The sequence below is a fragment of the Chenopodium quinoa genome, unplaced genomic scaffold (assembly GCF_001683475.1).
Source record: "Chenopodium quinoa cultivar QQ74 unplaced genomic scaffold, ASM168347v1, whole genome shotgun sequence".
NCBI classification, from domain to species: Eukaryota; Viridiplantae; Streptophyta; class Magnoliopsida; order Caryophyllales; family Amaranthaceae; genus Chenopodium; species Chenopodium quinoa.
The window spans coordinates 10,650,961-10,712,792 of NW_018744239.1; the positions used below are offsets into that span (position 1 = coordinate 10,650,961).

General features: G+C 34.1%; 2 protein-coding genes across 3 annotated transcripts; one reads left to right on the top strand and one right to left on the bottom strand.

Annotated features, from left to right (window-relative positions):
- Positions 1–1,764: 1,764 nt before the first annotated feature.
- On the bottom strand, positions 1,765–2,838 carry LOC110694388. The gene has a single exon (XM_021871557.1). The coding sequence runs from the start codon at positions 2,836–2,838 to the stop codon at positions 1,765–1,767; it is 1,074 nt and encodes a 357-aa protein (XP_021727249.1).
- A 35,773-nt stretch (positions 2,839–38,611) lies between these two features.
- On the top strand, positions 38,612–60,534 carry LOC110694487 (protein VAC14 homolog). 2 transcript variants are annotated; one of them, XM_021871662.1, is made up of 21 exons: positions 38,612–39,242; positions 39,339–39,452; positions 39,574–39,639; positions 39,989–40,048; positions 44,625–44,714; positions 44,791–44,910; positions 44,994–45,022; positions 45,137–45,279; positions 46,505–46,599; positions 46,773–46,859; positions 47,002–47,109; positions 48,816–48,907; positions 49,546–49,627; positions 50,634–50,699; positions 53,023–53,138; positions 53,256–53,376; positions 54,759–54,920; positions 54,998–55,126; positions 56,098–56,166; positions 57,025–57,318; positions 59,743–60,534. In XM_021871662.1, the coding sequence occupies exons 1-21, from the start codon at positions 39,153–39,155 to the stop codon at positions 59,842–59,844; spliced, it is 2,235 nt and encodes a 744-aa protein (XP_021727354.1). In that variant the 5' UTR covers positions 38,612–39,152; the 3' UTR covers positions 59,845–60,534. The 2 variants fall into 2 exon arrangements, with proteins under 2 accessions (XP_021727354.1, XP_021727355.1); XM_021871663.1 differs by lacking the exon at positions 39,989–40,048 and having other exon boundaries at positions 38,615–39,242.
- The last annotated feature ends 1,298 nt before the right edge of the window (positions 60,535–61,832 follow it).

Consider the following 61,832-nt stretch of genomic DNA (forward strand, 5'->3'; position numbering starts at 1 on the left):
GTAAGGGAAGTGATCCTTCAGGGTGGCCTTATTCAACTTTCTATAATCTATACACATTCGCCATCCTGTGACAGTTCTAGTGGCGACGGGCTCACCCTTGTCATTCTTGACAACGGTCATACCTCCCTTCTTTGGTACTACTTGTACAGGGCTAACCCACTTACTATCAGAGATAGGGTAGATTATACCTGCATCAAGCAATTTCAGAACCTCTTTTTTAACTACCTCCATCATATTAGGATTAAGTCTTCTCTGAGGTTCTACAGAAGAGGCATGATCGTTTTCAAGAATGATCTTATGCATACAGAAAGAAGGATTAATGCCCTTGATATCATCAATGGTGTACCCAATGACACTTTTATATGTTTTCAGAACGTTGAGCAATTGCTCCAATTCTGTGTCCTTGAGTTCAGCATTGACAATAACAGGATATGAATTATTTGGACCAAGATATGCATATTTTAAGTTAGAGGGGAGGGGTTTCAACTCTACCTCGGGAGGCTTAGAACACTCCCCAATACTCATTACTTCCAATGTCTCTCTGATCGGGTTCTGATTTGGATCGGCCTTTGCTTCATCAAGTAACCTGGTATACTCCTTAGACTGCCAATCTCCATTATCATCTTCCTTCCCTAATATAACTTGTTCAAGAGCATCATCATTCTAATTCAAGGGAAGTTGCTCATTCTGCAGCTCATCGAGCACATCAACCTGACAAACAGTGTCTCCCATAGAAGGAGCACCCATAATATTCAAAAGTGAGTATTCCAATTTCTCATCACCTACTTCAAAAATAATCTTACCTTTCTTCATGTCTATAATTGCACCTGCAGTAGCTAAGAAAGGTCTACCTAGTATGATAGGAACATTCACATCCTCATCCATCTCCATCACAACAAAATCACATGGAATGAAAAACTTACCTACTTGGAGGGGTACATCCTCAAGTACACCCAAAGGAAACTTCACTGACCTGTCTACAAGTTGCAGAGATATGCGTGTGGGTTTGAGTTCACCCATCTGCAACTTCTTGCATATAGACAGTGGCATGAGGCTCACACTTGCACCTAGATCACGTAGTGCCCTGTTGATCTCAATATCTCCAAGCTTCACTGGAATTGAATAGCGCCCTGGATCTCCTAATTTCTTAGGGACAATTTTTTGCAAAATAGCACTGCACTCTGCATTCAAAGAAACCGTAGTATTCTCTTCTAATTTCCTCTTGTTAGATAGCATATCTTTTAAAATTTTTGCCTAAGAAGGCATCTCAGATATGGCATCTAGGAATGGAATATTAATATGAAGCTTTTTAAGAACATCGAGGAACTTACTGAACTTTTTCTCAAGTTTAGCTTGTGCTAATATTTGACGAAAAGGAACCTTGGGCATATATGAAGCAGGTGGCTTTGGTGGTGCTTCCTTTGATGCTTCGTCGACCCTAGCATCTTCTACTTCCTTCTCACTTGCACCCACTTCTTCAATGACCTCTCTTGATGGCTCCTTGGTAGGAGGATCTTCCAACTGCTTTCCACTCCTCAGGGTGACGACATTCATTTGGCCTTTTTGAGATTGTTCAGTCTGGCCCGAGAAGGTTCCTGGAGTCTTTAGGGCTTGGCTAAATTAGTTGGCCAATTGGCTTATCTGATTCTCCATAAGTTTACCCTGAGCCTGCAACTGTTGGATAGAGCTATTTTGATGTTGGATGGCACTGTTTGTTGCGATTATAAAGCTCTCTAATGTCACCTCTAGGCTTGATTTCTGAGGTTATTGTTGCATTGGTTGGTGGGCATTGGGTGTTTTCTGTTGGAAACCAGGTGGTGGTTGGTTGTAGGTGTTGGGTGGAGGTGGTGGTGGAGGGTTTTGTTGTGCTTGGGAATTTTTGTATGAGAATTTAGGATGGTGTTTCCATCCTTCATTGTAGGTGTTGGAATAAGGGTCATAAGGCCTCTTTGAGTTAGAGGAGTAGAAAGCATTGGCTTGCTCGATTGACATCTCTTCCGTATTCTGCGAAATCTGTGGGCAATCTGGAGCAACATGACCCTGCACATTACATAACTGACACAACTCCTGTGGGGTGTTAGAAGTTCCTGCTTGGAACTTATCAAACCTGCTTGTTAGTGCCTGCACAGAACTAGTTAGCATAGTTAAAGCACCAACATCAAGTTTACCTCCCCTTTTCACAGTGTTTCGGCCTCCAGGATGATAGTTATCATTGGCCGCCATCTTCTCTATGAGTTCCCTAGCTTCAGTGGGGTTCTTTTTCAAGAGAGAACCTCCTGACGCAGCATTCATGTAAATACGGAACTCATGAGTCATGCCATTGTAAAAGGTCTGCATCAAAATCCAATCTGGAATGCCATGGTGAGGGCATTGTCTCTGCAATCTTTTAAATCTCCTCCAAGCCTCAGACTCATCATCTGACTGCCTAAAAGTTTGTAGGTCATTCCTCAATCTTGCAGTCTTCTCATTCCCTAAAAACTTCACTAGTAAGGCCTTCAATAACTTGTCCCATGTATCGAACGAGCCAGTGCCTTCATCTCTTAACCACTCCTTTGCCCTGTCTCTAAGTGAGAAGGGGAAAAGGCGTAGTCTGATTGCATCATCTGTAACACCATTCAACTTTATAGTATCACATTTCTCCAAAAAGCTATCTATATGACTTACGGGGCAATCATGTGGTAGCCCTGCGAATGAATCATTGGAGATGAACTGTATGAACTGTGGCTTGAGCTCGAAGTGCTGAGCCGTGACTGGTGGTCTTATGATGCTTGAAAGGACTCCGGTAGTCGTATCAGGAATACCGTACTCCAAGAGGGATTTCGTTGGTTGGTCTACCATGTTTCTCTTGCGTCTGTTCCTTGTTCTCCTTCTTCTTATAGTTGCCTCGATCTCATAATCAAATGGTTCAAGATCTTCTGAACCTGAGCATCGTGTGGGCATGCACAAGAAAAACTAGAGAAAAGTATCAAAAACACAAGGGAAAATAGCCGAAGCAACGAAATAAACTTAGTAAAGATGAATCACAAATAATTCTAATGAAACCGTTAGTCCCCGGCAACGGCGCCAAAATTTGGTAGGCGTGTCGCGTACCAATCAAAAATAACCTAACAGACCAATACTAATGTAGACTGGCAAGTAAGGGTCGGATCCCAAGAGACTAAGGTTCAGAAATAATTAAATAGACTCGAATTTCTACTAAGAAAGAATCAATTATAATCAATTATATAAGGAACTAAGTATGAGAAGAATTCAAAAATAAACTAAATGAGATGATTAAATCAAGTACTTAAAACATCCAAGATCTAGTTTCACCACAATTATTATCGATGCAATTGTCATTCTACCCTTAACATACGATTTCAATCGAACGGGGAAAAGTAAACCCTAATAAATACCAAGGATCTCTCTCGAGTATCAATGGCTTCCCTAACATACAATCAATCCTATTCTCATTGTATCATGCATATTAAAGACATTAAACACATTACTCTAACTTCCCAATTATCAAACATAACTACTCTCGTGATATGAATCAAACCCTAAATTAATTTACTCAAATTCGTTTATACCCAACTCTCGCTGTGATAAAAACAATGGAATAATCTAAATACAATAGTTACGTCTAACCTAGCATTGGCATAATCACAATCAAATTAGCAATTCAATTGTTAAAGTTATTAAAGAATTTAAAGATTTAATTCATGCATCAATAATAATAGGGCTACACTAGACCTTGAATTAAAGAATCTACTCACACATGATTAAAGAAACAAAAACAATAATAAATAATGAAAACATAATTAAATAACAAAGGATGAAAAATAAATACCAAATCTTGAATAAAATTGAAAGTAGAAAGCTTGAATCTTGAATCTTGAATTACAAAAAACTTGGAAAATAATAATGGAGAACTAGTTCTTAAGGAGAGAATAAAAATAAAAACAAGACTTAATTTATTAATGAATTGTCCTAAAAACAAGTCTAAAAGGTATATAAATAAACCTAAAAAGATAAGATTTAACTCCTAAGTTTGGCGCACTGAAATTCCAGGAGGCACGGACGTGCCTATTGTGAGGCACGGACGTGCCTCTCTAAAAATAAAAACGCTGCTGAGTCTGTCTTCCAGGCACGGACGTGCTGGGTGTTTAAACATGGGCGTGCTTGCTTCTTTACCTGGGCACGGACGTGCCTAGGGTCTTCAGTAAGGCGATGTTGTATACTCAGAGGCACGGACGTGCCTCATAGTAGGCACGATCGTGCCTACCTCTAAAAGGGCCTTTTCTTCAACTTCATGGGCCTTGGCTTACTTCATGGATCCATAACTCATCCAAATTAGTTCCATTATTCCTTAAATTCATCAAAAACAACAAAACTACCCATAAAAGCATCGAATTATCCAAACTAAAGCAAAATACGCCAAAACGGACTCAAATACTCAACTAAACTAACAAAACTAACTAAAAATAAGCCAAATAATATACACAAAACACGACATATCAATTGTTCTTAAACTCCTCAAATGAAGGATACTACACACATAAATCCTAGAGAAGCACACGATACAAGTGAAACTCGACATAACTTTTTATTGTTGGTTTTGATAGAGTTTGGTGTTTTGTCACCCAACTATCAGCCAACAAAAACCATATATGCACCAGTTACATGGACTCGTATATCCTATGGTTAGTGTTCCTTAGTAATTACGATATACACTTTTAAGATCCTTGTCTTAAACATGTGATTCAGGTATTGAGCAACTTTGATATTTTAGTTTCTTGTTCATATGTCGAGTAAACATAGAGTGCTTATAATAATGTTGTTAAAATGGTAGTTTGTTATTTGTGGCCAACTTGAATCGTCAATGTAATCACATTTAACCTTTGTAGTTGGCTGTTAGGCTTATTTTAGGTGAGCTTGGAATTTACTCTTATATCAAGATTTAATGAAATTTTGCCAATTTTTAAAACTTTGTGATTCTTCTTTTTTAAATAAAAGATATATTTCTAAAGCAGTTCTTTTTTTCTTTTTTTTTTATTTTTTTATGGGAAATTCTCAATAGTGACCCCCCCGATTTTGCTACACGGAAATGGTGACTTCCCTGTTTTTATTTAATTAAGAAAATTAACTATAGTTAGCTTTGAAAAAAAATAAACTAAAAAGAAAAACCATTTGAAATGCCGGACCCTCATACCCCCACCAGACCTAGCCAGCACCACCTCCACCCAAACCGGAGCCACCAAACCCCCCTCATTTGAAATGCCGAACCTCCCACCTGAACCGCCGAGCTAACGCCTCTACCCTTTCCTCCACTTAGACCTGAACCCTAACTCTCTCCTTTGACCATTCCTTCTCCGATCTAGGCCATTTTGGTCGAGGAGGGGTGATGGAATTACGGTTTAAGGTTTCAATTATGGGTAGGGAGGAGGCGGAAGATAAAGAGAGAGAGAGAGAGAGAGAGAGAGAGAGAGAGAGAGAGAGAGAGGGAGGGGGGGTGGAGGAGAGGGCTAAGAAGAAAGAGATAGAGGGAGGATCGGCGACCGGGGATTTGGGGTTCTAGGTAATTTGGTGGTCTATGGTGGTCGTCGTTTTGTGTTTGACGGTTTAAAGTGGTCGGATTGGGTTCGGTGGTCCGGGGATGGTTGGGGTTATGAGTTCGGCGAGCTACGGTGGTCGGGGTTTTGAGTTTGGCAGTCTAGAGGTGGTCGGGTAGTTGGGGTCGCCGGCAATGAAAGGGGAGGGGATAGGGGGGCTGGTTGGTGGAGATGATTGGTGGTTTTTTTTTAAGTGATTTATTATTTTATTTTTATTTTTTTTAACAAAAAAATCTGACCTTAGTTAATTTTAATTGAATATTTAATGAACTAAGGTTATTAGTGGGATAAAATTTTTAAATAAGTCAATTTGTATCATTCAATTTCAGGGGGTCACCATTTTCGTGTAGCAAAACTTGGGGGTCACCATTGAGAATTTTCCTTTTTTGGTTGTAGAAAAAGCAGTAAATTGTTTGACTTTAGTTTTTCTTTTTTTCTTCTGTTAATTTAAATACTATATTGGTTATGAAAGTTCAAAAACATAGTGAAAATTTCCCTATGAAATTTCGTAATCAAATTTGAAAGTATGTTGTGTTATTAAGAATATAAAATTATAATGACAACTCAATGCATATTTTTTTTATAGGATTAGTCTACATATGTGGTTAAAGTTTATCAAATTTGGAAATCAAATCATGCCACATAAATAAAGGAAAATTGATTCTAATAATGCTACCTTTGGCCGGTTCGCTGTTTGGTAATCCCACATTTTGATTATTTTCTAATAATCCCACCTTTATAGGAGATTTCCTTTTATTGGTTCCTAAACTGTTGGTAACCGGTTTTAATAGGTGAATATGCTATGTGTCACTTTGTGATTGGTTGAAAATTAAAAAAAAAATTAGAAAGGAAAAACTAAAAAATATAAAAATAAAAGAAAAACTAAAAAATTAAATAAAAATATATATTTCAGCCACCCCCCCCCCCACGCCACTCCATCCCAACTTCTGACAGCCGTCCCTTCCCACCCTCTCCCCCCTCCGGCAGCCCCTTTCCCCACCACCGGAATATTCCCCTCTTCACGACCCACTGAACGACAACGCCCCCCCTCCACAGCACTTTCCCTCTTTTGTTCCCCTTTCTCCTACTTCTCACTGCTTCTTTAATCTCTCTCCTTACTGAAGCATTATCAATAGCTCCCAAAATCCCTAAACCTCCGAAAAACCCCTTCAACGTCCCAATAAACCTCAACCAATTCAAAATTCTACGAAGCAGTAGTAATTTTTTGAGTAGATTAACTGAACGACAAATTGAAAAACTCAACCAATTTTGCTTAATATAGATTAACCGCAAAACCCTAGCATTAAGCAAAATTGGTCAATATCTGATTTCAAAATTGGAAATCTACATTGCTCGCGAAATAAAGGGTTTCCCCTAACTTTTGTAGTAGTAATTGTTTATTTATTCAATTGCTTTGAATATGTTTTCAATTTTCGATTTTGATGGAGCAAAGTATATAGTGGCGTTGAAAGTGATATTTAAGGAGAAAATTGAGAAGTATAGACTGCATCATTAATTAAGGAGAGATATGAAGATTCAAATGAGTTTACGCCATTCCTCAAAAAAAAAAAAAAAAAAAAAAGAGTTTACGCCACTTGAATGTTCCGAGGCTTTATGGGTGGTTTCATGATGAAGAAAGGATTGTTTTGATCCTTGAAATGGAAAAATTAAGATGGAGGGGGGGGGGGGCGTTGTCATTGGGTGGGTCGTGAAGAGGGGGAAGATCCTGGTGGCGGTGGGGGTGGGAAGGGACGGCTGTCGGAAGTTCGGGTTGCCTCCTGGGGTTGGGGTGGTTGGGCTTTTTTTTTATTATTTTTTTAAGATTTTCTGACCAATAACGTAATAACACGTGTCACTTAAATTAGAATTAAAAAATTTACCTATTGTACAGGTAACTGGTCACAAAGGACCATTAGAAGAAAATCTCCTAAAGGCGGGATTATTAAATAATAATCAAAAGGTGGGATTATTAATAGCGAACCGGCCAAATGTGGGATTATTTGAATCAATTTTTCCTAAAAAAAATATAAAACTTACATCATACTTATATTAGCCTATCGGGTGAACTGAATATATCAATAGTCTCTTAGATTAATAAAAAGTTAGTCCTTGCCTTTATCAATGGTACAATTGCAACAAGCTACTTTATATTGAGATATGTGATTGATTTTCAATTAATATTAATATTAAATAGTTTAATTAACATCTTTTAAACTTCCAATAGTGTTTAGCCAGGGCGATGCCCCGAGTCAATACGTTAAATATTATAGTATTATAGTTTTCATGTATTATATTTTATGTAGATAAATTATACTTTTAATTTTAGGAAAATTTACGAGGAAGGTCCTTTTAAGTGGTCGACCTTGTGTGGAAGGTCCTTTTATGAAAAAGGTGGCACTAAAGGTCCTTATATGGAGATTGGATTGTGGGGAGGGTCCTTTGATGACCAAACTTTAGCGTTGACCAAAATTTTCCGACCAAAAAAAGTCACGTGCTATGCACTTGACCACTTAAATAAGCTTCTTTTTTTTTTTTTTTTTCCCTCTTCTTCCTCGATTTTCAATTTTCCCCCCTTTTTCCCTCTTATTGAATTTGAGTTGAGAAAAGCCATGAAGATGAAAAAGGGTGACAATATCATTAGTAGAAGCATCAACAAGATTATCGAGAATAGAACTCAAGTTAATCATCTTGTTGATCATAGCCTTGTTGAACTCAAAGTTGATCAAACCAGTGAACTTGAACCAAAGATGTCCTACGACCTCGATAATCGTGTTCCGAACCATGATCTCCAAACCATTCTCTATAACTTCGATTATCCCCAAACCATGTGGATTAACATTGGCATCACTTAGAGATTCCAATGCTTGCTTCAGTTTACTTGCTAGGTTTACTTGGAAGCGAAAATTCGAAATTGGGGTTCCTTGGAAAGTGTCTATTTGATCATCTTTTGAAGGTTCTTGAATTGGGGTATTGGGTTCTTTAGAATATTGATTTGGGTCTTCGACATCATTTTTTCTGAAGAGTGAAAACAGAGATTTGTTTTTTTCAAAGGTTTCTGATTTCAGTTGTTAATGTCACTCTAGTTAAATTTTCTGGTATTGGTGATCTATAATAATGGGAAATTAAAGAGAATAACTATTTTTGTATTTTATAAAGGGTTTGAACTAGGATGACATGAAATTACTGTGGATGGTCTTCAGTAGTAGGATGTTGAAATAACGGCCTATGGAGCAAAATTCCCGCCATGTATTTCAAGTTTTCTACAGATTGCGATTCACTGTAGAAGAATGTATTATAGAGTGAGTGAAGAAGAAGGAAAGGAGGGGAGAGTGTGAGCTGTGAAAGGGGGAAAAAGGGAAATCGAGGGAAAATATGGAAAGGGGAAAAAAAATTCTCATTTAAGTGGTAACGTGCTGTTCACGTGACTTTTTTTGGCTGGAAAATTTTGGTCAACGCCGGAGTTTGGTCAAAGGACCCTCCCCACAACCCAATCTCCATATAAGGACCTTTAGTGCCACCTTTTTCATAAAAGGACCTTCCACACAAGGTCGACCACCTAAAAGGACCTTCCTCGCAAATTTTCCATTTTTTTATGTACATAATAATGTTAAATACCTCTATTTTAGATTTAGTCTAAGAAAATAAATTTTCATGTAAAATTACAAAGAAAAACACTTTCATGGTATACGTTAACTATATTTAAGAAGAATAAATTAACACAATTATTAGATAGCAAAGTTGGTATGACTTCTACATTTCCCAATGGACTCAAGTTCGGTTTTTTACAAAAACCTTTTTTCAAATAACACAGAGATTGAGATGGATGCGCAAGTGAGTAAGGTTAAAATAAAACTTTGTTTTTCGAGACTCCTTATTTATAATGCTCCATACAACATTCTTCTCTAGAGTGTTCTTAACCTCCTCTAATGGACGGTTCTACATACATAAATTCGAAAGAAGCACACGATACAAGTGAAACTCTACATACATTTTCATTGTTGATTTTGATAGAGTTTGATTTTTTGTCACCCTAATTGGGCTCCTCCTCGCTGCATGTTGTTGTTGCTGCCTTTGCTTTGTAATTGCTGCTGCTAAGTGCTGCTCGTAGTTCAATTGTGAGGTTCACTCTCCCTTTCCTCCTGCCTCTCTCTATTATCTCTAGAGTTAGACTGTAATTGATTTTGTGAATTCTTTGTGTTGATTGTTTGAATGGTTGTGAATTGTGAGGGTGTGTAATGGACATCGATGTGTAGAAAAAAGTATATGACAAATTATTTTTTGGTCAATTCTCATTATTTAGCATGATAAATATAATTAGATGATTTGAAGATCTTAAAATGAATAAATTTGAGGTTAAGGTTGTTGGTTTTTTTGGAATTGCTAATAGTTAGATGGTAAAGTTTAGCTCTTTATGCTTGAAATTGATGAACAGAACTAGAGACAATTGCAGTGACAAATTGGCATTCTTATGAGGTTAAAATTTTCTTTAAGTAGTATTTGATGAGAATCATATTGCTTATCCCCTGAGCTACAAAGTATGGAGGAAATAACTATATATTTTTCTAAGAGTAAGAGTAACATTGTATTGTATGGAGTACTTGATTGAATTATCCTGCAAAATAAACTATGCACTGATCATCCTTGGTTATCAGAGTTGCTATGGGAATTGTTTGTTCAAGCAGGCTCTATTGGTAATTTTTGTACAAGTCTTTTTCTTTTTTTTTTTTTTTTTTTTTTTTTTTTTTTTTTTTTGGTTTTCTGATGATCACTATATTTTAATCTTCACTGCAGTGAATGTCTACGTGCCAAAAGATATCAAGGCTATGGGTTTGTAGAATCTCGAAGTGAAGAAGATGCTAACTATGTATGCCTTTTTTTTTCCTTAGTTGCTTTTCTTATCACCTCTTACGTGTTTGACAATACTTTAAGTTATATTTAGTCCCTAATATATATATCTTCCTTTATAATGTTGACTAGAATTCACCGAGTAAGTTGTGTATATTGTGACATAAAGCTTAAGAATATTAATTGCTTGATAACTAATAGGGAAAAAATGATAATGTGATGGTACAAATTACAAAATAGTTTGGAATTATAAATAATGTGGTTTGTATAAAACAAAGTTGTTGTGATGTGATGTATGTGAGAGTTTCAGTCCTGATTTCACCTTGCATTTGCTAAACTCAAATTTCTACTTCTTAAGGACCATTCTTTTGCAGACCTCCAAGAGTAGGCCTTGACAACTAGTGGCACGTACTTCACCATGGCTTATATTCATGTTCTTGTACTGTTGGACTTTTACTTGCTAATGATAATTAATACAAAGTATCTTTTTTCGTGTAGTCTCCATGATACTTTCGAGTAGCTTATCCATATATATTTGAGACTCTTACATGTGTTATGTTTCAGTTTTAGATCTTGTTTTTTTCCTCATTAGATTTTCAATCTAGACAATGAGAATGGACCTAATGAAACACCTACCTTGACACTCCGTAGACAGAAAGGTACATTCATAACTTGAGTGTTATCTGCCAGCTACAGTACCTCAAATTAGATAACCTAACTTGATCAAACTGAATGGAAACTACCTAGCTAATTAATCAAATTACAGTATTGCTTAGTGTTGTTTATTTGTAAAGCTCATTAGTTCTTTAAGAAAGTGAAATTTGAGAGGTGGAGTTAATGTCCATGTTATTGGCAAATATCTTTGCTTTCCCCTTTTATATTTCTTATTTGTGGTATTATGTAATACTCTGTCAAGAGCTTCCTGCCTTTGCTTTTCCTTTATATATGCTTGGAAACTACCTAACAAAGAAGTGAAAGCTAAAGGAAACAAAGGAAAAGAAAGAGACCTTTTTGGATGAAGTTAGGTTATTTTGTGTTAAACAAGTGCTTGTTTGGCAATCTTTCCTTTTTTTTTTTTTTTTTTGTAGAATATGTGTGAATGGTGGGTTAACAATCCTAGTAATGTATTACATTAAAGAGATAGTACCCTCTTACTATCTGAAGAAAAATAGTTTCTCTTATTGAGTTGATAATTGGTTAATGGAAAGGAAGTCCACTTGTAATGTATCCTTTGATTATATTGCCTGAACATAACAATTAACATACCCGTTGAATGCTTGTTGATGTTGTAAATTTGTTCTCTGAATTATAGGAACTTGGCATCATTGCTCTCCATATTAAGCTCCGTGCTACTGGAGGAAACAAGGCTAAGACTATTGGACCAGGTGCTCTGTGTGCAGACCTGATGCTGCTATGCCCTTGCTGATGTCTGCTCTACAGCTACTGCTGCTCTACTACCGTGCTGCTGCTGTTCTACTATTTTGGTCATTCTTAATTTGTAATTTTTCATTTTTTTTGATGAAAAGTGTAAAACTACAAGTTATTAATAAAAAGATATGTGTTTTAGGTATAATATGATTATATACAACTGTGTGCTGTCATATAGGTGAAAAAAATGGAAAAAAAAAGAAAAAATAATTTTTTTTTTTTTTTTAATTTTTTAGGGCAATATTCGTACTAGTTAACCGGTGCGAATAACTTTTTTTTAAAAAATCCTAGGCATTATTAGCACGCATTGGTTAACCGGTGCTAATAACTATTATTCCCACCGGTTCTGAACCGGTGCGAATAATCTGACTTATTGGCACCCCTCAAATCAAAATCGGTGCGAAAAGCCGGTTTTGAACCAGTGCGCATTTTCCTTTTTCTACTAGTGTATCAGCTAACAGAAAGTGCACCAGTTAGATAGACTTGTATTTTTTGAAGTTAGTGTTACTTAGTAATTGCGATCTACACTTTTATGATTTTTATCTTAAACATGTGGTTTCAAGTGTTGAACAATTTTGGTATTTCATACCTTATTCATATGTGGAGCTTAACATTGTTTCTTTTAATCTTGTTAAACTGATAATTGGTTATTTCCAGCCAACTTGAATTGTCAATGGAAGCATTACTCAACCTTTGCAGTTGGTTGTTAGGCTTATTCTTAGGGAGCTTGTAATTTACTCGTATATCAAGATAAAATGTAGTCTTTGAATAAGTGATTTATTCAATTTTGCCAATTTTTGAACTTTGTGATTCTTCTCCTATGAATAGAAGATATATTTCTAAAAACAGTAGATTATTATTTTTTTGTTTGTTTGTAGAAAATGTAGTTTATTGTTTAACTTGGATTCTTCTTTCTTTCTTTCAATTTAAGGATTATATTGGTTTTGAAAGTTCAATGACATATTGAAAATTTCCCCATGAAATTTCATAACCAAAGTTGAAAGTAGGTTGTGTTACTAAGAATACTAGTTTATAATGACAACTCATTGGATAATTTTTAATAGGATTAATGTACAGATGTGGTTAAAGTTTATCAAATTTGGAAATCAAATCATACCAAAATAAATAAATAAATAAATAAATAAATTACATCATACTTATATTAGCCTATCGGGTGATCTTAATATAGCATTAGTCTCTTGGATTAAAAGTTGGTCCTAGCCTTTATCAATGGTACAATTGCAACAAGCTACTCTATATTAAGATATGTGATTGTTTTACAATTAATACGAATATTAAATAATTTAATCAACCTCTTTACAACTCCCATTTCTTAACACTCCAAAGCGTACCCAATTTATAAAACAATTGTTTTAGTAATAACTATGAGAATGAGATGGATGCACAAGTGAGTAAGGTCAATAAGAAAAGTTTGTATTGCTTGATATAGTGTTTACAAATTTGCTTGGATGATATAAAAATGACAGGGAGACTCCCTATTTATAGTGCTCCATACAACTGATGAGTGACATTTATGTCACTCTTAGGGGTAGTATTTAGGTCTTTTTCCTCCTATTTTTCTTAGGTTTTTCCACCTCATTTCTCCTGTTGTGGCTTCTTTATGTGTTGATGAAAAGTAATTCTTATTTGCGCTTGTTTTGATAATCTTTATGCATTATTTTATCATCCCCATGCTTTCGTGAACTTTTCTATCTTTTGCAGGTTCCATGGCGGTCCTATGCACGGTGGGAGGCCCTTGGCCAAGTATGGGAGCATGGACAAAGTCAAGAGGAGCAAAAGGGAAGGAGAGGAAGCAAGAAAAAGAAGTGCAAGAGGAGGTGTGGCCGAACCTCTGAAAGGTTCGGTCGAACCTAGGTGTGGTCAAACTTTTGAAAAGTTTGACCGAACCTCCAAGGTGCAAAGAAGGCAGTGTCAAACCAGTTTTCAGCAATTTTGCAGGATGGGTTGAACCTCAAAAGTTCGACCGAACAAGGATCAGGGAGGTTCGACCGAACCTACCCAGAGTTCGACCGAACCTACCCTGAGTTCGACCGAACCTATCCAGAGTTCGGTGGACCTTTTCCCGATCCCAGCCAATGTTGTACGGACTATTTAAGGTCCTTTTTAGATCGTTTTTGAGGAGAGGAGAAAAATAGTAGAATAGTTTTCAGCAAAAGCTTTCTCTTAGTTAGCACCTTAGTTCATTAAATTAGTTGATGATCTAGTTTGGAAACTCAAAAACCTAATCATTGTAGAAGCAAACTTCAAGGATTATTCTCATATTTTCAGCAATTATTCAACATTTTTGAAGCTTCATTTTAGTAACTTTTCTCTTTCCACTTTACTTGGTTTCTTATTTATCATGTTGTACCTTGTTATTTGAATCCCTTTTAGTTCTTTGATGATTGTTGTTGAATGTTAGTTCTATTTTTAGCAAGTTACTATTCCAAGTTTGTTGAGCAAGATAGAACCCTAAATTTTGATTTTGTGCTTTTCAATATGATGTGTGAGTAGTTCCTTAGCTAGGGGTTGGGTGAAACCCCACCTAATGGTGATTATGTAAGTTTGGGAGTGATTTTGATGATGGATTGTGATTAAAATAGATTATATGAGATTACTTGTTACTTCTTCATGATAGGAGTAATTAACCTAGATTATTGAACTTGATGGCATGAAATGTTTTGTTCGACATGGAAATGTGAGTTGAATGTTTCATTACTTATTACAATATGATTATGTATCTTTTGTTGCTAAGTTAATGAGGGATCTAAGCTTAGTGATTTGAGTTGTTTTCATATCGTTTGAAGTTGGTCTTGCATGTGGTCTTTGCTATTCCATTATCCTTGCTCCTCCCTATTTTCCTAATTGCTATTGGTTGAGTGAATCCCATTCCCCTAGTGTTTTAATTCCTTGAATTCAATCCTTAGTTGTAGGTTGTTAGTTAATCACCACTTATACCTTGATTTCGATTTAGCTTGAGCGTTAAGATTATTTAGCAATTGATTCCCGTTCTCCGTGGACCGAACCCTTGCTTGCCATTATACTTGTTTGAGTGAGGTGTTTGTTATAAATGTGTTTGACTTATCCTAGATTGTGCGACTGATTTAGCGCTTGTCAACAACCTACAACATTCTTCTCTAGAGTGTTCTTAACCTCCTCAAATGAAGGGTTCTACACATATAAGTCCTAGAGAGTTTTACACCATCCTAAGCATTTGACTCTTATTTACAAGATCTTAGAGAGCTCTATACTATTCTCGCTGACCGTGTTGAGCACTTCTTTAGGTCTTCTTTTGCTTAATAAAAACACAACTCATCCTTTACACCTAAAAACATGAGCAACCAAAGACACAAGACGGAAGGATCGAAGAAACTACTAACGTAATAAAATGGGCTAGAAAAGGGCTAAATAAGAATAAAGACTAGGCAAATAGAATAAAAACACTACAAAAAGTGGATTAAATCCTACTTATCAATTCAAACACCTAACATGACAAACGTACCTTTTTCAAAAAGGTACAGAGGTATTTTTTTCACACAATTTCTGTACAATTTTTCACTAATTGAATTTTCCCATGCATGGTTTTAATTTGTAATCATTACTCTTTTTTCAAACACCACATTAATTGCCTTGTTCCCCCTCATGTTTCTTTCTTTCCATTTTCTATATAAAATAAGAATCTCTATTACTGTAAGGAAAAATTGAAACTAATAATCTAACCTTTGTCTCATCTTCTAAAAACATATTCCATCTTTTTTGGATGCCACCTTTTACCCATATCTTCTCAAAACAATCTTTTTATCTTCAACTTGTTTAACTGGTTAGACTTTTAATAAAAAAAAAAATTTCCTTTAATCTTTTTTCCCCCATCTCACCACCTTCTTCAATTCCATGTCAACCCACCTTGATCACCAGCCTACTCATCCATAACCACCACCCGATCACAACCACATCACCACCCAAAATCCTAACCCCACCTGACGCCCACCCCACCGGACCTCCATGGCTCAACCCCGAACTCCAAATCACACCTAAACCCACCCCGAAAAACCACCTACCCTTAAACCGGAATCCCCCAACCTCACTTAACCCTACCACCCCTAAATCAAAAATCCCCAATCCCATCCCCAACACGAAACCCCATTTAAACCAAGGTCTTGCCACTAAATTGAAATCCTTACTCGAAAACTCACCACTAAGTTGAAACCCTCACTGAGGCAGTTCATGATGTCTCTTGCAAGGGGAAGGGGGTTGGTTTAAGTGGGGAAGAGAGGAAGAGAGAAGGGGAAGGGAAAAGGGTTAACCTGCTCGACGAGTGAGGTCGGGTTTAGCAGGGGGAGGGAGCTCCGATAGGGATAGGGAATCAGGGAAGAGGGAAGGGGAAAAGGGTTATTTTTTAATTTATGTTTTATTAAAAACCAGTTAGAAGGTGAGACGACGCACAAAGAGGTGAAGGAATCGTTGTGAGAAAATGGATAGGGGTTAAAGGTGGGGTTGTTTCCAAATTTCAAAAAGGTGGGATTGTATGAGAAGTAGGTAAAGGTGAGATTATATTAGTTTCAATTTTTCCTTAATTGTTTCTCACTAAATAAAAGTCACTTTATTTTTTTTAATTTACTTTCCAATTTCAAATGGGAAGAACAAAATGGAACAACGTGAGTAGTTTATTGAGCTTTGGGATAAAAGTTTTTACCCAAATACACACACATTATTTGCAGTTGCATCCTTGAAATATATGAATTATTTCGTACATGTCTATATGACCAGATTGGTGGAATTTGTGGCTCTTAATTATTATTTGGATGACTAACCTATTTCATGACTTGATTGGTTTTGGTGAATAACAATGATCCTTAGTGTCTTGAGATTACATTTGATGGTTAGAAATAAAAATAAATAAAAACAAGGGTGAAATATAGAAAGGTTAATACTTATAAAGAATGCACTGCACAACTTCAACAACATCATTATCTTCACTACATAGAATTTTATCGCAATTCTAATTGGAGAAGAAAGTAGATTCCAAGAGCTTTACATCAATAAATCATATGCGCAATTTAATCAAGATATAAAAAAGTTATGAGAATTTGAAATTAAATTGTCTAGCCTTCACAATCTAGAGTGCTTACTCCAAGTTGCATTGGAGACTTTGGTAGAGTTCCCGGAGCGTCCGCTCCTCACATTGGAGTGCCCGCTGCTGAGCCCCTGGTTGTCGTATGCTCGAGCTTCTTTTTTCCTTGTATTTAATAACTTATCTTAGCCACCCATTTGTAATCCAATGGATAATATATGTAGTAAGCAAAGCTTTGTTAGCAACCTACATCAACTCATTTTGTAATGGAGCTTTTGATAATTTTGAAACTTGAATGAGATTTATCTCTCTAATATATAATATTGTGATTATTTTGAATCTTTGTGGTTCATCTCCGTCGTACCAAGTTTATTTAGAATTAACCTTAGTGATCACTGTGTCAAGTATTATCTTTATTGTTTTTCCTCAAATTTTACCCTCAATTTTCACTTAAATGTCACATCATTATAGCAAGTTTGCAACTTTGAGCTTGAAGATTAATTGCAAATTGATTGTTTGTGTTTATTTCACATCAAAGTGGTATCAAACCTCATGCTATCAGGCTGGTAAATATCCTTTAGATAAAATTTCAATATTTAAAATTTTATTCAAATGACCGTATCTTTTAGTTTATTTATTAAGTTCTTCCTTTGTAGCCCTATATGGATTGATTACGGCTATTCAAAGTCCTAAACAACCATAAACTCATGAAAAATTCAAAAATATAAGCAAAAAAAAAAAAAAACACTACATATAATCAAAAGATTAGCGTCACACATTGATAAGTTGGAGTTTCAGCAGTACACTTCCTGTTAAAGTACAATGTTGATTACAACGTATAGTAAGATACTAATTAATATTTCAGCGCCAACCAAATTCAAATTGTGCCGACCTTATTATTATTTAACCCCAAGCATTGATATTAGTGTCGTACGCTTAGGATCAGCGTAATACATAATACGTAGAATTAATGTTTTCTCCCTTTTGTTTTCAAACTCTGTGGATGCATCTGTAACTACCCAATTTTTTTGTTCATTCAAGGCGCGTATAGTACTAATAATTTCCGAGAGTTGAAACGAATTAAATTGTAACACTTAATTAGTCAAAATTCTGCATTTAAGCAATCTAAAGGCTTGTTACATACTTGAGAATCTACTTTAAAACCAAGACATGGGTAATTTCAATTATTTAATTTTTTTTTTATTATTACCTTTGTAGATTTGAATATTATTGTGAATGTTTTTATTGTTTTATTAACATGATCACCTTATTATTTGTTAATTAAGACCGTTATTTAATACCACCCGGCTAAGAACCCATTAATATTAATTTTCAATGAAGTGATTACAATAATTAGTTATTTTAAGTTTTCACTAACCAACTTAACATAATTAGTTTGAAACAAATTGAATATTAGTAATTATGTCTTTAAATTACAACTAGGGCATATTATAACAAGAACCGAGTAGAGGCCTATATGGATGAAATTAATTTTTAGGCTCGATTTCATACCTTCATCCCCAAAATATGTGTTTCAAGACCATGTGGAGTTAATAATCTCTTAAATTACTAGAGGGTGTAACTTTAATGGATCAATTTGGTGGTGCCTTTCGAAATTGTACCTAATCGTGGTTGCTTTTGTTCCTTTGTATAATGAATTATTATTAACAGTTTACAAGTTCATATAAAGACTTGTTGGAGGCCTACTTCTTTGCACCTTGTCCTTAATCATATTATGCCAAATCCACATATTATTCCTATTTGATGTCAAGATATAAACGTAACCTAAGTTAGGAAGATTTGACCAAATTTTAGACACACAAAGCTACAAATTTCTAGCCTCTATTAAAAACATGAGAAGGAGGTATAACTATGGAAGTGATTAGTTGATAGTGTTGTTGGTTGAGATATGGGCAGAGAAATTGAATCATTTGCAAGAGTTGATAAAATATTGATACTATCATTTGATTATTGCCAATGGATGACAAAAAAAATCTAATGTGCAAAAAGGAAGATTAGGCCTCTAGAATTTCGATCAAGATGCACGGTTCATGGTAGATAATTTAAATACAAAATTGATCCCAATTCTAGAGAGAAGTTGGTTCTCATTACATAATTGACAAAATTAGACTACTTGTTTTGAATGTTTCTAAACAAGTTATATTTACATTTTCAATTGGGAAAATCGTCTTTGATAAGCTTATTTGTGTGGTGAGTCAAATGGAAGATTGTCATATTGTTTTCAGAAAGCCTTGAGTGATACATATTAGTGTTATCTATGATCCTTGCAAGAAAACTTATTTAATGAAAAAAAATACAAAGAAGATCGTTCTTAAGCCTTTACCAACAAATTATTGTGATAGATTCGGCCATGTGCACCTAAGTTTGAAGCTCCTATTTTTATGAAGTGTCTACACTAAATTCTCATATTGATAACAAGTTAATCGAGATTTTGGTCCTGTACCTAGGATGAAGAAGCTGAGTGTGATGTTTATTCTACCATTAACAATTCCTGTAATTGAGTCTTCAACTCCTCCATCTTAGCTGGCGCCATTCGATATTGGTCCTGTCCCTGGACCAAATCCACAGTAAACTCCATTACTCTCTTTGGCAGCTGTAGACACCTGATTGTGTCTCTCCAAAAACAAAAACCAGTGATGAGTACCTTTCACGTCTTTAATTAGCGAGTTTGGTAAAGAGTTGAAGAGTCTCATAAATTTCCCCTTAACCATATTTTTAAACTTACCTAAAATGTTTTAATCCAAAATCATTTATTTCGTGTCTTTAAATTCAAAATCACTCATTTCGTGTCCAAATTATAAAAACATCCAAACCAGATTATTTTGCTCCATAATCCTAGTCTAATTATTGATTAGTTGGATGGGGATTGAAAATAGCTTTCCAACAATATATTATAAGCCAAAATTTGACTTAAAACGAATAAGTTATGGCCAAAATACTAAATCGAGCCCAAACCAAGCCTACGTCCACCTTACCTACGACCCAATGATCATATGAGGGTCCAAATACCTTATTCCTAATCATAAACCAATTAGGATTCTTAGGAACCTCTAGAATCTTATAGAAGGTTCTAATTTATCCCTTTTGAAAAGATAAAGATCAAAGAGTTTGAGCTAGATTGAATAAAACTTCTCTTTTGATAATCCTAATCCCGTTCAATTCAAAGACGTTCGGATAAATTTCACAATCATAATCCTGTCCAATTATTGTCTAATTGGATAGCTTTTGAAATAATCTTTCCAATGATATATCATGATCCTAAGTCTGAGCTATAATCGAAAAGGTATGAACGAAATACCAAACTCTATCCAAAACTGACACAGTTCCACTATTTTGACCACATCTTCTACTCTAAAAAAGATATCAATATTATTCTAATTGGGTTGGAAATTAGACTTTCTGAGCTTTCCAACGATATATTATTTATCTTATTCAAGTGGATGCCATGATGAATTTAAAAGCTCAAGGGTTGGAGCACCTTATTAAAGATAATAAAAGTCCCTCTGGTCAAACAACTGATGCTACCACTTCTGCGATAACAGTTGTAAAACCTGTAACTGAACAAGAAAAGGCAAAAGTGAAAGGAATGGTGTCCTTCCAACAAGTGTATTCATCCGATAGAGGGTTCAGAATTATTACGGAGCTAATTCTTCAGTAAGGTCAAGTGATCGGAATGCCTAGGTGGAAGCCGCTTCCGATCATTAATATCAATGTACAATTAATGTTACAGCTTAATCTTAACTGAACCCTTCGGGTCGAACCCAATCGAATCACCGATCCGAGACGACGAATTAATCCGAAAGGATTTAATGAGTCAGCAGAGTTTTACGAATACAGACGTCGGATATCGAGCCTAGGGCGTCAAGACCGAGCGTCGCGAAATCACAAAGCAACAAGTATGAACATAGCCCTAGCACCCCACTAGCCCAGCCATGTGGATGCTAGGCTAGTTCGAGCTAGCATGCACCTAACATGGCTAGGCGCAAGCCTAAGCACACTAGGTGTAATAGGCGCACCATCGCGGCCTAGGTGCACCATCGCAGCCTAGGCGTGCCATGGCTGCCTATCGCAAGCACCACAAGCACTAGGCGCACCATCGAAGCTAGCAACGTGCTAGCGTGGATGCCTAGGTGCGCATGGCAAGCACCACAAGCACCACAAGCACCAGGCAGCCCATCGCAGCTAGCAGCGTGCTAGCCTGGGTGCCTAGGTGCGTATGGCAGGGCCACACACGCACCAAGCACAGCCATCGCAGTGTTGGGCACTAGTGCATGTGCATGTGCGTGTGCGTGCCTCGCACTAAGCATAGCAGTGCTAGGCACTAGCTAATGCGTGTGCGAGTAGTGCGTGGTGCGTAGCGTGCTGCGTGCGTGGTTCGTAGCATGATGCGAGGGAAGGGGCCAGCATGCTTGGCTCGCTAGCAGCACGCATGCTGGCTATGCTAGCAATGGTGTGCGAGAGGTGTTGCGAGAGATGCGAAGGCCAGCACCAGCGCCTAGCACTGGCAGCACCAGCGCCTAACATCGCCCAGCACCAAGCATGCGAGGCTGCTGGGCAGGTTGGTGCTAGTTGGCTGGGCTAGCTGGCAGTTCTAGCTGGCACGCTAGCTGGATGCCAGCCCAGCAGCCCTTAGTGGCGGTTTTGTGAGGAGAGTGGGGACCAAGGCTTAGAGCCATGCCTTGGGGAGCAAGGCAATGGTCCCCCCCCCCCCCAAGGTTCATGGTCCTCACCTAACTCTCTCTACCCTTTTGTCACTTGTTGACTTGTGATTACTTTTGCTTAATTATTTATTTTGGAATTAAATAAATTATTGCATTTTCACATGATCCCACATTGATCATGAAAAGGGGGTTCAAGTCCCCATTCTCTATAAATACCCACTTGATTGGGATTTTGAGAATACAACCTTGAGTGGAATTAAAAAGGCAACTCTAATTAAGAGTAAACCTTTGATTCATAAAACTCATAGTTATTTTGTCCGGGTCTTGACTAACCTTCAAGACTTAGGACGCTCGGGTCGGGTCGAGGGTACGATCCGTCGGAGATCTCGTGTTTTCGGGATTTTGAAGTAAGAGCTCTTTGGGAGCGAAGCACGCAACAAAGGTATAATTCTTGTTCTTAATCTTGTTTGATTAAGTTTAATATGCTTGTTAATTGTTTTAATTAAGGGGCAGGTCTTGGTGGGTTTCCTTCCGCGTAGTGTCGGGTCACTACGAAACCCTACAAAAAGCCTTAGTGTTATTAAGGCATCATTTGCATGAAGGCCTTAAAACTGAGTACATGATGGTTGAAGATCCCAAAGAATTATGGGATTGCCTTAATGAAAGATTTGGACACCAAAAAAGGGTGCTCTTTCCTAAGGCATTATTTGCTGGACAAATTTACAGTTCCAGGATTTCAAATCCGTTATTGATTACAATTCAACCATACATGAGATAGTATCTATATTGAGATACTGTGATCATCTAGACACCGATGAACAAATGATTGAAAAAACACTCACTGCCTTTCATGCATTCTTTCCAGATAAATCTAGGATGCTGAATTGTCTTTTCATAAGATCTCCCATTTTAACTACAACAAATTACGTGATAATTAGTTTATAATAATAAATTATATGTACAACACATATGTTTAATTCCTCCATATTTATAGTTTGTTAATGAAACACGTGATAATTAAATTTATTTAACAATAATAAACCATAAATAATATAGTTCTTTCTCCCCCTTGTCTTTTCATAAGATCTCCCATTTTAACTACAACAAATTACGTGATAATTAGTTTATAATAATAAATTATATGTACAACACATATGTTTAATTCCTCCATATTTATAGTTTGTTAATGAAACACGTGATAATTAAATTTATTTAACAATAATAAACCATAAATAATATAGTTCTTTCTCCCCCTTGGTTTATTATTGTGAGTAATTATACAATTAGGCAAAAATAAATCATATTAGTCGCATAAACAGCAAAATGACAACAATAACAGTAGTAACAATAATTATAATAATAACAGTAATATTATACAATGATGATTAATAACAACTAAACAACATAATAAAACAAAAACATGCTTTTAATCTACTAAAACGACAAAATAAACAAACTTTACTTGTACATCATGACAAAAATTAATATTGCTACTAACACAACTACAAGCGCCATAATTAGAAAAAAATATTGTTTTATCTTCCTTAAATCTTCCGCAAAAGTGAAGGTGTGGGTGTTTTGGTTGTCGTCGTTGGGGAACACATCGGAGAAGAAGGGGGTGAAAAATTTTGGGTGATTTTTTGATAAAGAAAAAAATTGGGAAAGGATAAGGGATTTTGTGGTGAAAATCGGGGGAACATCTGCCTTTTATAGAGGTAGGTTTATCCGTTACTGTTTTGTACAATTGTAAAAATATCATATAATAGTTTAATGTACTCGCAAATTATGGTCCAAATATAAGTATTTATAATTGTAAAAGGTTATCACACTGGGAATGCAAGCCATAGTGGTCCGAGAGCCCTAACATCTATAAAAGATCATGGGTTCGAAGACCAAAAGAAACACAAAAAGTACGTAAAAGAAAGAAAAATAATAAGCATAAAAAGGCTGCATCTTTTTTATTAATTTAGTTAATAATATGCATGCAAAGTTACTACTAAAATCAAATTTTACGTAAAAGATGAGCATGTAATATCAACATGCATGAATCAAACAAAAACATCAACATGAATAAAACAAGGGAGAATAGTAATTAATTCATAAATAAGAGAATTTCTCCACCGTTGTTTTAATACAGTAAATGTTTGAGTTTCTGGTATAGAGGATCCCAAAATATGGGCAACTATAGAGCATACTCCTCTAAACATTTAGAAGTAGATAGTATTTATTTGTTATAATTTTGAGAAGTAGGTATAAATATACCTGAATAGGAATTGGTGCTGATAACGTGTTAAGAGAATTTACCGATAGAAAGGTTTTGATCAGTGAAAGGAGGAGTAAAGAAGAAGTGAAAGAAGATGGGTGAAAATGTCGTAGTTTTACTACTACATCAAGTCTCAATTTATAGTAAAACTTTACAATAAAATATTAGACATTATTGTACTTTTGAGTATATAATTGAGAGCATATAATTGATCTAAATACCACATGTGAACTTTCACATTTGTATTTTTCTCAACATTTTCTTTTTTTTTTCTTTTCTTTTCTTTCTTTATTTTCCTTTTTACATGAGAACTAATCTCACACCCCCTCCTTATTGATTGCTGCTCGCTGCCACCGCGTGCCGCCCAGCCCGCCGCCACCTCTGTCGGCCGATGATCCACCGGCTCAGCTACGGCCCAGCCACAACCCACTTGGCCTTCCTCTTCTTCTTTCTCCCTTGTTTAATTACCTTGTATAAATTTTAATGTATTAGTTTTGAATTTTGATTTTATAGTATAAAGATTACATTTTTTTTGTATCAAATTATATTTTGATGGTATAAAGATTATAATTTCAGACTATAATGTTGTTTTAATTTTCAGATTTTATGAATTCTATAACTTAGGGTTTTAATTTATTTAAATTGGGATTTTATGGTTCTAATGATCAATTAAATTGGGGCTTTTGTTCCTAATGTATTTCTAATCATTAATTAAACATAAAAACATGTTTTAAAGGAAGATTTAAGGAGTTTTTAATTCAATTATATTGCTGAAATTTAGTTTAGGAATTAATATTTGATTGTTGGTTGTTTTCTAGGAGGTGATTATTCCCTAGGAGACTTTTAAGTGATTAAAAGTGGCACAAAGGATTGTTTACACGAGGTACGTACATGTCTACTTCGTTGTAAGTAGTATCATGTTTAGGTATCAAAAGGAAGAACTTAGTTTCATGTTTAGAGAACTCTTGGATGAAAATTGTTTGGTTAAACATTGAATTAATTCATGTGCTTATGTTTATGAGACATGTTTTGGTGAATTGATTATGTTTGTATGGAATTATGGATGCAAACATGTTCAACTGGATTATTAACTGTTTGTATGGAATGTTGATACAAGCATATCTTTATTGGATTGGTTTGTTAACCACATTTGGATTATTGAAGGATTGGAATTGAATGGTTTAAGTGGAATGAATTTATTAGTTATTCCATGAGGTTATTATTATTTTATTTATTACTCAAGCATGACTTGTTAGTATGTTGAGTAAAGGTGGATTAAGCCGAAATGGCTAGGTTGGTTGAATATGTTCAACAATTTTGGTAATTTGGAATTTAAAGGAATTAAAGGTCAATTTGTGATGTGATCATCGTTGTCCTAAATAAGATTAAAAGTGAATTATATGTATGATTATTATGTATGGTTTACTTGAATGAGTCGGCAATTAATTAAACTTGTAATCACGTAAAGTGAAACATGGATGAGCAATAAAACTCTGGAAAGCGTGTACTTCTGAAGTGTTGACAATTATGGGTTGGGGTACACGGTGGTAGCTTGTGGCTTTCCAAGGCTTGTTTGATCAACATGTCCTCTTTTCTTTTGGTATTTACATTTTGATTTTATAATGAAAGTTAGATGGGATCCTAGACTAACTTTGTGAGAATGGAGTCGCGCCCATTCTTGCATTGCGCTATATTTTTATTTCAAATGGTTGTTTGGGACCAAAATGATTTGGTGGGTTGGACAACCTCGTCTATTGCTTACTCCAAACTAAATTAATTAAATTAAATATAAAGAGTCAAGTGTTTGGAGTTGGTTAGTGAGTATGTTTAGTTGATTGCACTATTTTAGTGTGGAGTCTTGGTTAATGAATTCATGTTAAATGTTATTTGCTTTAATTAGCTGAGCATGTTAGGTTTGTTGCGTTGTAGCTTGTATGTACTCAGATTTGCTGATTGCGTGCTTTTGTGTATTTTCTTTTGGTCATGGCCTTCACCATTCAATGACCCTGTGATGACCCAATTATTACACTTGTATTATTGGGGAGCGATATTGCACATGTTAGCTTGATGATGTGAAGTTCAGGGATTTGATAAACGCATTGTCAAGGGATTAGTGTGATTGAGAGTATTTGTTCCTTGTGTTGAACTTATTTATGTTGTACTATTTCGTTCATGCTTTAGATTTTGAATACTAGTTTGGTTTTAAATAAGGGTCTTTATGGTTCCAGTTTGTAAGCTTTGACTTATTGGTTTTCTAAACTATATTATTTTAAAGGTTTATGTTTGGTTTGTCCGTTGCGATACTTTGATAAAGCCTTAACATTTTAACACGTGGCGGTAACATATTAATAGTTCTCCTCTATTTTATTTAAAATAAGTGGTTTGAAAAAGGGAGAATTATGGGGGTGTTACAAAGTGGTATCAGAGCTTTGGTTAGATTTTTAATTACCACTAAAGCCATTTTAAAGTTATTAGGTGCCTAACGTTTTTAAATCTAATGAGTTTTATTTTAACTACTTTATTTAAAGTTAATTAAATTTTTCAAAAATTATTTTATTTAATAAATTTAATTCGGCATTTACAAAAAAATTATAATAATAATAATAATAATGATGATTTTTCGTGTTATATATATATTTTGCGTTATTTAATTATTTTGAAATAAAATGAATTTAATTATTTATTTTATTCTTAACTTGTGTGCTTATTTTATTTTATCGGTGAGATTTGGGTAGTATTAGGAAGAGCTTATAGGATAGATTATTTCTTTCTATATGCATTGTAATTAATTCTTTTGTGCTTTTATTCTTGTATGAAGTGATTATGCAAGTTATTTAATTGTGTATGTTTTATGTAATCATGCAAACTTGAGTGTGATCACCTAGTATCATGTTTAAGGATTAAAGCATGTAATATGGAAGGATATGTGATGATTTGTGCTATGTGATATGTGTAAATAAACATTATGTGGAGCATGTAATTATGTGACTAATAATATGTGTTTATTTAATTATGTTATTTACTTGATGCTTGGATTTTGGTGGGAATTGTATCAATAAGAGAATTCTTTATTTAATTTTCTTATGCGTAGGAATGATTAAAATTTAATAATCATTTCCTTTAAAAGTGACTTATTAGGGGCGATTGTGTGGCCTTGTTCACCTTTTCACCTTAATATATTTTATGTTCATGAATGTGGTGTGTTGTGCCTTATATTTTTAGGCAAAGAAGGAGGACGATTGTAGAGAATATTTCAAACGTCAACTTTGAGCCCCACTGTGATCATGCACTTAAGCATGGTGGCGTCCAAAGCGAAAGAAGCTAGAGATAAAAGAGTCGCCAACAAGTTTTAGGAACTTGTAAACTGTTCACGGGTGTGAAGGTTACACCCCATTCACAATCACGGAGATCGCTAACTCTATAGTGGTCTGAAACCATGACTAGATATTCGGGGATGATGGTACGAATCCAAAAGAGATTGAACCCGCCTTTAATTGACCTCTACTTAATTCTTATGATATTCATGTGCGCTTTTCGATCAACATACATACAACAAGTTAGCCTAAACCTGTTTAATCTACATTGGTTGATTATTAATGCACAAATAAATCTATTATTGGCGATCACTTGAATTAAAATCATATTAACCTAAATCAAATTATTAATTATCTTATTAGGCATGATTTCAAATACAAATTCCCTTTAAACCTGCAAAAGAGGGCGTGATCAAGTAATAACAATGAATAATGAATAATCAAGCAACATAATAATTAAACGACACAACAAATCATCATCATAATAATATCATCATCAATATAATCATAATCTCATCAAAACGTGATTAATAGCAAGATCCTAAACGGATTAATAACAAACCCTAGCATGTCACTAAATAATAAAAATCAAGATTAAAGCCTTAACCTAAACATGATACTAGAAAGCATGATATTAAAAATATTAGTTAACACCCTAAACATGATACTAAAAACATGATATTAGAAATATTAATTAAGCATCCTAAACATGGTACTAGAAATCAAAAAAATATCCTAACATGATATAGGAATTAAGATAAGATTCTAAGCATGAATTCTATATCAAAAGAATTGATAGGCGTGTTGCGTACCTAACAAAAATAAACCTAACGAGACCACTACTATGTAGACGGGCAAGTAAGGATCGAATCCCAAGAGACTAAGGTTCACCTAAAATAGACTCAAATAATCACTAAGCAAGTGACAATTCAATGGTGATGAACTTCTAAGAACTAATAACTAAAGAACTCAATTAATATAAAGAAAAGTGATAAACCAATGAACTAAAACATCCAAGATCAAGCATTACCACGAATATAATCAATGCATAAATAAATCTACCCCCAATAACAATTCATTCGACAAGAGGAAAAGCATTCCCTAATCAATACCAAAGGTCTCTCCCGGGTTATCAATGGCTCCCCAAATAACCTATCAAGCCTATTTCCATGGAATCAAGCAAATAAGGGACATTAAACACAATACTTAAATTCCTAATCATTCAATCATCTACTTCCATGATGATCTTCAAACCCTTAATTGAAATACCCAAATCCCGTTAATACCCAACTTCCGTTGCAATAAAAACAAAGGGATGATAACAATACCAATTATTCCTAATCTAATATTGCATAAACACAATCAATCAATCATGTCAATTGGAAATATTATTGGAGAATTTAAAGATTAAATCTAAGCATTAATCATATCCGGGCTTTGCAAGATCCCGGATTACGAATCTACTCACACATAATAGCAAAACCAATAACAAGATTTAATAGAGAAAACATAATCAATAAGCAATGATAAATGAAAGAGAAGTGAGATAGATGAATACCAAAATTGCTTCAATTGAAAGAACTCAAATTGTTGATGAACAATAATCAAGCTAAGTGAAGAATTAAATTGCTTAAAGAAAGTAAAACTAGGGTTCTTAGAGAAAACTAATACTAGAGGATCTAATAAAGTGTATTCTAATTGTGATTACAAAGGGTATTTATACCCTCAAAAAGATAAAATTACGAAATTAAACTAAACAACTTCCGCGAAACAGTGCCCGGTCCAACCGGGCAAGGGCTGCCCGATCGGTGGTGGAGGGTGTTGCGACGTCCTGCCTCGTTGTTCTTCTATCTTCCTGCGCCCGGTCCCACCGGGTAAGCCACGCCCGATCGAGCGTGCAAGGCGACTTCAAAAACGGAGATGTGAAATCAACTCTTCAATGTCCGGTCTCACCGGGCGAGCTATGCCCAACCGGGCACGTAGAGTCTGCAACAATACTTCATAGCTAGCTTTGTCCTTCTTTGCCTTGTCTAACCGGGCAAGCTATGGTCAACAGGGCATGGGGGAAATCTTCGTCTTCACACACTAACCTCTTCTTTAACTATCCAAAACACGTCCGATACATCTAAGAAACTCCGTATTCCTATGAAACTCAATAAAATAGATCAAACACACTAGAGAAGAGATTGTTATCAAGAAATGGCTCCCAAGATCCCAAAACCATGCAAATATACATTGTAGATACGGGGTAAAACATGGTATAAAACACATACATCAAGAATAAATATTAGGGAGATCAAATACTCACTTTGATGCCTCGTATCTCTTTATATCAAAACAATACACACGTTAGTAACTTCAAGAAAGATTAAATCAAAACAAACAAATCAAATAAGAATTGAAATATAGATTTGGGACCAAACCCTCAGAACTATCAACCTTTCACGTTGAGGTCAAAGGCAGCTTCGAGAAGGGATTGGAGAATTCAAGGCTCGTGAAGGAAGGTATGGTGTTTGATTGGGGAAAGTATCAAAGGATGTGTGTTTAGGCCAAGGCTAGGCTAGAAATCAAGAGAGAGAGAGAGAGAATAAGCTTTAGCTAAGAGAGGGAAAGAGATGATTGTTGGTGATTAAGCTTGTTGATGATTGAAAACAGGGTGAAGCGACCTCTATCTATAGGAAAAAAGAGGGTCGAAGGATTAGAAAAAATCCAAATTCGAATCGGAATAAAACTCTTGCGATAGGTAGCAATTTTTGCTGTTTTTGTATTTATCATAACTTTTGATCCAGAATTTTGGAATAAGATAAATAATATATCGTTAGAGATCTTTGGAAGTCTACTTTCCAACCCAATTAGAATCAGATTAAAATTTTTTGTAAAATTAAATATATGGTCGAAATAGTGGGACAGTGTCAGTTTTGGATAGAGTTTGATATTTCATTCATATCTTTTTCGTTATAGCTCGGAATTGGGATTATAATATATCATTGGCGAGATAATTTCAAGGAATATCCAAACCATTCAATATTTGGATAGAAATTATGAGACACAATAATCATATCTAAACATCTTTGAATTTGAGTAGAATAAGGACTTTCAAAAAGAGGAGTGTTATTCAATTTCAAACTCTTTGATCTTATCTTTCAAAAAGGATAGATTAAAACCTTCTAGAGGCTTCTAGAAGTTTCTAATGAATCCTAATTGGTTTAGGATTGGGATTAAGGTTAATGGACCCTCCACATGATCGTTGGGTCGTAGTTAAGGTGGACCTAGGTTCGGTTTGGGCTTGGTTTAGTATTTTGGCCATAACTTATTCGTTTTAAGTCGGATTTGGACTTATAATATATCGTTGGAAAGCTAAATAAAAATTGGACCCAGATTATGGACCAAAAAAAAGTGATTTGGACATTTTTATGAAGTGGACACAAAATGAATGATTTTAAAGGACACAAAATGAATGATTTTGGGTTTAAAGACACGAAATGAATGATTTTGGTCAAAAACACTTTAGGAAAGGTTAGAAATGGTTAAGGCTAAAGGTAATTCACAAGACTCTTCAACTCTTCACCTAACTCGATAATCAAAGACGTGAAAGGTACTCATCACTAGGTTTGGTTTTTGGGGAGACATAATCAAGTGTCTACAATGGCTAACAACGATGCTTTAGCCGAGGCCATTAGGCTACTAGCTGAGAACTTGAACCAAAACCGCAATGATAATCCTGATCCCGCTGGTGAGATGTTTAAGAAGCTTGCTTAGGTAAAGCCACCATACTTTAAGGGAGGTGGAGACCCAACTTTTCTGGAGAATTGGGTTAGGGAGTTTGATAAGATCTTTGCTGCTTTGAATTGCCCTGAGAATATGAGAGTAGATTAAGCTGCCATGTATTTGAAGGATGATGCAGATATTTGGTAGAGGGATAATGAAAATGTGCTTTGTGGGGGGTCATCGGTAGGAACTCGAATGCCCAGAGGACCACAAACCCAAAGATGACGAGTAAAGGAACAATGCAGGAAAATATGATATATGGATTCAGGGCTGAGGCGACAAAAGGAACAATCAGGGTCTATAGGAAAAAAGAAGTTTCCATCCTTTCTCCGCAATTTAAATGCAACAAGAAGCGCATCTCAGAGTTTCCAAGTAAAAAGTTTCCACTTGGGAAGAATAGGCAAAGCCCACAGTTTTTTCCATCCTAAAGGGAGGACAGGCGAACCATCCTAAGAAAGACAATTCGAGTGGAGGAGCAGATTTGTAATACCCCGTATTTTTATACTTATTTTGATTTAAATAAGTATTTTCCTAAAGAATTTAAATAATTTGAAATGAATTATTTATGGTGTTTTTATTTAATTTAAAAAGAATTATTTTAATTAAAAGTTTATTTTTAATTATTTAATAATCTTGAAAATATCTTATTTGATGATTTAAAAATATTAGGGAATACTATTTTATAAAAAGATAAATTTTAAAGTCAATGATATTTATGGAAAGTCAAAATACAAGTTTGAATGGGAAAGGGATCATTAAGGGTAGTAAAGGAATTTTAAGTAGGAGGGATTGAGAAGGAGTATAAATACCCATCATATGCCTAAGGTGGAGTGCACCCAAAGGTAAACTCTCTCTCTCTCTCCTCTTATTTTCTTTTCTCCTTAATTTTTCCCCTTCCCCTTAATTTTAATTTATTTTATTTATTTTATTTATTTTAATCACCACCCACACACCACCACACGCCGCCGGACCACTACCGCAGCCACCAGCAGGCGTCGACGATAGCAACGACACCACCAGTAGGCGCCGTTGCAGCCGGCTGTGGTGTCAGTGCTTTAGTTTTCCAGAAAAAAAAAAAACTTCTTTTTATTTTTTTAATTAAATCTACCCTAATTTAAATATTGTTTTTGAGTTTTGTGATGATTTTAGGATGTTTAATAATGAGTATTTTTGTATACTAATTTTCAGATTTAATCCTAAATTAAAAAGCCCTAAAATGAAAACCCTAGGTTTCTAAATTAATGTATATTGTTGAAATTTGATTGTAGGTGATATAAATTATTGAAATAGGCGTTTTAAAACATAATTACAGCAATTTAAGATGTTTTAATAATGTTGGAATTTTTATATATAAGCTATAATTAAGTTTCTTGAAAGGATTTTTAATTACCCACTAATTGGGAACAAAAGTAAGGGTTTTAAATTGAATTTTAGATTTTTTTTAGAGGATTTATGAGTGATTTAAAGAGAGTATATATTGCTGGAAATTTGTGTGAAAGAGGTATTAATACTTCTTTGTAATTTTGGTTTGTAGGAGATTTCCAAGTGAGTGATTTTATTTAGTCGTGGCGAATTTGAGATCATATTCAAGGTACGTTTGCGTACTTGGTAATGTTTAAGTGTATAGAAGCATGCTAGACTTTGTTTAATTAAATCCAAGTAGTATCATGATAGGTGTTAATTGGAATTTGTTGATTGGATTGATGTTGATGATTGAATTGTGATTTATGAATTATTTATGGTGAATTGGTGATTGGAATTAATTATTTTGGCATGTTGGTTATGAACCATACTTTTATTATTGGCATGATAGAGAGCATGTTTAATTAAACTAAGTGTTTGATTTGGTTTGGAATATTGAAAAGGACTTTTATTATGGTTCATATAATTTTTATTGATGCTATAAGCATGAGGAAAGAGCTATTTAAGTGTCTATGTATACGAGGATCAAATTATTTTTTGGTGCCCAAGTGCACTTAAGGTGTTTCTAACACCGAAAGATAGGATTTGTGGCGCATTATGCGTTTAAGGTGTTATTTAACACCGAGGTAGTTTAAAAAGGGTTCAACATTAAATTTATGTGGTCACTAATTATTCAAGAATTTAAATTGATATGTTTAAATGCTTGAAAAAATTATAGTGTTTGATTTGTGTTGTGTTTGAGAGTCATCACCAAGTCTAATAATTTGTAATGAACGTAAAGTGAAAGAGGTTACCCACCAAAACTCTTGGAACCTATATACCTTGAGTATGAACATATGGAGGGAGTTATGCGACTTTATATTTGACCATAACTTCTACTGGAGTACAGGATGCTGTATTTTCATTTTTATTATGCGCGGGAATTCCGCAACTTACGAGTGGTTCTTTTATACTTTCACGGTTAGCTCCCGTGTTAGTACCCCTTTATTGGGGCAGGTTAGGGGGAAACCCGTTCGATGCGTAATCAAGCTAAATAATTGGACTAGTTATTGTCTAATTAAGTGTTGAGTGTCTTGTGTGCTTGTAAATAGGTGCAACACGGTAAGTTGGGTGATGATAGGATGAAAACATGTTAGTGTGTTTTTATTACGCTTATGTACTCAGCTTTGTTGATTGTGTGTTTGTATGTTTGTTTGGCCTTATCTTTACTTTGGCCCTACGACGACCCACTTCTAATGGCTATTAGTGGGGACAGGTAGAGAGAAGCTTTTCAGGTGATGAATTGAAGTATATTCATGAAGGGCATGAGTGAAGAGCGAATCATGCTTAGTTCTCATAGGAATGTGATGTGTTTTATTTGCTTTAAATATTATTTAATTATATTGATCATGAGACTAATGCAAAGGTTTTCAGTATGGTTTGGTTTTAAGGGCCTACGATGGTTCCAAGTTGTAGGTAGACTTTGTTTGACTTTACTTTTGTTTGCTTTGACTTATTTTAGTTGACTTGTTTTAAATGGTTTTAAAGTTAGTCTACCGCTGTGTGAGTCTTTGATAATTACCTTAGCCATTTTCATGGTGGTGGTAATGTCTTAGATTTTCCTTCTTCGTATTTTAAAAGGGCAAAATTTGGTATTTTAAGGAGAGGAATTTCTAGGGTGTTACAAGATTCGCATAGGCTGATTAGTCAAAAATATGTCGTCCCATGTAAGTTTTCAATACACGAAGTCATCATTGAGTTGCGCCGGTCGCTCAAGACTCAGAATCTTAATAGCAGAAACAAGGGAAGGTAAAACTTTCATCAGATGGTAGACTAAAAGTCCAAAACAAGGGAAGGTAAAACTTTCATGAGTCGGAAAGAAATACATTTAGCAATGCATTTGTAAAGGACGTTGCATAACCCTATCGGTCGGAATTGAGAAGGCTGCTCGGGATGGTCCACCTTGGGAAGAAGAATGATAAAGGTACGATTCCATTCCCGAAGCATATGACCATGCAGAAAGAAATATTGCACCGCAGATATAACCGAGGGGTCGACAACAGACCAATGAGACTTAAAAAAAAGGCAGAAGTGAAGCCATCAGGCCCTGGAGTTTTAGATTCATTACTTTTGATTCATTAATTTTTTTAGTCTACCATTGATTTACCATTAAAGCTTTTGATATAAGGTATTCTTCGTATTCGATTGTAAAAAAATCACAAACATACACAAAAATATTACAATCGAATACGAAGAATACCTTATTCAAAAGATTTAATGGTAAATCAATGGTAGACTAAAAAAAATTAATGATACATGGTCATATTTATAATTATAATAATTACGTAGTTATTCGTATAGGAGAAAAATTATATTATTAATTGGATATTCATATTAATTATATTATATGGTGTAATGCTATAAGTGAAATTCTATTGTCAATAAAATGATAAAAATTTTCAAAAGAATTATAAATCATTTTATGTATACTTTTTTATTTTAAGCAAATCTATCCAATCTAATCTAATGTGGCATATAATCTAATCACAATAATATCTATTTGTCGCCTACATGGCTCAACACTTGGCAAAAAACTGGAATGCCAAGTGTCGCTGTCTCGTGGCCTGCCTGCGAGACCGGCTTTATTTATTAGTGACTAGTTGTAATACCCTGTATTTTTATACGTATTTAATTTAAATAAGTATTTTTTAAAGTATTTAAATAATTCGAAATGAATTATTTATGGTGTTTCATTAATTTAAAAAGAAATATTATAATTAGAAGTTTATTTTTAATAATCTTGAAAATATTTTATTTCATGATTTGGAAACTTTGGGGCATATTATTTTATAAAAGGAAATTTTAAAGTCAATGAGTTTTTAAAGAAAGTCAAAATACTAGTTTGACTAAGAAAGAAATCATAAGGGTAAAAAGGGAATTTAAGTCTATGAGGGTTTTCAAAAGAGAGTATAAATATCCATCACATGGGCAAATTAAATTTTGCCCAAGGTGGAGAATACCCAAAGGTAACTCTCTTTCTCTCTCTTCTTATTTTCTCTTCCCCTTAATTTTCCCCTTCCCCTTTATTTTATTTTTGTTTCAATCACCACCCACGCCGACCACCACCACACACCATCGGCCACCGCTGCAGCCACCAGCAGGCGCCGCCGGCAGCAACGACACCACCAGCAAGCGCGCGACAGTAGCCTTGCTGTGATGTTGGGCTGTGGGTGTTCAAATTTTTTTTTTTTTATTCTTTTTGATTTTTAATTAAATCTACCCTTAATCTAATTATTGTTTTTGGATTTTGTAATGATTTATGAAGTTTGATGATAAGTATTTTGTATATAAATTTTCAGATTTGGTTTTAAATTAAAAAACCCCTAATTATAAACCCTAGGTTTCTAATTTTATGTATATTGATGAAAAATTTTTATGGATGATTTAAATTATTAAAATAAGTGTTTTAAAACATAATTACAGTAATTTTAGATGATTTAATAAAGCTGGAATTTTTATATATAAGCCATAATTATGTTTTTGAAAGGATTTTTAATTACCCAATACTTAGGAATAAAAGTAAGGGTTTTAAATTAAATTTTAGATAGTTTTAGAGGGTTTATGAGTGATTTAATGAGTGTATATATTGCTGGAAATTTGTATGGAATAGGTATTAATGCCTCTTTGTAATTGTGGTTTGTAGGAGACTTCCAAGTGAGTGATTTAATTTAGTCGTGGCGATTTTGAGATCATATTCAAGGTACGTTCGCGTACTTGGTAATTATTTGGATATGTAGAAGCATGCTAGGCTTTGTTTAATTAATTCCAAGTAGTATCATGATAGGTGTTGGTTGGAATTTGTTGGTTGGATTGATGTTGGTAAATGATTTGTGATGTATGAATTGTTTATGATGAATTGGTGATTGGAATTAATTATGTTGGCATGTTGATTATGAACCACACTTTTAGTATTGGCATGATAGAGAGCATGTTTAATTAAACTAAATGTTTAATTTGGTTTGGATTATGAAAAGGAAATTTTATTATTGGTTCATATAATTTTTATTGATGCTATAAGCAATAGGAAAGAGCTATTTAAGTGTCTTAGTACACAGGAATAAATTATATTGTGGTGCCTATCTGCACTTAAGGTGTTTCTAACACCGAGGGATAGGATTTGCGGCGCATTATACGTTTAAGGTGTTATTTAACACCGAGGTAGATTAAAAAGGGTTCAACAATTAAATTCATGTGGTCACTAATTATTCAAGAATTAAAATGGTATGTTGATTGTCTGAATGAATTGTAATGTTTGATTGTGTTATGGTTTGAGAGTCATCACCAAGTATAATAATATGTAAACAACGTAAAGTGAAAGAGATTATGCACCAAAACTCTTGGAACGTATATACCTTGAGTATGAACATATTTGGGGAGTTATGGGGTTTTATATTTAACCATAGCTTCTACTGGGAGTACATGACGGCGTATTTTTCTTTTTATTTATTTTATGCGCAGGACGTCCATTCACTTCATGTGACATTTGCCTACCGGTTAGCTCCTGGTGTAGTTTACCTCAATTTATTTGGGGCGGGGATTTTGTGGGAAACCCGTTCGATGCGTAATCAAATTAAATAAGTAATTCATTTATTTACTGGTTGGTCGTTTGGTATGTTGTATGCTTGTAAACAGGTGCAACAAGGTAAGTTGTGTGTTGATAGGATGAAAGCATGTTAGTGTGTTTTTATTACGCTTATGTACTCATCATATATTGCTGATTGTGTGTTGTATGTTTGTTTGGCCTTATCTTTACCTTAGCCCTACGACGACCCATTTCTAATGGCGAGTAGTGGGGACAAGTAGAGATAAACATTTTCAGGTGATGAAGCATATTCATGAAGGGCATGAGTGATGAGAGATGAGCGAATCATGCTTAGTTTCCATAGGAATTTGATGTGTTTTGTTTGCTTTGAATATTATTTTATTTTATTATGCTTGTGAACTAACGTAAAGATTTTCAGTATTGTTTGGTTTTAAGGGCCTACAATGGTTCCAAGTTGTAGGTTGACTTTGTTTGACTTTACTTTCGTTTATTTTGACTTTTGAGTTGACTTGTTTTGAATGGTTTTAAAGATAGTCTTCCACTGTGTGTGTCTTTGATATTTGTCTTAGTCGTTTTCACAGTGGTGGTAATGTCTTAGATTTTCCTATTTCGTATTTTAAAAGGGCAAAATAGGTATTTTAAAGGAAATGAATTTCTAGGGTGTTACACTAGTTTTGTGCCTGGGCGATGCCTAGATTTTTGATAAAATCTTAGAATAAACTTTTTGGCTTGAATGTTAAATTCGGTTATATAATCCCTTTTGGCTTTAATGTTAAATTCGATTACACTTGACGAAAAACAGGAATGCCAAGTGTCGCTATCTCGTGGCTTGGCTGTGAGACCGACTTTGGTGCTTGGGCGATGCCCATTTGGTAGATGAGATTTAGTCTAAAATTTTGGCGTGAATGTTAAATACGATCATATAATCCCTTTTGATAATTTATATAATATTGTATTTTTTGTGGTATTGTTTGTAAATAGATATCTATGTTATTATTGACTTGAAATTATTTTTATTGAACTTAAATTATTTTTACTAAACTGAAAGCATTTTTAGCAAACTAAAATTATTTTACTTATTCGGACTTATTTTTACATATTCTCTATTTTTTTGAATAAATATATTATATTTATGTTGTTATTAATTTAAAATTATTTTTATTGAACTTAAATTACTTTTACAGAAATGAAAGTATATTTACCAATATTCACTATTATTTTTTAAAATAAATTAATATATTATATATGAATCTTATTTTAAAGAACTTTTTAAAGCGAATAGTGTGATGGAAATAGAACCGAGTTATAAGATATTTATTAAAAGTTATGATTAATTTTGTATATATGAAATATTAAAAGTTTATCGACAATAAAACTTTATCCGACAATTTTATCTTAAAAAATCTATCCAAAATTTGTTTACTTAGCATCATATGTGTCACAATAATACCTAATTTTCGCCTACGTGGCGCGACACTTGGCGAATATTTGGAATACCAAATGTCGTTGTCTCGTGGCCTAGTTGCGAGACCGGCTTTATATATTAGTGATATGATATGATATATATTAGATTTGTTTTAAGAAAATACAAACAAACCATACATTGCACGGATTTCATCTAGTATTTGAATATTTTTGAGTAAAAACTAGTATTTTGATTAATACCTTGCATTTTACTTAATATAAACTCCATACAAAAATAACATATTGATTTAAACATAGTCGAGTGGAAAAGACAGCATATTCCAATCAATCACCTCCTTAAGGACATACAAAAGCTAAAAAGAAAAGAAAAGAAAAGAAAAGAAAAGAAAGATACACACGGGTGACATTAATATCCAAACCAAAACATCCTTTGTGTTCAAAGATCGTAGTGCGAAGAAACTGCCTAAATAAAAATTAAAAATAAAAGGCCGTTCAAATTTCCCTAGATCTGTGGTTGAATATTTGGTAAACCCAGAATAATACGATTAGTCAGTTTTTTTTTTTTTCCATTTTCAAAATTACTTAACATAAATGAATTCTTCGATCTCAACGACAAAAACCCTAATTTCTCAACTCATTAACATCAATCATGCTGTTGCTTGAACTTCAGAGTATCATCCATTGACAACAGAACAATCGATTATCATAATTTGGGTTTTATTGTTTGATTGATTGATTGCTCTGTGAGATAGGATCCTGTAATGGCGGATGCATTGTCCATAATTCCGGCTGCTGTGCTTCGTAATCTTGCCGATAAGTTGTATGAGAAGCGGAAGAATGCTGCTCTTGAGGTTATTTGAATTTGTTAATTTTTGGTGAATTTCAATTGATTTTGTAAATTGGTTTTTGCTGGGGAGTAATTTTGGTTTTGGATTGGTTTTCTTAAGGTTGAAGGGATTGTGAAGCAATTGGCTGCGGCTGGAGATCATGAGAAAATAACTGCTGTGATCAATTTGTTGACTGACGAATTCACATTTTCGCCGCAGGCTAATCATCGAAAGGTATGAGCTTTTTGTTTTGATAATTGATTACAATGTGCTGGGTATTGTGAACAGGTTGTGAAATTGTAGCATTAGTTGAGTTGAATTGAATTGAATTTTGGTTGCTTGTTCATTTTGGCAGGGTGGATTAATTGGATTAGCTGCGGCAACTGTTGGTTTGACCTCCGAGGCCGCTCAGCATCTCGAGGTTAGGATTAATTTTTGCTTCCATTACACATTAATGTTTATTTTCTGTGATTAGGGATTCATGTGTATCTGGTTGTAGTAAAAAAACAGTTTGTGGTGGTTTGTTAGAGTAATTTTTTAGTAGCATGCTGTCCTACTTATGCCTTGAAGATTGCACTATTACTTTTCTTGAAAATTAACATATAATCCCCTAATAAGTAAAAATACCAGTGGACAATCTCGCCTCTATGGTGTTAATGTCAGATACAAGTGATAAGCTTTGATGTTATTATTTCTTGAAAAATTGTCAGATAGAGCATATTCCAGGATAATCTGTATAATTCTATTGCTATGCTCATTGGTACAACTAGGGTTCATATGGGAGTTACTTGTACGACGGCCAAGATAATCTTGCTTCCATAACTATGAGGGTTTGTGGCTATCTCTCATTCTATCTTATATCTCTTTCTGATTAGCAAAAATGTGAAGTTATCCATCTTATGCATAGCCTTTGTCTTTATGCAAGTTAAGCTATGTTAATTGTTGATGTTGAGTGCAAAAACTTCTTCTTTGAGACTTTTTCTAATATTTCCTTATCGAATCTTTTTTTTGTTTAATTATTATTATAGTCCATGTTTTTTTGTTGATTCTTTGTCTTATTATTGAAGCATAATTTGGATTGAATTATAGCTACTTTGTCGTGGTGAAAATCTATTGTAAGAAATCTTAAATTAATCATCTTTATGACAAAGATTTTGTAATGCAAGTAATCATTCTAGAGGCCTTCGCAAGCATCAATAGTTTTTGATCCATTGGAATTTTCTTAAACTTTTTACTAAAGAATTGTTCCCATTCTACCGTCATCTTCGTTTTGTTCTTGGTTGTAGTTATATGGTAATTTAGTTAATATGAAGTTAATCTATACTGGTGACCTCTTGTAGTTCATCATAGAAATTTATAGTTCTTTAAAGAGATTTTGGCACTGCATTTCTTCCCCTATTGACATGCATCTTTTGGTGGAAAAAAAGATGTAGTTTTCTCTTTATTTTATTGTAGAATGGAGGAATTTTAATATCATGTTTTGGGAGGAAAGTGCTTAGGCATGCCCTTGTGCTTTTTTTTAACACACGTAAGGATGCATTGAAGGATTGAATGACATTAATGGACCCCTTGACCATTGATTTGAAGTCTTGTGCTTTTGAAACTAGCATGTTTAGGTGTTGGCCTTTGTTTGGAGTTGGCTTAAGAGGCTATATGGAAAACATTCTTACAAAATATGTTGGTCTTAGTTTAGGAAATCTTTTTTCAATACCAAAAAGCGTGTATCAAGATTTATTTTTCTACTTGATAACTTCTTGTGAACTTAGAGGGAAGTTATGCGGCTCTTTAATTTTGGAATATTGGTGAATTTTTCTATGTGTATATTATTATGAGTAATTATGGTATTGAGTTCAAAGGCCAAGATTCATCTGTATGTGAGAGGTATTGTTTGGATGATATTTTTGGAAAGTCTAACATAAATGATTATGGGATGAGGCAATTGAGGCTTTCGACTATATCTAATTGAGAATGTACAAGGGATCCATGTTAACTTGTAGATACTTTTTTTCTCCTCCCTTCCTCCCCCTCCACAACCATGGTTCGAAAATGCGATTTCGGTCGCGATCACATAAACGATCACGGTGTTTCAATAACGGAATTGATGCGTTGATTGCGGACCACATCACGGTTGTTGCACACAATTTATTAAAGTTTTGTTATATTTTTTTATCAAAATTTTTGTAAAAAATGTTATATTCTTACTTCTTACTTGTAAGTACTACAACCCCTTTTTTTTTTTTTTATTACTAATGGAGTAAGTAATAAAGCTTTAGTCCTTAAATGATTTGGGGTTGGCTAACATGAATCGTCATAAGGAACCATATGATATAAAGAAAGAGAGATAACAAGATAATCACTTAAGGTGGCAAAGTAAGCAAACGAAAGAGCATCCAAGAAAAATTAAGGGAGTTTAAAAAGAGAACCAAGAATAAATATCAAGAATGTTTTAAAGGAGTGATTAAAACGTTAGAATAAAAAAAACATAAAGGTTTGAGTAAACTTTAGCAAAGAAAAATAATGCAGTCCATACAACATTATTGAGATTAAATAATAAAATTAAATACGAAAATAAGTTTAGAAAGTATATATATAATCACGACATGTCGTTAACGTGAATTTTCTACCTCCACACAACCCTATCCAACACTATATTTTCCTCAATCCCTAAAGCACTCATGTCACTCTCAATCACCCTCTTCAAAGTTTTCTTAGGTTTTCCTCTACCTCTCACGATCCTAACACTTTGCAATTTTTCAAGCCTCCTTTTCGGACCGTTGCTTGATCTCCTTACATGGACAAACCATGTTAAGTGATTCTCCCTCATCTTGTACTCAATCAATGTAAACCCTACTTTCTTCATTATTATCTCATTCCTCAACCGATCCTTTCTCTTATGGCCACACATCTATCACAACATACGCATCTCCGCCAAATTCATCTTATGCACGTGGCAATGCTTTACGACCCAACATTCTGTACCATATAACAAAGCAGGCCTTAACTTATTGTCGTTCGGTAGAATTTTCCCTTTAATTTATGGGGTATTCCGGGATCACATAAAAAACCCGTCGACCATTTCGACCAACTCGCTTTGATCCTACGAGCTACATCTCCATCTAATTCTCCATTCTTTGGAATAATAGATCCTTGATATTGAAAGACCTCAAAACCTTGGACGCCCTGCCTCACTATTTCTCACACCGCTAAACTTACATTCCAAATACTCTTTCTTACTTTTGCTCACTTTCAGGACACGGGACTCCAAAGTCCGTCTCCACAGTTCTAACTTACTTTTCATGCCTTCTTTCGTCTCATCAATAAACACAATATCGTTAGCAAACATCAGGCACCATGGTATATCATCTTGGATCAAGTAAGTGAAAAGGGGGGTTAATAAAAGTAAATTGAAAAGGTGGAAATAAGGGGTGGGGACTATTGGTCACGTGGGAAATGAAAAAAAAAAAAAAACAGAAGAGGGATATAGAAAAGGTTGTGGGTTAGCTAGTCAGGTTGAAATTCCAAAGTAAAAATTAAAGTGGTAACTTCCACCTGTCATAAAGTCATACCCAACTACCCCATTATTTAAAAAAAAAAACCTCTATTCAAACAAAAATGTGGTCAAGTTTTGGTGAAGGTTGTTCCCTTACCCCTTCTTTTTGTTTAATTGGTTCTTCCATCTTTGTCTTCCTTGATACAGAATAAACTACTTCATCTTGCTTTTACCTCATTCTTCACCACTCCAGCCCATGGTTCGAAAATGCGGTTTGTTTCGATCGCGATTGCGATAACGGTAGCGTATCGTGGAATGGAATTGATGCGATTATCGCGGATGTGGTCACTGAATTTTAGTTTTATAATTTTATGTGTTTATTAATATTATTACTCATAAATTTTAAAAATTAAATTTATTTTTATCATTTTCTTCTAATATAAATTTTATTTTTTATTGTTATTATTCTAGTGTTATTTTAATTATTATTAATTATTGGTACAATTCCTCTAAAAATAAATTGTTACTACGGTATATATTGGGTAACAACCGTAAGAGTAAATACAATTTTGGTTAAGTTAGTAGTCAAAAGGTCAAAAGCAAAACAAGTGGTATTGAAAATGACACCCGTCCTTTACCCATTTTCCTAACCCCCCACCTTTTTGACAACTGACAGGTAACAACCCCACTCAAAGTACCCATTTACTTTTCTTGCCTCTCTCTCTCCTCCCCCTCTTTCCTTTTCACTCTGGTTTTCAATGGAGTCGAAGAAAACTTCGCGAATTCCAGCAATTTTTTTGGCGATTCATAAATAAATCGTCGTACCGGCCAATTCGGTCCGAAAATGCGGTGTATTTTAATAACCCGCATCAAACCGCTAAATCTCGGTTCGGTAAAATTGAAAACCGCTACTACTCGCCCGATACGTGATGATGCGGCCGCATTTTTGAACCCTGCTCTAGCCTCATATTGATTGTATAAAGAGCTTAGCCATAACTTAATGTTGTATATAGAAAAGAATGTGAGAGAAGTTTTATTATCAATGGTAGAAAAGATGGAAGAGAACATTAAGAAACACAATACTAAGTATGGTATAAGTGATAGAATCATCTCAAGGTCATGGACTCATGGTTGATCAATGATGGAGTGTACTTTCCAAATGTGGGTTTATGCTGTGACTGCTTTTAAATATGATATAACACCTGTTTAATGCGTGAAACGAGTATGAATTCACAATGCACTATGTAGGAGTATTTTTAATTCTTTGTAATCTATGGAAGAGTTACCCTTTAGTAGTTTAGTTTCTTGAAGATCTGAAATGACTTGTTTCATGGCATTGTAATTTTTATGTGATTCTTTTGTGTGATGATGATGATAATGGTGAAGACAACGATGATAACCATCAATTATGCATTACGGACTCAAAGGCAATAGTATTGTTTGTTTTAATTTAAAGATGTGAATGAGCATGGAGACCTTTGATGGCACTCACATTGATTTTCCTTCCGCACTTCTTGATTGCTTTTGTCGAGTATATTAATTGAATTAAAGGAGTTTAAGGTGCTAATGTGTTGGGATAAGGCAGGAAATGGATTGTGGGATGGGACCTAGGGATAGGTAAGGAGATGAGAGATTGGTCAGTAGTGGTGCTGTGGTTGTGATGAAGCTATACTCATATGAGTCATATTAGCAATCTTTGGGACTGTTTATATATTTAGTACTTTTGTTTATTACATGAATTACTTTTAGAGTAGTTTATCATACAATAATGTTGACATTATATTAGCAAACTGATTTAGCTTGATGGTGAGATGGTCTTTTATTGCCTACTGTACTTTGTGACTGATTTACGTTGCAATTTTATAGCATTTATTTCCTTGATCTGTTTTTTAATCACTTGTCCTCCCAACTTTCAGCAAATTGTTCCGCCTGTGCTCAAATCCTTTTCTGATCAAGATAGCAGAGTTCGTTATTATGCATGTGAAGCTTTGTACAACATTGCAAAGGTGAGAGTGTACTACTTATTTGTATTCTATAATTTTACAGGATTTAGATCTCATGCATTTTTTGCTCTTTTTGCAGGTTGTAAGAGGGGATTTCATTGTGTTTTTTAATCAGATATTTGATGCTTTGTGCAAGCTATCTGCAGATTCCGATGCTAATGTGCAGAGTGCTGCTCATCTTTTAGATAGGCTTGTAAAGGTGACCTCATTTTGTTGTTTAATTTTAATACAATCTCTAGAAGTTTTATATCATAATTAACCTTAAGCTTCTATTTGGGATAGGATATTGTGACAGAAAGTGATCAATTCAGGTAATCCATTTGATTCCTTCTCTATTTGGGATAGGATGTTCTTGAAGTAGTTCTATTTTATATCTATTTATTTCATGGAGTATATTGTAATTGGTTTTCTTGTGTTTTACAAAGCATTGAAGAATTCATACCGTTGCTGAGGGAGCGCATGAATGTATTAAATCCCTATGTTCGTCAATTTCTGGTTGGATGGATCACTGTCTTGGACAGTGTTCCTGATATTGATATGCTGGGTTTTCTTCCTGATTTCCTCGACGGTAATTGTTCATATATGATTCTAGTATTTTGACTAGTTCCCCTCATTTTCATATTGATGTTTGTAGTTGGAAGCCAAGCCAGTAAGAAACCAATACAGTCATCATGTGCTACTTTTTTTTTTTTTTTTTTTTTCCCATAGAAACTCTATTTATTTTTTTATTTTTTTTGAAAAGTAACTCTACCTGCTATAATCTCTTCTAATAAAGAATGGTAGTGGTCCTTTGAATGGGACTTATGGGCATACACTTGACAATAAAATTATTTTGTGTGGTAAGTTTTGAAATAAATTTGCCAAAAGAAGCAAAGATTCACAATAGTAGCATCTTTTTGAAACACTAAGGAAACCAGGAACTCCAATATGAACTGGTGGGAGCAGTAGTTTATTTGTTTAGTGTGACAGAATAAAACAATTTTCCAAAATGTAGATCTACTGGAGTAGTTGGAAACTACATTTCCAAGATGTTATTAGATGTCTATCTATATTATGATTGCAGAGTCATTTTTATAACATTTCACCAAAATCCTCCAAAACCCCAATATACTCAAATCCTATGCACTTCACTTTCTTTTCTTTTTTATTTTTTTTAAAAATAAAATAAAAATAAAATAAAACTACCAATAAATACCTATCCACTAATTTTCCTACATTTTTTTCAAGGGGCTCTAATAACTACCAACGTTTTACTTTGTGTTGCTTTGTTTTGCAAATAACATATCCTCGAGCACAGGTACGCTCTAGTTATATGTAATTTTACAGATTTAGGGCATGCTAAGATTGAACATAATGCATTAAGGGGTAATAAAAGTTGAACAATAGAAAATGTAAGTTAGGTTGTTTTGAAGGAGATGATGTAATGGATATGTGATGAGAAATGAGGGTGGGGTCATATAGAGGGTAATAGTTATCTTCGGGGTGGTGTTATTTCCTGTCATCCTTCGCTCTTGCTTCTTCTTCATAGTAACCTTCTTCTTCATAGTAACACTACCTTATTCCCTTCATCACAACCTCATCCCATTAATTACTACTTGTACACCTTCATTTTTCGTTAGTTTGACTTTTACTACCTTTACTGCATTTGCCCGATACAAGCATGCCCTTAGGAGAAATTTGTATGGAGAAACTGCCAAATATGCAGTTGTGTTTTAATTTTAGTATTTTGTATTTTGATTTCCTCATTAGGCCTTCTCAATCATATAGCTTGAGCATTTTGTTCTTGGTTTCAGGTTTATTTAATATGCTAAGTGATTCTAGCCATGAAATACGACAACAGGCTGACTCAGCACTATCAGAATTTCTCCAAGAGATCAAAAACTCTCCAGTAAATTTTCTACTTCTGATTATAATTTATGCTTATTTGATTTGCTCTTTTATTTCCGGAACTATATTGAACTACTGTAGCAAGAATGACACCTTTTTATTGTGAACCTTTTTTTTTTTTGGGACTCCCTTTCAGCTTTTTATATCTCTGATTATGGTGTTACTGTTTTAAAGTCTGTAGACTATGGTCGCATGGCTCAAATTTTGGTGGAAAGGGCAAAGTCTGGTGATGCATTTACTCGTCAGACTGCCATTACTTGGGTATGCTTTTTAAAGAGTTAAACTAATGTTCCTTACCTTAATTTGTATATAATTCCAATTTTAATATGTAATTCTGCATTTAGCATTATTTCATGTTCGTTTTTGTTTGTTAACCAATCCAATGTGGAATTTAACTTTGCAGATTAATGAATTTGTAAAATTAGGGGGGGATCAGCTTTTACCATATTATGCTGCTATTCTGGAGGCCATATTGCCTTGTATTTCAGACAAAGAAGAGAAGATTAGAGTTGTAAGTTGCTTTTTCCGTTGATTTTTTTCTTAATATCTTCATCCTATGTTTCCAAAAAATTGCTACACCTTGAATAACATGCTTACCATTGTACAACTTTTACCATATCTATCCTTGTATATGATCTCTTCATCTCTAACACCCTTTCGGTTTTGTTTATTTATTTATTTATTTTTTTAAATCTCCGTTAGTGATGGATAATTGCTTACATATCGCCCCATTCCTTTGCTAATGGGTTGCTTGAACATTGAGACTCTTGAATGTTATACTTCTATTAAAAATTGTATGCCCTAAAAATATTGATTAACTTCCTATTAACAAAGGGTAAATTTATTTTGTAAAAGTTATTTAAAGCTTGTGATCTTATTCGTTATTCATTAATTATTACTACATATGTAGCTGTTGAATTTTTATTTTTATTTATCATAAAATAAATTGTAAATCTGTTCTCATTATCAGATATTAAGGTAAAATCCCTAATAATTTTTTTTTTTATATTTATTTATTTATTTATTTTATTAATTTAAACTCATTTGTTAGTTTTGCTTATATGTTTATTGAATTTTTTAGTTCTAAATTTAAATTGTAATCTTTTTTTTTATTTTTTTTTATTTTTTTAATCATTAGTTTAGTTTTAATAGTATCCAATATGGCGTTCTATATGCTCTCGAAAAAAATTCTCCTTTAATAAAATTATATATTTCCTCTATCCCTATTTAGTTTAGTTGACAACATGATTGGCGCTTTGACTTTTACATAATTTTGACCATTATTTTTTGCTAATATTTAAAAAAAATTTTAGTTAGGCCTTATTTTTGAATTATCTTTACGAATTTCTATTTATTTTTATTGAATTGAATTTTTATTTTATTTTATTTTATTTTATTTTTCTGATTAAAACTTATTTTTATTAATTTTCTATTATATTTGTTTTTTAAAGTTACTAACTAAAATTTATTCTTACTGAATTGAAATTATTTTTACTAAATACTACTTCCTCCGTTCCCCTAATATTGCAACAAGGGGGGAAGGCACAAAATTTAAGATGAGAGAGAGAAATAAAGTTAGGGACCCGTGTGATGAGAAAAGAGATAGAGAGAAAGCATGAGCATATATGGTAATGTTGCAAGTGAAACTTCCTAAAATGGTAATTGTTGTAATATTAGGGTAACGGAGAAAGTATTATTTTAAGGTGAAGAGAATAGGGCCTTAGTAAGATGTTGGATTATCTTAAAGTATATCAATATATTAGTTTTTTATATTTATTACTAAATATATAATTATAGATATTATAGGTCAAAGTTAGTTTAAAATTTAAAAACTTGGTACTCTTTCCATCTTAATTTAATTGTATCATGAAGATTTGGTGAAAGATAATGGAAGATTGTTTTAGTTAGTAAAAGATAATGGAAGATTGTTTTAGTTAGTAAAAGATAGTGGAAGATTATTTTAATTGAACAAGGGGGAGTCCTTGACCCCTTACATATGGTAGGGTGGAGAGGTAATAAATTATTGGTGGGTCTATCCTATAACAAAAAGTATAACAAAAATAATTGGAACTGGTGAAAATGGAAAGTGTGATGATTAAATTGGTAAAATTAATTTAATAACATATCACTTGAACATTTGCTTTCAATAAGTTTAGTATGTGTTATTCTACTGAGACTAATGTCATTATATTGTTTTTTGACTAAATTTCTAATCAGGTTGCTCGAGAGACGAATGAAGAACTTCGCTCATTCAAGGCGGCTCCAGGTGAAGGATTTAATGTAGGAGCAATCCTTGCTGTTGCAAAGAGGTACTTTTCTTTCTTTCTTTCTTTCTTTTTTATTTTTATTTATTTATTTATTTATTTATTTTTTTGGTGATGAGAAATCTGCAGCTTATAAGAAGAATTTGAGTATTTGCAACTGCTTTTGCTTTGTAGACATGAAAAGCTTGCTCATAGGTTTCTTAATATTGCATATGTTTTTACAGAAGTTAATGCTTGTTTGGTGTCAACAAAAATTGGGGAAAGTACAGATTCATGAAAATTTGATAGATTAACTGTTTGGTTGACAATTAAAAGTTAACATGGAAGGAAGTGGGAATTCTTGGGAAGGGGGAAATAAATTACCTAGTCGTCCCTTGGTGATTAACATGGAAATGTCAACTTTCTAGGCTGTCAATTAAACAACTTAAGGAATTTCCTAATATTTAGGGTGTGTTATATTCACCTAAAAAAATCAAAGTTGGGAGTACAATCAATTGTAAACATTAGATGAAATATGAGTTGATTAGGTCCAATCAGATGAAGAGAACCCATCATTAGTAAGCGAATTATATTTATGAAATATTCCTATGGGATATAACCTCCCCATGTCAACCAAGAAGCACTGAGTTTTTCATGTTAATCATTTTTGAGAGGTCAGGGATAATGTTTCCCTTCTTTTGCAGACATTTATCCAGTGAATGGGAAGCTACTCGTATTGAAGCACTGCATTGGATTTCAGCCCTTTTGGATAAGCATCGTGATGAGGTACTTCCAGAATTTCTCTATCCGAAACTATTTACTGAAAAAAACTGTCCAAGCTTTTTTTCCCTTATATATATTTATATATATATATATGTAATAGGAGTTTTAAAAACTGTTTTTAATTACTTGATATAGAACGAGAGAGTATTTATTTTAATTGCGATCGTCTGTTGAGTTATACTCTTTGTATGGCCTTTTATTAAGTAAAACTTGAAATTTATTGATACTTCGTTTGGATTTATTAGCTCTTCTGTAATTCTGTTTGACTGATCACATTGTGCTTCCACAGATGTACCTCCATTTAGGAAATGGACCTGTGCTTTTATTTGAATATAATTGGGAATTTTTTAACAATAAAGCCTTTTGCACCTCTTTATGCCTACCGTTGGCTTTAAATGCCTTTCTACAACATTCCTGAAACTTCAAGCTTGTCCAGCTATTCTCTCTTATTTGTGTGTATTGGATTGCACTGATAGTTTGAGAAAATGTCTATTGCAATTTTTGGTAATGAAAACTTATGATGAATTAAGTACACAAGGATTGCTCTTTGTTCTCAGCTGTTTGTAATATATGATAAAATAACTCTGTACTTGTGATTTTTCTGCCTATCTCTCTCTCTCTCTCTCTCTCTCTCTCTCTCTCTCTCGCTCTAGATATATAATTTAGATATGCTCTTGCCCATATCTGATATCATGGCTGCTCACTTAGGCTTTGCTCTTTTCTCCTTGTGTCCTTTTTTTGAACTTATCTAAAGTTAGTGGTTTTTATCTGAAGTTACTCCTAATTGTAAGACGAAGTTGGGTGCCGTTGTCTAAATTTATTGGTTTTGAACTTATATTTACTGTTACTTCTCTATATTATTTTCCATATGGTGCAAAGAACAAAATTCTATCACGATATTTGTGCAGTGATCTGATAGTTGTCTCTCTGTTTGTCAATTCTTTTTTTCTTGTACTATATTGAAGAATTCCTTTCTTGTTGACCTATTATTAATTTAAACTCTGGACAGGTTTTATCCTTTTTAAGCGATATAGTTGATACACTTCTCAAAGCACTCTCTGATTCTTCGGACGAGGTAACTTTCTGTTCTACTTGGACTTTTGTTGATTTCTTTCTCCAAATCTCATACTACCTCTTTTTTTTTAGTTGACACGTATTCCTTTTTAGGAAGTTTTTTTTTAAGTAACCCCACTACAAACTTGATTAAATAAGCTAAGCACATGGTCTACCCACTTGCTTCAACATTCTCTCTCCTGTTAATTCTCTTATTTGTGGTACACCAGGAAAGCTTTCTGGAAAAATATTATGACTTATTGACATATTTCTTGGGTGTGGAAAGTTTATTCATCTAATAGTTCTACTTGGGAATATCAATTACACAACTCAAGCGCAAGTTTACATAAGCAGCTTAAGGTCCTAGGCTCAGTTTGGCTTGAGACGCATGACCTTTAAAATTGAAGCTTGGTTCAACTGACTCCTTTGTTCATATTTTAGTTGATGTCCCTGTTTTAGCCATTACTCCTTCCATCTGGATAGTTGCACCACCTTGCTTGTAAAGTCGTCCTAGAATACTTGCAACACATCTATGAAAGGAAATGGCCTAATATTTCTTTATTATTTCTCACTTACTGTAGAATGACAATTGGGAACTCTATTCCGGGACATATTTGTGAGAAATTTGAATTTTATTTGGGGATGGATGAGTACTAAGTATTCATTTCTGCCTAAACTTAACTATTCATAACACGAGTGTCAACATATCAATTTCACACAAACCTCGTAAAAAATTCTAAACTTAAGCTTCTCTCTTTAAAGCTGATTATCTCCAACTGAAGACACACATCACTACTTTTTATTTACCATGTTTTATGTTTCTTTAGTTTCCATCAAAATTTCTGTCCTCATCTTTCATTCAGACTTCCTGATTCTTACATCACATACCATATTATATATTTTTAGCTGACATGTTCACTAGTGAAATTGATGTTTAAATGGGAGTTGGGATAATTAGGGGGTGAATTCAAGGTTTAAATCCTTTACAGTGGTTGCAATGTGGTAATGTGGCAGAGATTTAATACCATGGGTTAGATTCTCTTGTGGCGTCTAATCCATGTCAGGCAGGGATTGGGTGGGTGATTTTGAGAATCCTTGGGCAATTAGGCTCGCACAAGGATAAAGAGTGTGAAAGGAAGGGGTGGAAGACGGCAGCTAATTTGTACAAGTAATCTGAAGACATCAAATTACTGACTTGTTCCTATTTTTATAGGAGTTAAGGTTTAATCTCAGTTGGACCCTTTCTCTATTCATAAAGTTTGTCTCTGTAGGTATGATAGACAGAAACAAGTGAATATATGAGGGTAATGTGCTTCAATGATACCTACAAAATCAGAAAGTAACTAACTTTAGGAATTTCGTGTGTGCGTGTGTGTGTGTGTGTGTGTGTGTGTGTGTTTTGGGGTGGTGGTGAAAGGAGGTGTATTAGGAAATTATGTAATATGATATGGAAAGGCTGAAAGGCGATTGATTACTATGGAGTTTTGATGAGGCTTAGTTGTTTGTTGGTAACAAGTGCCCATGTAATGCAAAAGTGAATTACATGTGTGCAAATATGTTTTGCTTGTACTGATTAAGAGACTATATGTGTAGATAGAAGTTTTCAAATCTAACATGGAGCTTTGGTTGGATGTAGACGGACTTTCTTAGATGTTTAAAATTTTCATTTGCTGGGCTGTATAATAAAAAGAATTATTGTTGGTGGAAAATATGCATGATGACACTTACTCTGGTTTGTGATTTGTCAGCTTAGTAGGTGATTGAAATGTGTATAGACCTAAGCTCATTTTGACTGAGGCAGTTACGATAGCGCATTATGATTATTGATATAAGTTGACCTAGATTCAGTTAGTACTCTTTAACACGTGTCTTAGAGCTGAATAACTTGTGTCTACTTCATCGGTTCGCTTAATATGTCTTTGAACTAATTTAATTTTGCACTTTCTGCAGCAAGTGATAAAGTTTGGCTGAGTAGAATAATGCAATGATGCTTTACTAGTATTTATCTACCAATTACCATTTGCAATTTTTTGTATTATGCTTGATGTTTAATATTCAGAGTTATGGTACTTGTATTAAGTTATTCACTTATTCGTACCTGTAATTCATTGTGAAGTAGCTGGCAGCTAATGCTTTTTTTTTTTTTTAATTTTTTTAATTTTTAATTTTTTTTTTTTTTTCATTAAGGGTTAATATGAAACAGTATATCTTCATAGGGTAAGGCTGCATACATTAGAGACAATGAAGTAACAATATTGTTAATAGGTTTATTTAGAGAGTTTTAAAGTTTTTTTTTTTAACATCTTTTTGGATGACGGAAGTCTTTGCATCTGCATGTTTCTTAGGTAGTGCTCTTGGTGCTTGAGGTGCATGCATGCATAGCCAAAGACACAGAGCACTTTCGCAATCTTCTGGTTCATTTGCTTCAGAACTTTCAGAACGACAATTCTCTATTAGAAAAGTAAATTTTCTACTCCGTGTTTGCTAATTTTTTTTGTGCCCAAATTAAATTTGCCAATTATGCTACATCCCTTCTGTCTAACTTCGAATGACTTGTATGATTTTCTTTTATACTCAGACGGGGTGCATTGATAATTCGACGGCTCTGTGTACTCCTTGGTGCTCAGACAGTATATCGCGAGCTTTCCATTATTCTTCAGAAGGAACCTGATCTTGATTTTGCTTCTATCATGGTTCAGGTGTGTAATAAATTGAATGCATCTATTTTGGTCTTGTTGGTCACCATCCAGCTGTATTGCATTGCTTCATTTTTGTAAAATCCTTTTTTTTCCCCTGTTGTATTTGGAATATTCCATGCTTTACATGTATACGTATCTTTATGTCAATGAGTTAGATTGCGAAACTGTTAACCTACATGGTATTCTGTTCATTATATGCATAACAAATGCATGACATTCAACTATGCCATTTAACGTTAGCTGCATGCCATGGAATTTCCATACTACTGTCCTCTTAGACTAAAACTGATCCTGATTAATTTTACATCATTAAAGCTTGAGTCTAATCAATTTCGTTGATGGACCAGGCTCCCGTAGTAATTAAATATAATTTTTCATTACAAAGTAAATAGTTGTCAATCCCTGTTTTGATTTTCCTTGGCTGGAAAATGCTACTTACTGTGTTTACTAACTGTTAAATTAACAATGAATTATTATTCTTATCTTATACTCATTATGGATTTATTTCTTTTAATATTCAGTACTATGCTGAATTAAATCAGTCACATAAGTGTATCCACATGGACTCAATTGCATTATTATGTGAACTCTCTCATCAGCATAACATCACTTAATATCAATTTGGCTTGAAGAATATTTGGTAGAAATCATTTAGCTAATCAACATGGGCCTTGCCCACTGGCCACCATATACTACTTGCCACCTCGACATTCTTTCAAAAACTGGTTTGCATGATTTCATGACAATCATGTTATGTGCACTTTTATTGAGTAAGGCAGAGAGAAGAATTAGAGGGGAAAGACTGTTCTGGTTCAGGGCTAGTCACTAATGCTATAAGCAAAAGTAGGTTCTAGATAATATCTGATACTCCATTTGCCCCAAAATTAAAGCCCCATTTATCCCAAAATTCTTGTTCCTAAACAAAAGCCTCATTTCCCTTTTGGGTGGGGTCCATCACCTATTCCATTTTTCACTGTTGATCAACAAAATCTCTCTAACCCTCCTATGTTCTGTCTCTCTCTTCTCCTAAGAACAATAAACTATTCTCACTTCCTTTTTTAATTCGACTTTCATCAACGATAACCCACTGCTACCTACCTTAATATTATGTCTCTAAAGGAAATGAATCTTTTATTTATCGACTGATGGAGAATTTTCTGTGATTTTAATTCATTAAGTATCTATTTGTGAGTTATCTTTATTGACTTAGATCAGAGTCTTTGTATCTAAGTTCACTAGTCAAATGAAAAAGATAGAGCTGAATCAGCTGATTATATACTGTGTATAAATTGTACTACGGCCTAAGTCTTGATTGATCTTAATTTAATATTTGCTTGCTATAGTGTACATGTATGTTTTAATTGAGATTTGCTCACCTTCAGGCATTAAACTTAATTTTACTCACATCCGCTGAGTTATCGGAACTGCGGGAGCTACTGAAGCATTCTCTTGTCAACAGTGCTGGGAAAGACTTGTTTCATGCTTTATATGCTTCTTGGTGCCATTCTCCAATGGCAATCATTAGTTTGTGCTTATTAGCTCAGGTAATTGTTTGTCATGACAGTCCACGATTGTGAAATCATTGTTTCTTAGCTAAAAATTCATGCTATTTTTTTAATAGACATACCAGCATGCCAGCACTGTTATACAGTCTCTGGTTGAAGAGGATATCAACATTAAATTTTTGGTCCAGCTTGACAAATTGATTCGGTTACTTGAGACTCCAACATTTGCTTATCTGAGATTGCAGGTATATATCTTTATGCAGTCTGCCTTTGCAAATTGAGATTCACATTGTAGTTGAACTTGCATGGATGAGCTAGGTAGTTGGGGTTTATAAGATATTGGAGTGTTGGTTGTTATTTGCTTCATGGTCACTTTGCTTTACATGCAGACCCAGCCCCCAACCTCCTAGAAAAGAATTGTGTGTCCTCAGTACAAACATGTTAATAATATATACTACCTCCGTTTCAAATTATTTGCAACAATTTGACATAAAGTGTGAGTAGAAAAAGTCTAAGTCATTGCAATTAATTTGAAACAGAGGTAGTGTATAATATATAAAGTGATACGAAATATATATTGATATTCAAAAATAAAAAAATTACAAAACATTTTGGATCAAATAAAATTCTAATTTGAAAAAATCATCATCATTGTGGATGAGATCTGAAATTTGTGTCTACCCTCTTTTATATCGTAGTTTGTTACAACCTTTCACGAGGGGGTCTTCCAATTTGTTGTAGTTTTGAAAATATTGAAATCTGTAATAAATCTGATGAAATTTAGTGTAGATGTAGAAATGACATCTTCTGTGTGACCGCTCATTCTTAATCAACATAGCCCTAAACTCACAAGGGTTGAGATAAAACCCAATTTATGTGTAGAACTCATCCAATTATTTGGAAGAAAAACTTTCAAATAGAAAAAGATATAAGTTATATTGTAAACATGAATTAAACACTGGTTAAAAGCAAGAATAGAGGAGCTTACCATCGTCAACAATGAGGTTGGTGGTAGCCCTTAGATGAACATAGAAGATCAGCGTTTTGAATATGGAGAGGGAAGGGAAAACGAGGGGAGGGAGGTGGCTTGCAAGGAGATGCCAGCTCGAAGCTATTATGTCATCAACCAGTCTCCAAAAAATAAGGTTGTTTGCTTGTGTCATTATTAATAAGAATTGTGATGAATAACAATGCTTTGGTGTTTTGGTCGGTGCAGCTTCTGGAGCCTGGAAGGTATACATGGTTGTTGAAAGCCCTTTATGGCCTGCTTATGCTACTTCCCCAGGTAATTTTCTCATTGTTAAAGACAAAACAGCATATTCATACTTTGTCGTTTATAGATAGTATTATCTAATACTTTCTACTTCGTATATCATAATGAGGGATCTTACCATATGTATACAATATGAATTTTATTTATGTATTTTCCTATTATTAAAGAGGGTTGGTTTGTATTCAAAAGAAATCAACTTTTGTAAAACTTAATTTTATGTGAATTATTTTTTTGAAAAAATGTTTATGTTTTATGTTTTCTTTTTCTTTTTCTTTTTCTTTTTTGTCATTTAATATAAATTCCTCAAAAAGTAATATATGTATGTTCAATTTTATCGAATTAGAAAAAAAGGTGCACATGCATTCTTCTCCTCATTTTAGAATCTTTTCACTGGATCTTATTAGTTGGTGGTGAGATTTAAATATGTTACAATGGGTGAAATGTTTTTGAATGCTTCTTGTAGTTTCATTAGTATAAATATGTGCAACAACTCCAAGGATGGTTCTAAAAATATATCAATAGTATTAACATGTGCAACAGTGCTAAATAAAATCTTGGCTCATGATGGATGTGGTGTGAAACTCTTGTTTTGTCTAACAGCTTTTTGGAATTACAAGTTAATAGACCTGTTATGACCTCTACATAATCAAGTACACTTTACTTTATACTATGCTGTGTAGTCCAACCTGTTTATCACGGAAGACATATTACTAATGTAGTCTTTGACCAGTTCATTGACCTTTGGGTATATCCGTGTATAGAAACTTCATAAATGTGAGATTTCAAAAAATGGGGCTTAAATGCCTTATAGTTTTGTTTCAGGGATTCCTTGATGTCTTGAATTCGTATATAACAATCTTTTTTGTGCAGCAAAGTGCAGCCTTCAAGATATTGCGTACTCGATTGAAAACTGTTCCCCCATACTCCTTCAGCAGTGAGCAACATTGGAATTCATTTCCAGAAACCTCACACTCAAAGGTTGCAAATCACATGGATAGTGGACCAGACTGTAACCAAGATGGTATCGTACAAGATGTGGAGACTATGAGCAATGGAATTAACTTTGCTTCAAGACTGCAGCAGTTACAGAAAATGCAGCAGGAGCATCGCGCACAGGCTAAATCACAAGCCCGGGTTAAAAAGGCTTCAGCCAATTTGACAAAGGTAAAAAGGAGCTGCTCCTTAAGTTTAGCTTTATATTTTGTTCTTATAGTCCTTTTATGACTTTCGTCGTATAAATCAGAACATTTTGGACCAAGTTATACTTGACATCTATTTTGTTGTTTGGATGTGGGGCATTTACCTTTGGTGTATAGGATAAAGAGTTTGTGAGTGAGTAGTTAACATATACTTTCTCCGTTTTTTAATAATTGCACACTTTTTCACGGTATTTTAAGAAAAGTGGGGTTCACATGGTTTAATATACTTTAAAATGGGGTGAGAGGTTGTTAGAATTATAATCTAGTGGGCCATGTACTTTAAATAAAGGGAATAATACAACTTTTCCTGAAAATAATTTTTCAATTATAGTGTGTTGCAAGTATTGTGATATTTCCATTTTAGGGAAGTGTTGTAAGTATTAAAATGGAGGAAGGGTATATTATGTGCATATTTTTTGAACTAAATGTGCAAAAAAATTTGCTAAAGTTTAATTTAAATAAAGTTTAAACATAATGTGCACAACATTTTTTTTTATCCAAAAATTGGAAAAATTGTTGTGAGCTCAAAAATCAAATTTGCACAATTAGGCCTGGTTCACTTTACCTTATTTTTGTTAAACTGAAATTATTTTTACTAAATTGAAATTATTTTTGCTGAACTTCAAATATTTTTATTGAACTGAAATTATTATTGGTTAAAGTAAATTATTTTTTATTAAACTATAATTAATTTTTGCTAAACTGAAATTATTTTTAAAGTTACCTATTTTTACCGAACTTAAATTATTTTTAGAACATGTGAGTAAAAACTTAGAACACCTTATTTAAAATTTAGAACATAAAGAGTGTTCTCAGATAAGAATGTGTTCTAACATAAATGAGGTATTCTCACGAGAGCCTTCTTGGGTCCAATAATAGGAAAGGGAAACATTAAAAAATAGTGGGACATTAATAGCTATTTTACTTGGAGGTGTTCGTGTCAAACGCGGGTACGTGTCTAAGGCTATCACTTTTTTGAAATATTTTCCATGATTTCGGCTCAAAATGAAATGTTGGCCCACCACCCATGTTAGGTAGTGAATCTAACAAGGGTAGTTAAGGTAAAATGAAGAGTCCATATAACATAGATTCATAAAATGGTATATTGTCGTATAGAGGGAGTATGTTTTATCTTATTAGGCCTATCAAAAGTGATCTGATCCTCAAACCCTGACCCTAATTTGAGCTGTTTATTTGGGATTTGATCTTATTTAATCAAACTCAAATTAAACTGAACTTCTGGGTCAAATGAGTAAGGTTTAACTGATCTAGGTGCCTTGTTATATAAATTTGAAAGAGGACTAAGATATATGTATATATGTATATATATATATATATATATATTGTCTGTTGAGGAAGGGCATAGAAAAATTGATTGAGGTAAGGGTATGTGGTTGCAGAAATGATTGAACGTAGGGCTAAGTTTCATACCAAAATAATGACTCAATAGCTCTTTTTTTTTTCCTATATTTTTTTTAATAAAAAGAAGAAGAAGCTCCAAGCTTAAGTTTAATCATCTTTTTGTGACTATATTATGGATTAGTTGCAACTTAAATTTGGCCGAAATGGCCACGATTCTGTGCCAAATATCTTGGCCTATTATTAGTTTTAGAATGCGAGGGTGCTCGAAAGTGCAAAGGTCCTCGCAGCCAAGGAACAAGGTGGAGACTTGTGTATCATGTATGCAAGGCACACTTTTTGTAGAGATTTCTATAAGTAGTTTACTTATATATATCTGAAATGGTCAGTGGCGGATTCAGAAAAAATATTTAACGGGGTCAAAATACCTTTGATAAATTTTAATGGGGTCATTTGATTAAAAATATAAGCAATTTTTAAAGGAAAAAAAAAATTATTTGATAAGATTTTTTATTTTTTTTAATATTCAAGTGGGGTCAAGGGACCCCACTAAAAGCCCTTGCATCCGGCACTGGAAATGGTTAATGTATATAATACCTTTAAAAGGGACAGACTATTGGCATGCATGTTGCTCAAGTGCTCAATGCTGTGTGGCACAACAATCTCTTTATTGAGTGCAGTATGTGTTTGTTTTGTTCATTAGAAATACAAATTCTAGCTGCAGCATAAAGTTGGTGAGGCAAACATTTGCTTCATCAAGTTTTTGACTAAGTCGTGAGCTGTAGCCAGATAAAGTGTGTTATGTCTGGTATGCAATGTACCACTCTTGAACCTGTTATCTGTGTTTCGGACCTTTTAACCATTGAAGATCTATTTTCTTAGAATTTACTGGTATTCATTCTTGCTATCTTTCTATTTTATTTGAAAAGAATGCCACCGAGGAACTTATGCCTTCTAAAAATGTTTGTGGGCAACTCACATGTATTCTTACATTCACTATGATGTTGCTCTTAAATATTGATATATGTAGGAGACTCAGAGACCTGAAGAAAACAGGGAGCAATCATGTACGTCTGACACAAACCAGCCTACCAATCCATCAAGAATGGGTCCAGGGCAGTTGCAATTGTAATTAGGTAATCTCATTTATTTTGGCGTGGCTGCTCACTCCCTCTGCCCAGATCTCTTCATCGAAGCCATGGTGGGATCTGATATTATTTGTAAAATTGTATATTTCTAGCCTTTTGTTCTTTTGATAAGGGGAGATTTGGTTTTCGGTAGTTTACATCGAGAGATCATTAAAGAAAAAAAAAGAGATCTATTCTTGGTACTTTTTTTTTTTTTGTTGGGGGGTGGGGGGGTGGTTTTGGGGTGATGTGGGTTAAAGAATGGCGCTTTGCCCATGTGGTTCCTGTTGTTTTTATTATAAACTACGGGGGGATGAAGGGAGCATATTTTTCTACTTTGCAAAGGCCGTCGATTGTTGTTCATCTATTTCAAAATAAAATAAGCAGGCGTCTTATATGTGAATATACTTGGCCTCTGGCTAGATTGAATTTATAGCATTCGTGATTCGTGAACTTCTGTATTTAAGTTGTGTAACATCACCGATTAGCCAATTGTTTTCGTAATAATTTGTTCTGCCTTGTTTATAGTTGTACAATGACAATTACGCTAATGAGGCTATTGGGTGATCATTTTGTAATATCAGATAGCGTACTAAATGAGTTGAGGAAATTGGATACTTATTAGAAGTTCCATTTTTCTTTGTGTTTGGTGCTTCTTCTAGTTTACAATAAATTTTTGCGGCTTTTGTCCTCAATTGTTTGCCCATAGTTATATTTTGATTGTGTGGAGTTGATGACAAGGAAAAGTGGTGATCCTAAATATTTAAAATACGTTGTAATATTTGTGAGTAAAGTTGTGGTTTCTTGTGTACATGTATGATATGGGACAATCTTTTAGGGATACTCTAAAAAAGATAATGCGGCAAAATTTAAGGGACAAAGAGTTGTTTGATTCATGTGTTGAAGAGTAAGAAGCTAAACTCAAAAATTGAAACTGGCCTCAAGTTGAAACACTAGGTTATGATCAGCATTTGTGACTTTTTTTTTCTTAAACTCGATAATCTTTGTAGCCATGGGTTATAGTATTAAAATTAGTGCTTGTTTCAGAAGAAAATAGTCATCATAGACCAATGTTTACAACACCATGGAAGTGGAAAACTATACACACTATGATAGCATTGTATTTGTTGTTAATATGTCAGAAAAACGTTCAAAAATATGGCTTTTTTTTTTCGTTTCAAAAAAAAAAAAAAAAATATGGCTCTTTTTTGGGTTAAAGGGTTTTTTTTTTTTTTTTTTTTACAACGCGGCACAAAAAACTTGAAACACAACCTAACGTTGTTAGAGAAGACTTCTTCCTTGGATGGATGGAGAGATCCGCAGCGGGTGAAAAAACACACTTCCTTTTTTCACCAGCGTGATACCTACACTTTAAACCATAGTTGGAAGGGGAGGAGCAATCACCTTTGTGATGTGTTGAACTTTTTCTCCTGAGGCTTCTCGCTTTACGTTAGGACTTGACAATGGAGTTTTTCCCTCTTCTCTTTTCTCGACTGTATTTAGAAGCTGAAGGTTTAGCACTCTAGCTGATATAGTTGCTTCTTGCATCTTAACTTCATCTTGAATCTCGACCTCTTCTTGAACCATTGCTTCTTTTGCACTAGTGTGCCTATCTAATATGTTTGGACAACATTATAAACTCAACATTCTAGTAAAGGTGATAGCATTAAATAAGGGAATGAAGAGTAATATCACAATTTTTGTTGGGTTATGACTTATGAGCAACTGGTGTTTAAGATTCTTTATTGTCGTTCTCTAATTAGTCTTTGTTTACGCAAAAAAAAAAAAAACAAAAAAAAAAAATCATAATGACAATGAATGAATGAATTATCTAAATGCAAATCTCAAACCCAAGATTATTGGATTTAGAAGAAAATTCTACAATTTAATTGTCTCCTTTTAAAGGACTTTAGGTAGAAAATATAATCCTAGACATGTGTTTGGTTATAGCTTAGAATCTCTGACATGATAAGACAAGACGACACGAGTAAAA

Excerpts from the sequence above, each read along its gene's own strand:
- LOC110694388 (XM_021871557.1), bottom strand. The coding sequence starts at position 2,838 with ATGGTAGACCAACCAACGAAATCCCTCTTGGAGTACGGTATTCCTGAT.
- LOC110694487 (XM_021871662.1), top strand. The coding sequence starts at position 39,153 with ATGGCGGATGCATTGTCCATAATTCCGGCTGCTGTGCTTCGTAATCTT. Across the intron at positions 44,911-44,993 it reads TTTTAGATAGGCTTGTAAAG|GATATTGTGACAGAAAGTGA; the intron begins GTGACCTCATTT and ends TATTTGGGATAG. Across the intron at positions 45,023-45,136 it reads ACAGAAAGTGATCAATTCAG|CATTGAAGAATTCATACCGT; the intron begins GTAATCCATTTG and ends TGTTTTACAAAG.